General features: G+C 49.4%; 2 protein-coding genes across 2 annotated transcripts; both read left to right on the top strand.

The window, feature by feature from the left end:
- Positions 1 to 6,444: 6,444 nt before the first annotated feature.
- Positions 6,445 to 18,139, top strand: TULP1 (TUB like protein 1). The gene is made up of 14 exons (XM_043963221.1): positions 6,445 to 6,542; positions 6,741 to 6,792; positions 7,338 to 7,467; positions 7,637 to 7,783; positions 9,244 to 9,384; positions 11,019 to 11,138; positions 11,415 to 11,531; positions 11,863 to 11,963; positions 13,277 to 13,447; positions 13,723 to 13,835; positions 14,644 to 14,752; positions 14,950 to 15,048; positions 16,010 to 16,181; positions 18,006 to 18,139. The coding sequence occupies exons 1-14, from the start codon at positions 6,496 to 6,498 to the stop codon at positions 18,137 to 18,139; spliced, it is 1,653 nt and encodes a 550-aa protein (XP_043819156.1). The 5' UTR covers positions 6,445 to 6,495.
- A 923-nt stretch (positions 18,140 to 19,062) lies between these two features.
- TEAD3 (TEA domain transcription factor 3) lies at positions 19,063 to 53,715 on the top strand. The gene is made up of 15 exons (XM_044003387.1): positions 19,063 to 19,311; positions 19,500 to 19,654; positions 19,933 to 20,149; positions 33,020 to 33,272; positions 36,460 to 36,524; positions 41,764 to 41,826; positions 43,159 to 43,170; positions 44,093 to 44,233; positions 44,410 to 44,459; positions 46,246 to 46,307; positions 48,678 to 48,811; positions 49,365 to 49,538; positions 50,133 to 50,273; positions 50,371 to 50,523; positions 51,182 to 53,715. The coding sequence occupies exons 1-15, from the start codon at positions 19,063 to 19,065 to the stop codon at positions 51,293 to 51,295; spliced, it is 1,983 nt and encodes a 660-aa protein (XP_043859322.1). The 3' UTR covers positions 51,296 to 53,715.
- The last annotated feature ends 788 nt before the right edge of the window (positions 53,716 to 54,503 follow it).

Here is a 54,503-nt window from a genome sequence, read left to right as displayed (position 1 = left end):
CTCAGGGGGCAGCTAGGTGGCGCAGTGGATAGAGCACTGGCCCTGGGGTCAGGAGGACCTGAGTTCAAATGCAGCCTCAGACATTTAACACTTACTAGCTGTGTGACTGGGGGCAAGTCACTTAACCCCAATTGCCTCACTAAAAAACAAACAAACAAACAAACAAACAAAAAAACACTCTCTTCCCAAGTTCCCTATTACTGTTGAGGGTACCACTGGTCACCTATACTCACAACCTCATCTCCTCTCTTTCTCTCACCCCACCCCCATATCTAATTGTTGACAAGTCTTTTTATTTCCACATTCACAACATCTCTGGTATATATCCCCCTCTCTTCTCCAACATAGCCACTAGCCTGGTGTAGACATTCAATACTTCATAACTCCCTGCCTCAAATATTTTTCCACTCCAGTTCATCCTCCACTCAACTGCCAAGGTGATCTTCCTAAATTAGGGATCTGACCAAGTCATCCCCTTTTCAACAAACTCCAACAGCTCCTCGTTACTTCCAGGATCAAATATAAAATCCTCCTCCAGGTGGCGCGGTGGATAAAGCATCTGCTCTGGATTCAGGAGGACCTGAGTTCAAATCCAGCCTCAGACACTTGACACTTACTAGCTGTGTGACCCTGGGCAAGTCACTTAACCCTCATTGCCCCACCCAAAAAAAAAATCCTCCTCCAAAGCCCTCCACAGATTGGCCCCTTCCTTCCTTTCCAGTCTTTATCATATACAATAATCTAAAATCCAGTGTCACTGACCTCCTTGCTGTTCCTCAAACATACCACTCTCTCCCAACCCTATGCATTTTTATTGGTTGTCCTCCATACTTGGAATACTCTCTCCCATCACCTCTATCTCCTGCCTTCCTTCGTAACTCAGTTCACATCCAACCTACAAGAGGGCTTTCCTGCTGTCCCTTTCTGAATAATGCCTTCCCTCTGAAATTACCTCCTGAAATTACAGATTTATACTGTTTATATCTTGTATGAAGGTAGTTGTTGCCATGTCATCTCCTCCATTGGATTGTAAGCTTCTTGAGGTCAGGGACTGTGTTTTTGTCTTTCTTTGTATACTCAGTGCTTAGCAGAATTGCTGGCATCACCAACTTCATCAATGCTTGTTGTCTGACATATATTCCCTTGCACAAAGACAATGTGGTCCGGTCTAAACAATAATATCAAACATTGATGTAGTTTGCAAAGCACTTTATTCATTTGAACCTTGTGAATTAGACATGATGAGCATTATTATCCTCATTTTATGTCTGGGGAGATGACATGACTTGTCCAAAGTCACATAGCTAAGTTTTTTGTTGTTGTTGTTTTTGTTTTGGTGAGCCAATTGGGGTTAAGTGACTTGCCCAAGGTCACACAGCTAGTAAGTGTTAAGAGTCTGAGGCCAGATTTGAACTCAGGTCCTCCTGAATCCAGGGCCGGTGCTCTATCCACTGCACCACCTAGCTGCCCTACATAGCTAAGTTTTGAAGGAGGAAAGAGCTCTGGACTTAAAGTCAGAAGACTCCAAGTTGGCTCAATTCCCAATTCTGATACTCACTGTCTGACTTTAAACAAGTCACTTCACGTCTCTGAGCCTCAATTTCCTCCTCTATAAAATGAAAGCTTTGTATAACATGGTCTGTGTGGTTCCTTGGGGGTCTAATATGCTGTTGTTCAACTGTGAATTATAGCCATCACCTCTTCCTAACAATTTCCCACAATTAGCCCTATCCAAAAGTGGAATGAATTGGGAGAGGGTTTCCCCATCCACAAAGATCTTCAAACAGGCTGAATGACTACTTGGGTATACTGAAAAATGGATTCTTTTGGGGGTATGGGTCAGATTAATCATTGAGGACCTTCTAACCCCAAAATTCTACAATTTTGTGATTCCTAAGGAAAATTGTATTACAATAGCCCTGGATAATGCCTTTTTAAAAAAAGGAATGAATCTCTAATGGTAGAATTTTTTATTTAGACCCTTTGGCAGGCTCGTGAAGGAAATATTTACGAATAGAATGAGGTTGGGTCTTCTGTGAAATCATACCTGATGATATCCCATACCTACTCAGCACAAGGCTAAGGGATGGCTGGTATTTTCATTTCCAGTCTCTCCTATAATGCATCTGCAAGCCACCACCAATGACACCTGTTAAACGATCAATTCCCCCACTCAAGAACCCTGATAAAGCCTAAACGCTTCAGATTGGGATGTGAGGCTCTCTGTGCTCCTGTCTCAACCTACCTTTCCTATCTCCCTTCCCACAACTGCCCATAATTACCATAGTCTTTAGAATGATCTCTGGCTGACTATCTGCCTAATGAAATCTTACCCATGCTCCAAGATCCACATCAAATACTATGCCTTCCCCAGAGTCTTGCTCGATCCCTTCAATTGACATATTTTCTCTCCCTCTTCCCTTGGCCTATCTATAACTTAGTGAACATTTCTTAGAAAATAGTCTGAGCCTCAGAGAGTTTACGTAACTTGCCTATGGTGAGACAGCTAGAAAATATCAGAAGAGGGATTTGAATTCACTCTTATCCACTGCAAAGACGAATGAAATTGGATAACCACTATCCTTGAGAAACTTTCCTTCTGCTTCCTGTTTATTACAATTGAGGCTAACACACAGAACAAATAGCAAGGAGGTAGGTTTGTCACAACCAACCAATCAGCCAACAAGCATTTACTAATTACTAAGAAGCCTATTCTGTTCAAGGTGTTGGGGATAGGGAGTTCCCTCAAAGGGCTCACTTTCTATTGGAGGAGAAAACATGTACACATCATAGGCCTGTGTTGAGGCCAGCTGGTACTGGTTCAAGAAAGCCAATTGTTAAATTTACAGCATGAGCATTTATACTCTGGAAATCAGCAAACATTCCAAATCAGGACCTGATTTATTGTTTTAATTGTCTAGTCTTAAGAAAGTGTTGGAAAAATTGTAATAATGGAGATTTAACTTAAAAGTGAGTTGTATGGGGGCAGCTAGGTGGCGCAGTGGATAGAGCACCGGCCCTGGAGTCAGGAGTACCTGAGTTCAAATCCGGCCTCAGACACTTAACACTTACTAGCTGTGTGACCTTGGGCAAGTCACTTAACCCCAATTGCCTCACCAAAAAAAAAAAACAACAAAAAAAAGTGAGTTGTATGTACATGGAGGGGGGAAGAGTCAGCTGTTAAACATTTACCAGCACATTGCTGCACATATATGGAAAATATATTCAAAATAAATACAAGGTAACTTGATTAGGAGGGTACTAGTATCTGGGGGATGAGGAGAGGCTTTCTGTAGAAGGTGACAGGAGCTGAGCCTTGAGAGGAACTAAGGATTCTGAGAGGCAGAAGTAATGGGGCAAGGAGGCAGCCAGGTGGTGTCGTAGATAAAATAGGAGGACCTGAGTTCAAATGCAGTCTCAGACACTTGACACTTACTAGCTGTGTGACCCTGGGCAAGTCACTTAACCCTCTTTGCCCTGCCCCACCCAAAAGAAGTAAAGGGGCACAACATTCTAGAAATGGGGGACAAACAGTGCAAAAGCATAAAGACATGAGATTGAGTCCTATATGAGGAACAGCAAGGCCAATTTGGCCTTTGCGTTAGAGGAGGAGCAATATAGAATAAGGCTAGAAAGGTAGTAGGGGCTTTAAATTCTGAGCAAAGGAATTTATATTTGATCTTGAGGTAATGAGGAGATATTGTGGTTTATTGGACTGGGAGTAACATGGTCAGACTTGAACTTCAGGAAATTCATTTTAGCAGGTGTGTGGAGGATGGATTGGAGAGGGCAGGAGGACAATTACAATGGACAATGGACAATGAGGGCCTAAACCAGGTGGGTGGCTGTGTGAGGAAAGCAAAGGGGGCAGCTGTAAGAGGTTCTGTAAAGGTAGAAAGGACGAGATTAGTCAACAGATTGGACGTGTTAGAAAGTGAGGAGTTGAGGATGACACCAAGGCTATGAACCTGGGTGAAGGAAGGATTGTGGTGACCTCAACAGAAACAAGGAAGTCAGGAAGGGAAGTGGTTTTGGGGAGGAGGGCAATATAAGGAGTTCTGTTTTCAATATTTGGGGTTTGACACGGAATGTTGGCACTATGTCTTGGACAGAGTTCTAACTCGGAATTCTGGCACCTTGGACAAACTCAATTGAGGGGACACTTCCCTTGCCACGATGAGACATGAGAGTTACGATTTCCTTCGTAGTGGATCAGGGACAGACAATGAAAAATAGACTGAGTTAAGAGGCTCATTGCTGATTAGGCCACAAGGTGAAGAAATGTTTTGACTCCAATAACTCCCAAAGCCCATATAATAAGTTAGTAAAGAGGTCACGATCAGAATTAGTGGAAAGCAAGTAACCCCATCAATGAATCACAGATACAAAGTATGAAAAGAACCATACCTTCTAATAAGTCCCTCTCCCCTTCCCATCATTCTCTATTGATGTAATTTTGTGTTCCCATATGCCAGTGCATTATCGATGAACATAAGCATGTTCAAATAATAGGGGGAATATAATTTAATCAAAGCAAATAAATTAAATAATTAAATTAAATCTCCTTGGAGAAGCCAGATGACACAGTGAATAGAGCACTGGCCCCAGAGTCAAAAGGACCTGAGTTCAAATCCAGCCTCGGACACTTATTAACTGTGTGACCCTGGGCAAGTCATTTAGCCCCATTAACTACAGAAAGAGAAAAATTAAATCTCTTTCTAAAACCTGAAGGAAAATGTATCCCTTCCCCTCAAGGAGTGTGTTTTTGATGTTTTCCACAAGAGATTCAATAGAGAAGTCACCAGTGTTATTCTATTTTCTATCACACTGGACAGCAGGATTAGTTATTTCTTGGTCGACATGAATTTCTCTCCTGGCATTAGTGGAATGAAAGTCTTTATTTCAGATTCTTTATGAACATTATAAGAAATAATTATCAACTCGTGTAATATTTGGTCATTCGACAATTTTCATTTTTGAATAAATATTTATTGAGCATCTATGACATGGACTTGTCCCCACATACATGACACTCCGTCTCCGATGTCTGTATCTTTCCCCATCTCTGGAATGTTCTCTCTCCTCACATCTATCTCGGTTTTTTTTCCTTGGCTTCTGGAAAGACTTACCTCAAATACAACCTTCTGCAGAAACCCTTTCTTGGTCCTCCCCAGCTTCTATTGCCTTCTCCTCTGAGATGATCTTCAGTCTACTCTGCAGATATTGCAAGTAAACAGTCATTTACATGTTGTCTCTCCTTTCAACTGTAAGCAGGGCCCACGTCTTTGCCCTTTGTTTGTATCCCCAGCACTTAGCAGAGTGCCTAACATAGAGTAAGCACCTAGAAAACACTAGGTGACTGGCCCATCGATACAATTCAGCAGGGGAGATGACAGGTGCAAAAACAAAGGCAATCTGTAATGTCCCTTTCAGATCTAAATCTATTATCTTAGGATATAGGGATTAGGATAGGCAGCAATCAGTGCTCTAAGTAGATGGCACAGTGGATAAAATGTTGGACCTGACTTCAAATTCTGTCCTTGAAGTTTGTAGAAGCACGTTGGAGATTGTCTAATTTAAGTCATTTATTCGAGATATGAAGAAAACGAGACCAAGAGTAGTGACTTGACCCATCCAACATTATGTGGATGTTTAGAGCATTAGACTCAGGATACATGAATTCTAAACCTGGCTCTGTTGTTCTTTATGTCCATATGTGACACCTATCACAGGTTACCTTGTTCTTTGAAATGGGTGTTATTATTATCCCTATTTTGCATATGAGGAAACTGAGGCTGAGACAGATTAAGTGATCTAACCAGTGTCACACAGGTGAAGTAAGGAACTAAGCAAGTGTCTGGGTCAGAATTTGAACTCAGGTCTTTCTGACTCCAATATTCTATCTACTGTGCCACCTAAGTAGAGGACTATTCTCTCTCTATCCTGATTGCTAGATGATGGAATCATAGATTCAGAGCAATAAGACAACTTACAGGCATCTAGTTCCAGTCTTCTTCCTTTACAGTTGATATAGTTTGTCCAAGGTCACAGAGTAAATAGCAGAAATGGGATTTGAACACAGGTCTTCTAATGCCAAATCCAGTAGCTTTCAAGATGAATTTAAGCATCCTTCTGTGAAATTCAGACCAGGCAATGTGACAGGTCGCAGCCTTAAGGGAAGAGAAGACCATGAGCAAAGGAGTGGAGAGGAAATAGCACCCATCTCCATGTTGACCCTTAGGGCATAGCCCAGTCCTGACAGCCACCACCCCACCCCCCCAGGTGTTACTTCCAATTCTTCCCTGAATCACACAATGTCTGTCTAACTCCGCTCCTTTTCCTTCCCTCCCCCATCCTCCAACACACCTCCAGCTGTCCTGAGCCCCAAAGTCACAGGGGATGAGCTGTGGAGATTAGCCAAGCAAGCAGTAGTCTCCACACGCAGCCCTGGAAACCAGAAAAGGCAAAACCGGGAAGGGGAGCCGGGTCCCCAACATGCCTCTGGAGGACAATACCCTCCGAGAAGTCTGGGCCTCTGAAAGGTCAGTGGCACCCTCTACCATATTCACCCTCACCTCGCCTGAGCTTCGGGCTCTGGGAGTACCAGGACTCTCCAATTCCTGCGCCTAGAATTCTGAAGGGGAGGAGGATCCTGACTCGGAGCTGTAGGGGGCAAGAGGGGGGCTGGAGGAGAGGGGCTTGGAGGGCTTGGACACTGACTCTCCTCCTTCAAACCCTAGTGAGCTGGAGGAGGAATCCGGGAGCCCTGAACTCCAGACACGCCCCAAACAGGTATAGCTAACCCCGCTAACCTCCCCCTATCCTGTTGAGAACAGATGGAAACAAGTACGCTCACACAGTCAGCTTATGCCCCACTAGTGTGTGTGTCTCCGAGGGTGGGTCTCAGGGGTCAGGGGGGTGAGGTGTTAGTCCGTGGGGTGGTGATGTCTGGGGGCGCTGAGAGGGTTTGGGGAGGACTGGGGAGTGTCTAATGGATGGCTGCATCTGGGAGTGTGGGGGACATCAGGGGGGTGGGCTTTGGGGTACGAGGGAGGTGTGCATGTATGCCTGGGCCCTTCCTTCCCGGGGTCACTGTAGCCCCCAACTGCAGGGTATCCACTCCTTCTTTCCTTGCACCGCCCCTCCCCAATAATCCGTGGTTATTTCTAGCCGCAACTAAAACCGATTAGCCTCGGTAGCCTGACCCCCTCCGGGCCCCTTCGGGCCTTACCGCTTCCCTGGCTCCCCGGAAGGCAGCCCCTCCCGTCCGTCAGTACCACCTCCCTACCCCACTCCTTGACCGCCCCCCCACCCTGCACCCCACCCCCGTCCCGCAGCGTCTCGCCGCAGGGCAGAAGCCGAGGAAGAAGCGGCCTGAGCCCCAGGAGTGCCCCAGCCCCGCCGAAGCCAAACCCCGGAGAAGCGCGGCCGCAGGGCGTGGGGACGAGCGGGGGGCGCCACCGCAGGGTGAGGGGAGAGCCGGGATCCAGGTGTGGGGTGGGGCGGACCCCGTGAAAGGACAAGGGGAGCGCCCCCTACCCTGCCTCTCTATCACTGCCCCCAGGATTGGGATGGGAGGGGGGAGTGTCCCCCGGACGCCTGGGTCGCCGTCCTTGACAGATTTGTCTCTGCCCAGCGGGGAGGAAGGGGAGGCGGCGGGATGAGCTGCTCACGACCCCCACTGGACAGAACCCCTACGCCAAGTTCATCCGTGACCCCGAGCGGAAGAAGCCAAACCCTGGGGAGACTTTCCTCGTAGCCCGGGCCCCAAACGTGCAGGAGGGTGAGAGACTGAATGAAACCCCTGAGGATGATGGAAGGAGGTAGCTGGGGGCACGGGAAGAGAAAAGTCGGGCTGAGACATCTCAACCGATGAGGGAGAGACTGAGGGACTTCGACGTTAGAAAAGAAAGCTGACCGAGAGACCTAGGAGTAGCAGAAAGGAAAGACAGAGAGACATGGGGCAGAGAGATATGAGGAGAGACAGAGATGGGTAGAGGACATGGAGACGGAGACAGAAACACGGAGAGAAACAGAAAGACAGACACAAAGAGACAGAGAGAAGAAGAGAAGGAGGAAGAAGAGGAGGAGGAGGAGGAGGAAGAAGAGGGGGAGAAGGAGGGGAAGAAGGAGGGGGAGATAGAGGGAAGAGACAGGTAGAAACAGACAGAAATAGAGATTGGGGAGACAGAGATAGAGATGAGAAGGGGGAAAGGGGAAAAAGAGAGGCACAAGGGCAGCTAGGTGGCACAGTGGATAAAGCACCGGCCCTGGATTCAGGAGGACCTGAGTTCAAATCCGGTCTCAGACAGTTGACACTTATTAGCTATGTGACCCTGGGCAAGTCACTTAATCCTCATTGCCTCGCAAAAACAAAACAAACGAACAACAACAAAAACAAACAAACAAAAAAAAACAGTGAAAAAGAGGGGCACGGAAAAAGACAAAGAGATGGAAATACAGGTGGGGAGAAAAACTCAGAGAGAGAGAGACGAGAGAGATGACAAAGGAAAGAGAGAAAAGAAACAAAAGGAGGGCACAGGGAGGAAAATAAAATGGTACAGAAGAAGAGAAAAGATTGAGATGGATGGAGAGAGACAAAGAATCAAGGAAGGAAAGAGTTGTATAGAGAAGAGGAAGGATAGAGACAAAAAAGATGAAAGGTGACGGCCAGACAGGAGGGGGAGGAAAGAGATATCAAAAAAAAAAAAAAGAAAAGAAAAGAAAGAAAAAAGAAAAAGCAAATAGAAAGATGGAGAAGTGAGAGAGAAGAGAAAGACAGAAAAGGTACAGAGAAACAGCAAATAGAGACAAGGAAAGACAGGCAAGCACAGAGACCTACAGAGGGAGAAGAGGACAAGTATAGCATTTTAGAACTAAAAAGAACATTAGAAATCAAGAGACAGACATAAAGTAATAAAAGGATACTTCCCTTGGAAAGTCCCTTCCCCCAAGACACAGCTAGAGTCACATAAGTGTGGACAAACTGAAACACTCCTGTCCCTGGCCTCAGGTTGGGCTCTGAGAACTACCAGAAAGGTAATGAGAAACACTATAACCTCCTTTCTGGGCCCTCTACCCCAGTCCCTCACCAAGTCCCAGGGTTTTGGTTCTCTTCCAACTCCCTTTCCCCAGACCCTTTCCACTGGGGGCCCATTCTGTAGGATCCTGGGTCCCATTTCCCCCAGAACAGTTTGGTTAGGGAAGCAACAATCCACATGAGGTTGTGTCCGTCCCCTGAAGAAGAGGAAGACGAAGAGGATGAAGAAGAAGAGGAGGAAGAAGAGAAAAAGAAAGAGAAAATCTCTCTTTTAAAACCTTCAAAGAAAGTCCTCAAAGGGAAAACAGATGGAGACACGAAGGGAAAGGGGAGCCAGCCCCAAGGTAAGAAGGTGGGGGAAAATTTAGGATGAGGGAAGAATGGAGAGAAAAGTTAGAGAGAGACTGAAGGATGGAAGGAATAAAAACAAGGGATCAAAAACAGAGAAAAATTCAGCCAAGTCAATCCATCAATGAATACTGAACAAATACTATCAGTAAAATTGTACAGGTAGTGATGTGAAGATCCAGAGAGGTGTGTGGCACCGTCTAGTTGGGGAGACAAGGTGTATGCACATTTTTAAAAGTTAACTTAAAATACAAATAGGTCATCTGGAACTTCCTATACCAACCTGGGAAAAGTCTGGTCAAAACAAAATAAACAAAAACTTAGACAGGTAGAAGTCAGTACCTAGTAAGAGACCAATAATGGTAAGGAGTTCAAATCACAGGTTTTAATTTGGAGACACAGGACTTGGGTTCAAATCCTGACTCTGCCACATCCTACTTGGAGTAACTTTGGGCAAGTCACAACATTGATGGCTCCCGATTTCCTCAACTATAAAGAGAAACAGTTGGACCTCTAGATAATCTCAAAGGCCCCTTCCAGTTCTAAGCCTCTGATCCTTTGGTCCTTTGCAGTAGGTATATTTAGAGAAGGTGAATTAGGATTTGAAGGTTGAGTATATGGTTAGGACTAAGGAGTTGTTCAGTTGTTCAGTCGAGTCTGACTCTTCATGACCCTATGGACTTATCCATAGGGAGTTTTTTGGCCACAAACTATGGAGTGATTTGCCATTTCCTTTTCTAGTGTGTCTCCATTTTACAAATGAGGAACTGAGCCTAAAGGAAATGTGTGACTTGCCCAGTCACACAACTAGTAAGTGTTGAGGTCAGATTTGAACTCAGGTCTTCCTGATTCCAAGCTCTATCCACGTAGTATAGTATAATGCAAAGTGTGTTGGACTTGAAAGTCAAAAGACATAGTCTTGAATCCAGGCTTTAGTGAGTATCAGCTGACTTTGAGGGAGTCATTTAACTTTCTAAAGCTCAGTTTCCTCATCTTTTAAATGGACATAACAACATAATCATACCACCTTTCTAACAGAATGGTAGTGAATACCTCATTCATTTTGCAAACTTAAAAGTACTATAAAAACATGAACTATTATTAATCATGGCAAATATCTATCGAGCATTTGCCCACTTCTGCAGTGTCCAGCACAGTAAGTTGCTCAGAATAGATACCTAATGAATATTATTTGAGTATCCAGTACAGTGGCAAGCCTTGTAGCAAATACAAGAGAGGTGGGAGGGACCTCAGAGGTCAAATAGTCCAATTGTCTCATTTTACAGATGAGGTTAAGTTGTTTGTTCAAAGTCACACAGGTAGTAAGCATCAGACTAGGACTGAACATAGGTCCTCTGACTTAGTTTGTTAACCCTATGCCTCTATTCTATAGCCCTTTGAATTTCCATACCAAAACATTATTCCCTAAATTTTCTCCTCCTATTAGGGTGTAAGCGCTTTGAGGGCAGGAATAGTGTCTCTTGTATTTGTATCCTTAGCAGAGCACTTTATCATGATGGGTATGATCCCTGACCTTGAGGGGTTTAGAGGAAAGGGCCTCAGGAATGACAGGCTACGGTGACGCAAGAAGTCCTTATTCTCTTTTTTCTCTCCTACCCACAATCCCCAGAAGATCCAGCAAGCCCCACTGTCCCCCGGAAAGCTGTCCGAAATAAGAAGAAGGAGGCGGCAACAGCATCAGGGGGTTCAGCTGGGGAGGAGCCCAAGATAAGAAAGGGCAAGAAGAAAGGTAAAACCTGCCCACCTCTTACCCTTAAAGTCAGAATACTGGAGCGGGAGTAGAAATTTATGTGTCTGGGGCAGCTAGGTGGCGCAGTAGATAGAGCACCAGCCCTGGAGTTAGGAGGACGTGAGTTCAAATCCGACCTCAGTCACCTGACACTTACTAGCTGTGTGACCCTGGGCAAGTCACTTAACCCCAATTGCCTCACAAAAAAACAAAAACAAAGAAAGAAAGAAATTTATGCAAATGCCATTTTTATTATTTCCCCCTCTCCAATCCCAGCATCTGGTGAGGGTGAAAGGAACTCCACTGGGACACCTACTGGAAACACAAAGATGCCAGTGTCCATGTTCCAGGTTGGAGGAGGTGGCCCTACAGAAAAACCATTGAAGAAGAAAGGTGAGGACCACCCCACACTCCCATCCAAGTTTTCCTCATTACTTCCATATTGCTCCACTCCAGTAAGACTTAGAGTAACAAAATAGTGGGCCAGCTATATCTGGGGTGAGAGGCAGAAGAGTCAAGTCCTGGTGAGGGAGTGGGGGGAAGAGAGAATGACATCTATGGTTTCCCCAAGAGCCTAATTAGGTCTGAACTCCGGAATGTCCTGAAGGAATCAGAATTGGCTCCCTCAATTCTTCCCCAAGTAATTCAACAGGTGGACTCCACTACCTTGGGGTGGGGATGGGGCACCCAGGGAGAACTTCATCACCTTCTATCTAATCCCCAGCCTCTGCCAAAGTCCCAGAAGCTGAAAGTGAGGAGGAAGAAGCAACAACCAAGAACAGCAACCGAAAGGGAAAAGGGAAGGGGAAAGGGAAAGTCCCAAAGGTAGGATCCTTGTGGGGCTGGATTAAAGGTCTCCTCAGAGGGCACAGTGTCTGGGGCAGGGATAGAATTTTAGGGGAGTTTGGGGGCAGTGGATTTTCAGGTAGCTTTTAAGAAGCTTGGGATCCTTTGGATGGGGACAGGGTCTTTCCTGTTTCAGAGCAGAACATAACCAAAAGTAGGACAGAGCAGCCCAGTAGCTGGTGCCACCTGGTCTTCCAGACCTGCCCTCTGAGAGCCAAAGTACCCCCACTCACACCCACACACAAATATTTTTCATACTAGGACACATTCACACTCAGGCACATTCATGCTCAGATACAGAAGCATGTTCACACAGATGAATACATGTGCTGTACATACACATAGGCATACATATACACAGAATAAAAGGAGAAACATTTATTAAGTGCTTACTGTATATGAGAGGCAGCCTAGCACAGTGAATAGAGGGCCAGTCTCAGAACCAAGAAAGCCTGGGTTCAGGTCCCACATGCCCTTTACTGTCTGGGTGACCCTGGGTGACTATTCATAACCTCTCAGTGCCCTAGATAACCCTCTCAGTTGCAGAGAAGGTGCCAACCTGCATTGTTAAGGGAAGTTTTCTCACTTAGAACTTCCCCGTACCAATGAAGCCACAAGTCCAGCCCTGATCCCTTACTAGTGCCAAGTGCTGTGCTAAGGATACAAACACAGAAGAGAGATGATCCCTGCCCTCAAGTAGCTGAGTCTCTAATAGGAGGAGACGGCATATGTACTAAATGGTGGCTAAGCAGGAAACTGTGTTTTGGTCTGAAAATTCAAAGAGATGTAAAATGGACCTGTAGGATAATCACTTGAAAGTCATTTCCAGAATTTTTCCAGAGAAATGTATATACACCCATACATCCATATGCTGATGTATTCATTTTTGCACATACACATTTGCATGTGCAGACATTCAATAATATACATAGTTACACATGTTCTTACACACACATTTACATATGTTCTCATGCATATATAACAAAGATTTGGGGGAATTATTTTTTTAAAGGAAAACTTAAAATTCATTGTTTGGTTCCTAGCGCAAAGCTTCTAAGAGGTAGGAATTAGGGGAAAATTTTTTTCATTTCTCATGGAGGCCCAGGAAGAGGGGATGTGCTTGAAGGGAGACTCAGACCCAGCATAGCTGGTTCCTCCAGTCAAGACACCCCCCCCAAGAGCTGTGGGCAGGAAATTTAGGGTAGGGAGCACCTGGGGAATTGGAAATCCCGAGACAGAATCTTAAATGAATTGGGGTCCCCTGATATGCCTGTTGCCCTTCCCCCAACAAGAAGGAAGAGAGGCCCCCATCGCCCCCCATCGAAGTGGATGATCCCAAGGAGTTTGTGCTGCGCCCAGCCCCACAGGGCAGGACTGTGCGGTGCCGGGTAACCCGTGACAAGAAGGGGATGGACCGGGGATTGTATCCCTCCTACTACCTGCACCTGGACAGTGACAAGAAGGTGGGGAGTAGGGGCAGGAAAGGAAGGGAAGGTAGAGGCTGGGGTAGTCGGGGAGAGGAGAGTTTGGGAGGTGACGGAGGAAGCAATGAGTTGGGCCAGGTAGGTCAAAGATGGGCATGAGAAACCCTACATGTCAGGCACTACAGGTGAGGGGTTGAGACACCCTCTCTTCCCCTTCTCCTATTCCTTGTCTGCTCCTTTCCAGATTCCTAACCTCCTCCCCACACAGACCCCTTTTCTCTCTCTCCTCCAAACAACCCCCTTTCCTATCCCAGGTTTTCCTCCTAGCTGGCCGCAAAAGGAAAAGGAGCAAGACGGCCAATTATCTCATCTCTGTGGACCCCACCAACCTGTCCCGGGCAGGGGAAGATTTCATTGGCAAGCTCAGGTGTGTGTACATAGGGGGCAGTGTGGTATAATGGAAGAGTGCTGGACTTGGAAGTCAGAAGACTTGGTCTCTAGTTCTGGTTCTGACTAGATGTATGACCTTGGGCAAGTCACTTCCCTTAATCTATAAAAGGACAGGTTGGACTGGATGATTTCCAAGGTCCTTTGTAGCTTTATTATTCTATTCTGTGAGTCCTGAGCAGTTGGGTAACCTGGCTGGGCAGGGCAAAGGGTGGGGAAGGTGACTTAGGCAAGGGTCAGAAACAGGGAGGAGCAGGCTGGGCCCCTTGGACAGGCCTTTAAAGGAACTCACATATCCTCTTCCCAAAACCATGAGAGAGAAAGAGGAGGCTTGAGGCAGAGGGGCCAAGGAGCCTTTTATATTCTCTAATCAGCAACGTCTGTATTGAGCTCTACAGTTTATATAGCCCATATTCTCCCTTGGTCCTCCATGCAATTAGTCCAGCTTTGTAGTCTGATACTCCTCTCAGTTAACTAGATCTGGGGAGGGGAGGGGTGTGTCCTTCCCTCAGTTAACTAGAAAGTGGGACCCCTTCTCCTGCTCTCAGGTCTAGGGACCATTTGGTGGTACTAGGTAATGGTGAGAAGGAACAATAGAGGGGAGGGAAATATGGACCACAACATACCCCCTACACCCCCTCACCTTCCAGTCCTCCAACCTACTCCTTGGACTTGGCCCTCCATGTGTACACACACACACACACACACACACACACACACACACACACACCCCTTTAGCACTACTCAGATTCCCCTACCCCATCTCAAGCTTTGCTTCCTGCTTGTAGGTCTAACCTTATAGGGTCCCGATTCACTGTGTTTGACAATGGAAAGAATCCCCATCACGGAGGTGCAGATGTGGGCACCTATCGGCAAGAGTTGGCAGCTGTTATCTATGTGAGGATTGTGCTACTTTTTTAGGCCCTCAACCTATTTGGCTTCCAGCCTTCAGCTCCCCTCAACCCCCCCATCCCGGGGTTCCCTATAGCCACCATCCCAGCCCTAGCTCCCTATTCCTCCCAAGGACTCCACAGCCCCTGTTTCCCATCTCAGGCCCACTCAGGGGCTTAGACTGACTGGAATCTCCAACCCAGGAGACAAACGTTCTGGGCTTCCGGGGGCCCCGTCGAATGACAGTCGTCATCCCAGGGATGAGCTCAGAGAATGAGAGGATCCCAATCCGGCCCCGAAATGTGAGCTATCTATCTCTACCCTATGAGTCTTACCCTGACCCCTGCTCCCTGTCCTAGCTATTCCTGCCCTACTGATGACCCTGAGGGAGGGGAGGGCTGCCCTCTGCCCCTGACCCAGTATTTTTAACCCCTCTGATCCTCCACACAACCTCAGGTGATCACATGAACTCCCAAATTCATATTTTTACCTGGTTGGAGGGTGGTCTGGGAGCAGAATTTAATAAAACAACCACAAGTTTGGGGTGTTGTTTACAAACTAATTCACAATAAAATCAACAGGTATTCCAGAGTCTATAATGTGCGAAGCAGCCTGCCCAGTTGTTTACATGATGCAAAATAACAAATTAGATTGAGTTTTTCACTGTTCAGTCATTGGTAGCCTAGTGCTGACAAAGCCCCCCACACACACACACACAAACAAGAACATTTATGAGAACACAGGGACATTGAGACCCCCCCAAAGGGAAAGTGTTTTGCCATTTCCACACACATAGTCACACAGAACATACACAAATGCACTCACTAGAGGTAACATTTCTCACAAGGACACTAGGTATTTGTCTTTCTAGACTCATCCAAACCAACATACAAGCAGGCTCAGGAGCCTTTCAAGAAATGGAACCAAAAAAAAAAAAAAAAAGGCAGTGCAGTATAGTAGAAGAAACCGTGACTGTGGAATCCAAAGAACCTGGGTTCAAATCCCGATGCTTCCACTTACTCCCAGTGTGACCTTGGCACAAATCACTTCCCCTTTCTGGGCCTCAGTTTCCCTATCCACAAAATGAGGACTAGAATCACTAGATAATTTCTAAAGCCCTTTCTAGCTCTAAATCCGATGTCATCGGTCTCCTTTCCCTGTGTCTTCCTCCCACACCCCCCTAGGTAGCCTTTAATGATTAGCCCCAGTACCTAATACCCTCTGCTTCTGATGCCCCCCCCCCAAACATCTCATTGCTTCCAGGCTAGTGATGGTCTTCTGGTGCGGTGGCAGAACAAGACAATGGAGAATCTTATAGAGCTACACAACAAGACGCCAGTCTGGAATGAAGAGAGTGGCTCCTACACCCTCAATTTCCAAGGACGCGTCACCCAGGCCTCGGTCAAGAACTTCCAGATTATACATTTAGATGACCGTGAGCACTTAAGGGATAAGGGGGCTTTCAACCAGACTAACCCTAACCCTTCTCTTCCCTTCCTCCTCACCTCCCACGCTCCCAGACCTCCCTCCATACACACACTGAAAACTAAGGGGATGATCATCAGTTAAGGGATGGCTGATTTTTTTTTTTTTTTGGAAGTCTGACTCTTCATGACCCAATCTGGAGGCTTTTTGGGCAGAGATACTGGAGCAATTTTGCATTTTCTTCTGCAGCTCATTTTGCAGATAGGGAAACTGAGGCAAACAGGGTCAAATGACTTGCCCAGGGTCACACTGTTAGTAAGTTTCTGAGGCTGGATTTGAACTCATGAAGTTGAGTTTTCCTGCTCCCAAGCCCAGTGCTCTATCTACTGTGCCACCTATCGCCCCCCAACATCTAGATAAACACCAAAACCATTCTGTGTGTCATGGAAAGAGTTCTGAGTTTAGGTTCAATCCTGGCTCTAACACTTAGAACCTGTGTGACCTTGGGTAAATCACAACCTCTTTGGGCCTGAGGTTTTTCCATCTTTAAAATGAGGGGTATAGTAGATGAAGCACTGGCCCTGGATTCAGGAGGACCTGAGTTCAAATCCAGCCTCAGACACTTGACACTTACTAGCTGTGTGACCCTGGGCAAGTCACTTAACCCTCCTGCCCCTCAAAATAAAATAAAATAAAATGAGGGGTATAGACTAGATTATCTCTAAGGTTCCTTCCAGATCTATGAACTCTGCCTGTCCACCTTTTTCCCGAGACTCCACACTGTCCCCTGCAACTTTCTCTGTGAAAGGCCACCCTTTCATGCATCTGTGAAAAAGGTATTTTTCGAGTTCCTCCTAACCTGCCCAACATAGCAGGTCATACAATAGACAGTGATTTCGTAATAAATAACTTTGTTCAATGAATGAATCAAGTGGAGGACTCCACCCCTGCCCTCAAAAAGCTTACAGTCTAGTTGGGAAAGGGGAATTTAAAGCAATAAAAATACTGCAGAGTACTATCTATCTATACAGGCCTGGGGCATGGGGGGCGGGGCTCTTCCTACAGGGATAAGAATGTGTAGTGGGCTCATAGGCATATTTTTGGGAAGAGCTTCAGGTTCCTGATGCCTGCCAAATACAAAGCCTAGCTCCCTCTCCCCAGCCCCCATTGAGAAGTCCCCACTGTCACCTGTCTGAAGGCCTTGGGAAGCTGCTGAGTAGATCAGGTTTCAGCTACAGCAGGGTCTGCTGTGGTTGGGGGTATTTTTAGCAGCTTCCTGTCCCCCTGGATGCTGGGGGTGGATGGGAGGGGGTACTTGGCCTATGGGATGAGGCATGGGGGCACAGGACAGATGAGGATATTTTAAGAGTGGGGGCTGGAGGCCTAGGATAGGGAAAACAGGACGGAGCTAAAAGATATTTGTTGTGGACCGGTTGGGGGTGGGGGAAGTGGGACTGAAGTGAAAAAGTGTGTAGTTGAGTTGAGAGTACTTAGGCTGGGATTGGGGAGGGGCAGGCACAAGGATGAGGCTCTGGGGATGGGGGTCAGTGACAGAAAGGAGCCTTCAGTGAATGGGTTGGGAGGGCCAGGCTGCTACTGGAATAACTTCCCTTGGGACTGGGGGGGGTGGGGGTGGGGATGGTCCTGGACCCGAGGATGGAGAGGACAGATCAGAGACAGCCCTGTCCCCTAATAGGTGAAGCCTCGATGAATCGATTTATTGTGTCTTTCTCAAGCAAAGGAGCAGGGGGTGGGAGAAGGGTTAAGGAGAGACCCCCTAGAAGTAACAGTGCCAGGAACTGCACCCCAACCCACACCTTCTGTCTCTCTCTAGCTGACTATATAGTGATGCAGTTTGGCCGGGTTTCGGAGGATGCCTTCACTCTGGACTACCGATACCCACTTTGTGCCCTGCAAGGCTTTGCCATAGCCCTCTCCAGTTTTGATGGGAAACTGGCCTGCGAGTGACTTCTACCTTACCCCCACTGCCCAAGACTCTGTACCCTTTGGAAGAGGACCCCAACAGGGACTGTGATTTTGAGGTTCCCTCATCCAGGAATTCTTTTACTGTAAACTGGACCCCCCCCCCCAGACTCCCAACCTCTTTTAATGGTCCTTGCAGAAGGGAGCGTCAGAGAAAGTGAGCCCTCTTCTCCAGGAGCCCTGATGTGGGTTCTGCTCCCTTAATGATCCTTAATGATTCCAAAACCACTGCCCCCAATCCCTTGAGGACCACGTCCCCAGACTCTCCCTCCCCCCATGCTGCCAGCTCTTGGCTGAGACAAGGGGAGGAACTTAGACAGCTGGGAGGAGATGAGGAACATCTGGCGCTGCACATCTGGATGTGGTGCTCTCCCTCTCCCTAGCGTGCCCCCCTCCCATCCTCCCCTCCAGTTACTTCCTGTCCGGGAGCAGTTTGGGGTTGTATATTTTTAAACCACCCTCCCCTTTTTCTCCTCCTCCCCCCTACCTCGAGCTGCACTGGGGCTCTGCACTGGGGCTCCCTGGGGCAAGGCTAAGGAGGCCGACTTGCAGGGGATATGCATCTCAATAAAGCGATTTTTCCTGGCGGCACTCACTGAGTAAGGGTGCAGGGGAGTGGGGGTTGGGGGGGACTGCGAACGGAAAGAGAGTTGTTGGGGGGAGGGGGGAGTGAGAGCAGTATAAGAAGGGGGAGCTGAGAATGAGGACCCGACCTCACTGTGGGATCCTAAGGGAGCAACACCGGACCCGCAGGAAGCTCTGCGGGCTAAATTAACCCCATCCCTCCCAACCCATGAGGCTCTAGCCTCATGCCCCCCCCCTCCCCCGAACATCAAGGGAAGTCTTTTAAAACATACCCACGCAACCCTCTCCGTGGAGTTGCTTAGTGTCTCCCACTTACGGGAGCTATGGAAGGCGCGGAGAAAGAAGAGGAAACAGTGCTGGAGGGGGCATTGGAAGAGCCGGGGGGGGGGGGGGAGTGGGAAATGGGAAATTCGAGAAACCAGACACTCGGGGAGAACCAGACAAACCGGGCCCGGGGCGAGGCTGGAGTAGCCGCCAGGGCGGGGCGGAGGGCGCGGGACCTGAACTGCCGGGTCCCAGGATCGGAGGCTGGAGGCAGGGGTCTCCCAAGCTTCCGGGGGAGGGAGAACAGAGTGGGCCCCAGCTCTGGCAGGTGATACAGCCTGTTTTGTGGAAGAGGGCAGAAGGCACTTGACTTTGCCGTCAAATGGATCCAACCACCGAAGACCCTTAGTTCGGGGTGTTAGGAATGGGAGAGCTACTGGAAACCCTGAGGATCACAGGTCCCTCCCTTTGAATCTCGGCTTGTGATGCGTCCTAGCCAGCCCCCGCCTCTCCGTGCTGGATGGACTCTGGCTCAGAGACCACGCCCTCTAATCAAGAGGCCACGCCCCAAGCTAGAGGCCACGCCCCCAACTTGAGTCCCAAAGCCTGGAGGGGGCGCTGGCGAGAGCGGGGCAGAAAGCAGATGAAGGGGTATTTACCCCGGCACCACAGACGGAAATGAAGGCTCCTGGAGGGGTCCTTGAAAGGAGTGGTTGGGAGGGGATATGCGGGAGGATTTGGGAGAAGAGGTTCGAGCTGGGAACCAGGGTAGGGAAGAGGGGGAAGGGGCAGCTGCCCGGCCCCCCCCGACGGGGGTGGGTCCTACTCACTGCCCGCCCCTTCCTCGCCTTTCTCCGCCCCGCCCCCTTCTCCTCCGCCCCCCACCCTCCTTCTCCACTGCTCCCGCCCCCCCCGCTCGGTCTTCTCAGCACAAACTTTCCGCCCCGATCGCTCCCTCCTCCGCGCCCGGCGCCTCCCGCTCCAGCCCGGCTCATTCCGCACATTCCTGCCAACCCCCTCCCCACGGCCCCCCGGGCCCCCCTTCCCCATCTGTCTTGTCCCAGACTCCCCCCAACCCTCCCAGACCCCTTGGCCCGCCAAAGCGGGGCCCCCGACCGGAGCCCCCCTCCCCGGAGCTCGGACCAGGTAAGCAGGGACCAGGCTGGGAAAGAGGCCCAGGGAGGGGAAAGGTTGGGAAAGAGGCCGCCGGTTTGGGGAACGGGGTCTGGGGAAGAAGTCTCCCCATTGTCCGAGCCTGAACTCCAGCAGTGTTGGTTGGAAGTTTATAGGGAAAGGGGGGGGGGTCCCTCTCCGGGAAGCCCCGCCTCCCAGTTGTTACCCATTCTTCCCCCCTTCCAGCGGCCAAGGCACCTCTGGAAGTTGGAGGGGGGGAGCCGAGAGCGTGTTGTTTGGCGGCCCTGGCTGGCGGCTGAAGTCTGCGGGGTCTTTCTGTGCTAGGGTCAGTGTCTGCACGTTGTTACGTGGGTGTGCTTGGAGAGAGCCGGGCCTGACCACTATAGGGGAGGTGGATCAGGGAGCCCCTCTCCCCAGACTGGCGCCTTTTCTCCGTGTCCCCAGTGAGCCAACTCTGGGCCGTCCCCCCTGCCCGTAGCCAAAGCTCCAGGGCCCAGGCTTGAGCCCTGGGTCCTCCGGGCCCTGTCGCCCTTTGGACTCCTGGGACTAAGGAGCCGCAGTCGGTGAGCCCGGGCCCAGCCCCACACAAGGCCTCCAACCCCAGGCCCTCCGGCCTTCTGCTGGGCCAAGGCCGGGGTAGCCACAACCAAGAGGGTAGGAGAGCTCAGCCCCATTGAGAATGAGGGGTGATCGTGTGCTCCAGGAGTATTGTGTTGGAGAGAGAAGTCCTAGGTAGAACTCTGCTCTGGGGAGTGAGACTAAAACTGTTAGTAAGTTCCCACAGGATCCCTACTTTTCTCTGTCTCTGTATGGACACACACACAGTTATTTGAACTACAGAGTGGGGTGTATGCTCCCCTGCCACCCAGTGCAGGACATGGGGGGGGGAGAGTGTGGTGGGCCTGAGATTCCCCCTCCCTCTCTATGTAGAGAGTCCTCCCTTTCACAACTCCCTCAGTGTCTCCATGTGCCTTATTGGAGTGGGGGGAAATGATGTGCCTTTGTACCCCCTCTCCATTGTCTGTCATACCCCCCCTCCCCCTGGCTGGGCTGGGAAGTATGGGGGAAGAGGAGCTGTCCTATACATGGATGTGTGTGTGTGTGTGTAGGAAAGAAAAGAGGGGGTAGGTTGGCAGGAGAGATCTTCTTATACTAGCTCCCATGGCAGACCCTCTGGGGTTTCCAGGAGAAGTAGATGGGGAGGGGGTGGGATTTAGAAGCTTAGGGTGGGGGGCAGGAAGCTGGGAGCATGGGAGTGCATTTTGGAGGGGTGTTAGCCACACTTCATGAAGTCTGTGTGTTTCTCTTCTCTCCACTTTCTGGTAGAAGCAGAGCCAGGTCAGGCCTGGGCTTGCAGCCTTGGAGAGTAGGGGGTGGTAGGGATGGGGGTGCACAACAGCACTCTGAGGGGCTGGCTGAGGTAGCTTTGTGTGCCTGTCTCCTGTGGCCCAGATCTGCTCTACACATTTGCTCCTCCTCCACTCTAAGCTGGGACTTGTGTGTGCTGGGGGACACCACAGGCCAGGGACCTATGACCCAATGCCTAGCTAAAAGTAGGAGTGCCTGGGTTCTGGCCTAGTCTCTGGCTTACTCTGAACAAGACAGGGTGTTCTGCTAAGATATCAGGGGCATCCACTTCATGACATCTCATCCCAAGAGGATCAAAGTCTTGGTGGACCTTGTGGGCTCCTTCCCTTGGAAGGAATTGAGAAGCTCCCTTTCCTCCCCCCCTCCCCATCCCCCACAATGAAAGTAGAGGATAGGTAGGAGGAAGATCAATGTCTTTTGAATAGCCATCCACCCAGCCTTTGTTCCTTCTCTGGTGGGCAGTGGGTGGCCATAGGTCTCTGCTCTTCCTTTCTGCCAGGGACCAAACTGCCCCCACCGACACAGGGCATACAGACCAGGGAGGGCCCCTTAAAGCCGGTTGAAACCTCCGACTCAGTCAGGCTTTTCTCTTCTCACCCCCACCCCCCATCCTCTGAGAGGGAAGGATAATTAATGCTAATGAACACATTTAGGCTGAGTAAGTGAAGAGCAGCCAAACAGCTGTGGAGTTAGACAGGCATTTCAGGGGTCTCATGGACCCCCTTAGAAAGTTGAGGAGAATAGGCAGAGAGGATCAGACAAAACCCAGGTAGTCAGAAGGCTCTGAAGTACCAGATCCAAGCCCGGTGAGAAAGTCAAAGTACAAGGGAGGCATCTACCCAGTTGGGTGCTTTTGAAGGTACCGAAGGGAGGTTGTCCTTGTGATTTTGTGGGAAACCGGAATGGGAGTCCAGGCCCAGTGTATTCTTGTCCCAGCTCCACCAGTAACTTGTATCTTTGGGCAAGGCATTAACCATCACTGGACCTCAGTTCCCTTATCCATAAAAGAAGTCTGGGCTAATCTCTAAGGCCTCCCAGCTCTTTCACTCCATGACTCTGTTGCCCTAAAGTCTTAGTTGTAGCCTCCATCTCCTCTGGCCTTCCTCACAGGCCCTTGGGACCCGCTGGGGGTCCTGCAGAGAGAGTAGGGAGTGATGTGATCAGAGAAAGATGGGGCAAGAAATAAGAGGGGGAACAAAGAGTAACTTAAGTCCCAAGGAGTAACCCGAGGGGAGCTGAGGAAATCCCAGACAGCTGGGGACAGCTGAGTGCTGGGTAGGGGCTACAGGACACACAGAAGGATAAAGAAACTCTATGAGGGTTGAGAATGAATCAGGGAAAGAGTGGAGGGATGCTATCTCAAAGCAACTCCCTTTGGAGCATTTACTCTCTCTACACTTAGGTCACATCCACAGATATTGGTTAAGCACCTACTGTGTGCAAAGCTCTATGCTGGACCCTGGGAATATGAAAACAAAACCAGAAATTGTTCCTGCCCTCAAAAAGCTTTCATTCTCTTGAGCTTATTTCCAAGGCTTCAGGAATAAAGGCAGTTAAATGATGGAGTCTTTAAGCACACTGGACCTGAAGTCCAGAAGACTCGAATTCAAACTTGACTTCAGATACTTGCTAGCGGCCACTTGCTGTGGCTCTGGGCAAGTCACTTAACATCTGTCTGCCTCCATTTCCTCATCTCTAAAATGGGGATAATTATAGTTCTTGCCTTCCAGGAGGATAAAATTTGTAAAGTGCTTTGCAGATGTTAAAAGTGCAATATAAATTATAGCTACTGCTATTGTATCATTATTATTTATGATGATGATGACGACGACAACGATGTTGTTGTCCATACAATTGGCCAGGCCAAGATGGCCAGAGGCAGGCTCAGACCCTTGGATCATCCCTTCAGCTTCCACACAGGCACATTGAACACATACTTCACAACTATTGGGTACTTTTGCTGAGACCCGAGGGAAAGGTAAAAGTTGAGAGATTGAGTGTATCAGATTGGTACTCTAAATGAAGGTGCTTCTGAGCAGGCCCTCACCTCCTTCAGGGAGGAAGCAAGGATGAGCTTTAGAAGAGGAGGTTGGTAGGATCCTGAGCTAGGGGGATGACATGGGTGGAGGAGGGATCCGGAGCCAAAGCAGAATCAGTCCTGGGAACCACTGAGGAAGAGAATGGGAAAGGTAAAGTAGATCCTAAGGTTGCTTTACAAATGCTTTGGGCTGAAAATGGATGTAGAGAAGCTTTGCGAGAGCTTCTCACCTAAACTCAGAAGTTGAAATTAATGGAATGTGTCTGGCCTTAATGTTCAAGATTCTGAAACCCACCCTCTCCACACCTACTCTCAGTGCTCGTGGAATTGAGAGGCACCATAATGTCGGGGATACTATCAACCTAGAGGCAAGAAGCCCCAGGTTTAAAACCCCAGCCTGACACCATGTTTTTTTTTTTGATAGGGCAATGAGGGTTGTGACTTGCCCAAGGTCACGCAGCTAGTTAAGTGTCAAGTGTCTGAGGCCGGATTTGAACTCAGGTCCTCCTGAATCCAAGGCCAGTGCTTTATCCACTGCACCACCTAGCTGCCCCTGATGCCATTTTTTAGCTGTGTGGCCCTAGGTGCAAGTCACTTAATCTCTCTGAAGCTCACTTTCCTCACCTGTGAAATGGGAGAGGGGCCCTAAAAGAGGTGCCTCCAATGATGGGTCTAGAATCCTATGAGGTTCTCTGACCAGTGCTCTTTGGAGGCCAGCAGGTCTCACTATAGTCTAGTCTCCCTTGCCCCCAGCTCTCTGTCCCTCTCCAGCAAACTCATGTTGCTGTCCAGCTGCTTGCATGCTCTCCTCTGGAAGTGGCTGCAGCCCCTTTAGATGAAACTCAGGGGGAACTCGAGTGAGTGGAAGGAAGCTCTGTATGTCCCACAGACAGCAAGGGGCAGGTGCTTTGGGTTGTAGCCCCCTTCCTCATTCTGGGCTAGTAGTAGGGAGATGGGAGGGTCTCCCACCCCCTCATCCCAATGGCCCCGGCCCCTGAGGTTTCCTGCAGCACTGATTGCTTCCTGCACTCCCTGCCAGGCCGGAAAAGACAGGAAGTGATAGAGGAACTGGTGAGAGAGAGAGAGAGAGAGAGAGAGAGAGAGAGAGGGAGGGAGAAGGAGATAATGTAACTTTGTACCTATGTGTGAGAGAAATTATATGTAATACGTTGTGAGAGAAGAGGGATCTTGTGGAGTGACTGAGAATGTTATGTATTCGTGGCACTGTGCGGTGACTGTTTCTGAGCTAATATGTGACCATGGCTGGCTTTATCTGTGAGAGAGACTGAGACAAAGACAGAGGCAGAGAGAAAGACTATGTGTAAACCCATGGGCGGCAGTGTAACTGTGTGAGGTTGTGTCCATGTGCGAAACTGTAACATCAAGCGTCAAGAGATTTCATGGGACCTTACGTGAGACAGTGAGTGACTGTATGACTTTACAGTTGGAGATTCCCAGTGACATGCTGTGGCCACATTTGTTTGTGTGTGAAGGATTGTGAAGGAGAGATACTATAGTAACAAACTGATGGAAGGAGACTGAGGGTGTGCTTGACATCAAACATGTTATAAGGCTGAGAAGTTATGTAAGCGACTCCAACCATGCAGGGGCAGGAGGCGAGGGGAGAGAGAGAGAAAAGATGGGAGGGACAGACACAAAAGAGAAGCATGCACAAAGAGGGGAGACATACACAGAAGGAGACACAGACAGTGGGGAGGGAAGAGGAAAAAGAGACAGAGAAAAGACACACAGAAAGAGGAGAGGAGAGAGTTGACAGAGAAAAGGGTGGCTGGGAATAGAGAAGAGATCGAGTGAAGATGTAGGAAGAGAGATGCACGGAGAGATTGAAGACCCTTTGACTTGTGTAGATGATACACTTCTGGTGTTTGGACATCACTGTGACTTTGAGGACTGCCTGTTGGGGGATGGAAAGGGAATTCACTAATTCTAGTCTATGTGACTGGAGTAAAGCCTGTGAGAAAGCTCACGTTGGGGAACTCGAGTGTGAACCTGAAGTCGCTGTGACATCTGCAGACCAGGTTTACGTGTGAGATTCCCAGGTGTGTTATCTAGCTGTCCCTTTGTCCCCCACCCCAGTCACCGGCTTCTCTCAGGATCGAGGCCAGGGGCTACACAGGACAATCAGCTGGGAACTGGGAAGTTCTGATAAAGCTGTAAAAGTAGAAAAAAGACAGTAAAAGTAGGGGGCTGGGGCAGAGCTGGGCTCTGGGGGCTGGGCACACAGGGGCCCCCACCTCATGGATGCAGAGTGGTAGGGCTGACCAGAATGTTACAGGTCATGTGCTCCAACCCTTTTCCCTCCTTCTGCCACACCCCCAGAACCCCAGTCCCTACCCTGCTCCTTGCTCCTGGGCACTTCTTGGTTCCATCGCTCTGGCATTCAAAGGCTGCCGTGTACAGACCCCGGCATATCTCTCTCTGGGCCCCCTAGTTTTCCCCCTGTCCCTGTCCCAGACCTGCTGGGAGAACCCCATTCTTTTGCTCCCAGAGAATCCTCTTTAACAGCTCCCAGCCCCCATGCCCCTGTGCCCATGTCCCTATGTGCATGCGGAGAGAGTGAGGCTGCCCAGCCCAAATTGGAAGCACATTAGGAAGAGGAGGGGGGGGAGAAGGGGAGGAGCCCCCTTTATCCCTCCCTCCCTTCCCCACTCCCCTGCTGCCACCACCACTAGCCTGCCTAGCCAGTCTCTTCAAATTGCTTCCTCTTGTAGAAGGCCCGACCCTTCTCAAGGGCTGCAGCCCCTTACTCCCCACTAGTTGGGAGTGTGGTTGCTTAGGCTGAATCTCTCTGAGGGACTTCAGCTCAAGGGGGAGCCAGGTGGGCCCCCCAGCCCAAGGCTGTAGTGTGTCCGCGTCTGGGGAGGGAGCTGCCTGGCAGCTGGGGAACAGCTGGCCCTCAAGTGGGGGTGGGGGTGGGGTGGGGGCGGGGGGAAGGGGACGGGAAGGAAAGGCAGTAGAGCAGCTGGCAGTGGGTAATGGGATGGGGGGTGGGGAAGGCCCCAAAGTCCTGAGAGTGTGTGCATCTCCCTCTCCTCTCCCTATCCCAGGCCTCTTAGCCAACCAGTTGGGGGTGGTGCTCTTGCCCAAGATGAGGCCTCTACTTCTTCCTATGGATATAAGCAACATCTACTGACTGATCCTTAATTTTTCCACCAACTGAAATATGCAGTGGTTCCTTACCTCTTTCTGCCTCTTTCTGCATCCCACACTGCTCCACTCCCTGCACTCACTCCCCTAAGGTGGGATCTACTGTGGACCAAAGCTAGAACCTCAAACTAGGCTTGGGTGAGGAGCCCTCTCACAACTCAGAAAAGCAATTGGGCAGGGGGTGGTGCCCAGGGGGCTACTTCTCCAGAGTTCACCCTTCTTCTCACGGGCCAGCAACTTCCTGAAGCCAGAGAACACAATGGAGGCCTCTCCCCGAGGGCTTTGGGCCCCTGGGAGATTCTGCACTCTGCAGAGCAAGGCTGAAGATAGGATCCTAGATGGGCTAGGGGCTGTGAAGGGTGTGGGGGGTAGAGAGCCCCGGGCATCCAGAGGCCTAGCCCCAGCTACAGGGAGCAGTCCAGCCAGTTCTTCTGGTGCATCAGGCCCCAAGGGGAGTGGGCAGACAAGAGGCCCCTTATCTTCTCACCTGTCCTAAAGCCTGCTCAGGCACCTTCCCCATCTTTCCCTGCCCTCTCCCCACTCCTAATCCCACACTAGGGCAGACCCCAAGGAAGACTGAGGACTTGGACAGAGGGAAGGGATGGGCTATTACATCTGTAGATAGGCTTTGGGGTGGGGGAAGGGGGGAATCTAGAGGTCACACCACAGGGAGCAGAGGGTTACAAGAGAGGAAAAAGACTGTCAGTACTAACAGGATTGGGTCTAGGGCCAGAGGAGATCCCCATGCCTTGCACATAGTAGGCACTTAGGAAATATCTGTGGATTTGTGACTGCCAAAACTAAAGTCAGGGAAGATGGTGGGGAGTGGGGGGGATAGGTTTTCACATTCAAATCCTTAAAGAGTAAATGTGGTTGGTGGGGAGAAAATGGACTGCCCATGGGGTGGTGGGGTGGTGAAGGATGGGTCCTGGGTCCTCCAGAAGCCCTCAGTGGGATGCTTGGGTCTCCAGCGCTTCCTCCCTACATCTGCTGTGATCCCCCTCATTCTATTGCTTCTCACATTCCTTCCTTCTCTGTTTTTCTCTTTCTCTCTCTTCTTCAGCCTCTCCCTACATTTTTCCCTCTCTTCCACTATCATTTTTTTCTGTCTCTTCCTCTTCCTTGGTCTCTCTCTTCTTCCCTTATCTGTCATTTGTTCTTTGTTTATCTTCGCTTTTTGTCTCTGCCTCCTCTTCTCTGTTTTCTTTCTTCCCTGACCTTTGTTTTATATGTTTCTCCTCTCCCATCTTCTTTCCCTACTATCTGTATGTTCTGCTCTATAGCCCCCTCTCTCCTTTCTCTCCTGTCTTCTACCTCTCTTCTGCCCTTTCTCTTTTCCTTTTCTCCTTCTTGTTCCAGTGTCTGAGTTCTTTACCTGTGTCCTAGTCTCTATCCATCTTTGCCTCTCTGCCCATTTTCTCATTATCCCTGCTTCCCCTTCTTCCTTCAAAAGTTCTAGATTTAGGGGCAGCTAGATGGCGCAGTGGTTAAAGCACCGGCCCTGGATTCAGGAGTACCTGAGTTCAAATCTGGCCTCAGACACTTGACACTTACTAGCTGTGTGACCCTGGGCAAGTCACTTAACCCCCATTGCCTAAAAACAAAACAAAACAAATCAAAAAAAGTTCTAGATTTAGAGTCAGGAGCGCCAGTCTACTCCGACTCTGACATTTACTGTGTTGCTCACTCACCGGAGGCAAGATGTTTAATCTCTCTGGTCCTCACTTTCCTCATCTTTGAAATATTTATAGGCTCTTCCTCACAGGATCGTTTGGAAAGGAATAGTTTGGTAAACCTTAAGGTGTTCTATAAATGTGACTTGTTATTATTATTAATCAATGGTATAGTCAAACACTACAGAGGTTGTTGACAGCTAGGAGAGGCTGACCAGGGGGAGGAAGAAGGAAGCTGTAATGTCTCTAAGGGAAAAGATGTTTGCTTCCCATCCATCCCTTCTCTGCTGTAAGGGGAGACAGCATGTCTCCCCTGAAAGACAAGAAACTGAAGGAGCTTCATACTACATTTAGTCCTGCCTCCATTCCCAAGGACACTGGCTGGCCAGTCTCCCTTCCCTGACCCCTGACCCCTGACCCCTTCTCAAGCAATGGGGGCCTAGCATGTCAGAAGAGCCCAAACCAGTATAGCCACTCTTGACGGTAGTGAGGATGGGGTGGGGGGAGGGCCTGACTTCCCAGATAGTGAGGATGGGGGAGGCCTGACTTTCTTTCCTATTTCTCATGAGACAGCCTACCAAGGTCACTAATGTGTACCTTGGGGGACATTTTACAGAGGAGGCAGCTGAAGCCCAGAGAAGTTAAAAGACTTGCCCAAGGTGACATAGGTGGGTAGTGGCAGAGCCAGGATTCAGACCAAGGTCCTCTGACCCTGAATTCCGGCCTCTTTCCTCGGTGTTGTTCTGATTTGAAAGGTTCCCAGGTTCAGGACACTGCCAGGGAACTGTCTCTGTGCAGAAGTGAGCGTGTACCATTCTCACACATCAGTGTTCCTGTATGCACCTTCATGTTGGGGGGGGTGTGTGTGTTCATGTCTTACTGTCCGTGTATGTGTCTGAGTTTTAATAACTGCACTTGAATTCGCATGTGTGCCCGCACATTAGTAGCTATGTATTCATGCATCTGCTTTTGTTGTTGGGTGGCTGGGTGAGGGGGTTCTTTTCTTTATCCCCTTCCCAGTCCCCACTCTTCTTCTCCTCAGCACCCCCTCTCTTAGTTTCTCCCTCCCCCTGCAGCTCATCAGTTGTATGTAGTCCTGGCCAGGGGCAGCCTGCTTCCCCCCCCACCCCCAAGTCAGTCCTGGCTCCTGCCGTGTTCGCCTTATTTGGCCACAGTGCTCCCGAGGGGGGCGGGGCGGGGGCTGACATCACCTCGAGAAGGGGGGGTGCCAAGAACAGGGAAGGAGGGGCAGGGGGTAGGGAGTTGGGGGAGGCAGAAAAGTTTCTTTAGTGATCCCTGGGGCTGCCAGGGCCCCCCACGCTACCCAACTACTGCTGCTCTGAAAGGCCAAGACTTCATGGAGGGAATAGTTCCCCGGCACTCCTTCACTGAGAAAACTAGGGGTGTGGGGGAAGCAGCTGACCAAAGTGAGGTCCCAGGAAACAGCCCCCTCCCCTTCATCTTCCTCCCACTCCTGCTTCTAATAGATGGACTTAACCCTGGCTGCCCAGAGACTTGCATTCTCAGTGTTTTCCATCCTGCTTTTCCATCCACAAGAAAGACAAATTCTCTTGGGCCCGGGGGCCTCTCTGCGTGGCCTCCTTCAGCCCTCCTCCCTGCCCCCCCCCCACTACTGCACTCACACTTCAATCTCTAGGTCACTTATAGCTCTAATCCTTTCCTTTCCAGGGGGCTTTGAGAGAGGTGGAGAGGAGTTCTGAGCCTCCTGGGAGATTGAGGAGAAAGGAAACACAGGCCTCTTGGCTTCCTGGGGCTTCCTGGGGAAAGGTCCAGGATAGGGATCAAGGACAGGGAGAAACTTAGGTATTGTCTTCTTTATCTTGTCTGGATCCTTGGTTTGGGATCGCTGCATCTCTTTCTCTCTCTCTCTCTCTCTCTCTCTCTCTCTCTCTCTCTCTCTCTCCCCCCCCCCCAATCCCATCCTCCCCCCCTCTTTTTTTCTCTCTTTGTTGCTCTCTCTTTTCCTCTCTCCCTCTTCTCTCTCTCCCCATCTTTCTCTGTCTCTATCTTCCCCTTTTTCCCTCCCTCCCTCTCTCCCCATTTCATTGTCACTCTATGTCTCTGTCTCTCTTTTCTGAGCTTGGAGTCAAGAAGATTTGAGTTCAAATATAGCCTCAGACACTAGCTGTGTGACCCTGGGCAAGTCACTTAACTTCTGTCTACCTCAGTTTCTTCAACTGTAAAATGAGGATAATAATAGCACTGAACTCCTAGGGTTGTTGTGAGGATGAAATGAGATAATTGTGAAGTGCTTAGCACAGTGCCTGGCACATAGTAGGCATTTCATAAATGTTTCCTTCCTTTTTCTCCTCCCCTTTATCATCTCTCTTGACTCTCTCCCTCCAGCTTTTTCTTCCTTTTCCACTTAATCTCTCTCTCTCTCTCTCTCTCTCTCTCTCTCTCTCTCTCTCTCTCTCTCTCTCTCTCTCTCTCTCTCCCCAATCCTGCAATTAGAGAAGTCATTCTTCAGTGGGCTACTGGAGCTATGGGGACAGGTTTCTAGGTCTGCACTGGGGCCTCTTGGGCTCCTTCACTTGCCCAGACCTGACTGGCCCTTGGCACAAATTTCCCTTGGATCCAAGAGCTGATGCCTAGAGTCATTGCCATGACAACCAAGCCCCTTCTTTCCATGATCCCAGGACATGTCCATCTTCACATCTAGCTAAAGAACAGGATCCCCCCCCCCATACCTTCCCTGCTCGCCTGCCTTCTTCCAACCAACCCATCATCACCTTTGAGGCTTACTCTGAGCTTCAAAGGCTCAGGGAGAAAACCTCCAGTCTCCTTAACTTCCCCCTTTGAATTTATGCCCCATGCAAGAAAGCTTCCCTGCCCTTTCACCAATTCTCACTGACTTCCCCTTCACCCTAACCTCAGACTGGGAGAAGGTGGCTACCCACTTGTCAGACACCTTATCAGGAGTACCTGCTCACCCTAGTCTACAGGGGGTATGGGCCTGGGGCTATGGAGAGCCATACAGGACCTGGAGCTGTGAGAAATTGTTAGGGTTCAGAGCATTAATGACTTTTTATGGAGCTGTATGGCACCATGTGAATTTATGCAGACATATACGGGGAAGACATCATAGTGTAGTGGGTGGAGCGATGGCCTTGGAGAGAAACTATCTTTTGCACAGTGCTGGTTGACTACTGAATACTTGAATTTGAATTCTCCTGCCTCTGCTTGCTAACTCTATGATCCTGGGAAAGACATTGAAGTTTCCTGAGCCTCAGTTTCCTTATCCGTAAAATTTAGATGCTGACTCATGGAGTGATTGTTAAGATCATCTGGGCTCAGATATGTAAGACATTTTGCAAACCTAGAAGGTGCCCATCTGTATTGGTAGGAAGAGTTTCCTTACTAAGACTTCTTTATACTGGCAAAATCACAAGTCCAATCCAAAAGTGAAAGTACTTTTTAAATGTGAGCTATGATTGTACAAGGCCATGTGAAGTTATATAGGCCCATGTGGGTCTGGGCAGTAAGCACTATGTAGGCCTGCTAGAGGTTTCTAGTATCATGTCAGGTTCTATGAAGCCCTTCACATGGGGTCTATTAAGTCACTGTGGGGGTGACACAGGGTCACCCCTCCACATGCCTTCCCAAGCTCCCCCCCCATTCCCATCGATGGATCCTTTTCCTTTAGCCCATTGTGCGGGTCGTTTATTCGGACACAACTTGTTACTGACAGTTCTCCTTTTTGTGAGTGTAAATTCTGTCTCCCCAGATGGACTATAAGTTCTTTAAAGGGAGCAGAGGACTTCTCTTATCCCACAATGTAGAAATACAATAAATATTTGTTGGATAAATGAATGAATGAATGAAGATAGAATCTCATGGTGTCATGTAGAGATCCGCAGAGCTTTGTGGGGGGTTCTACAAAATGCCTTGAGACAAAAATGGCACCATGAGAGCAGGAGGCCAAAACCCCAAAGCTAACACATCAACAGTATGGATGGATGTTTGGGGAGAGATGGACAGGTGGTAAGAGCCAAAGAACCTAGGAGTAGGGGGTGGGGGAATGAATCTCTAGTCCTTTCCCTCTATACCAGCCATATCAGTGACTTTGTTTCACTAGGCTAAGTCACTCCTGGGCCAAACTAGGATCAAAGACCCCCAGCCCTTCCACCCTTTGACCACAGACCCATTGGTGAAGTGGAAAGAGTACTGTATTTGAAGTAAAAGGAGCTGGGTCCCAATATGGCTACACCCCTGTGACCTTAAACAAGTCGCCTAATCTCTGAGCCTCTGTTTCTTCATGAAGGCGCTGGACTTCTCAGGTTCCCTTGTGGCTACAGGAAGTAGTGCCTGGAGGAGGTCACTGGGAGTGGGGGCTAAGGGCATCAACCTGTCACCCTAACACATCCCTTCCTCCAAAGCATAAGATCCTCCTCCACCACCACCCAAATCATAGAGTCGTCAGCCTCTGTCACCATCCCTCACACGCACCTTCTTGGTGGAGAGAGAGGAGGTGGGGTGAGACTTGAGGCACTGAGCAGACAGCCTTGGGAGGTGGGGGGGTGGGGGTGGAGGGGAAGGGTGAGTGTGGCTTTGGTTTGGGAAGAGCTGGTCTGGCCAGTTCCATGACCCCCATCCTGTCCCCTGTTCTACCAGGTCCTCGCGTGCCCAGCGGGCTCGAGGCCAGAGCCCAGAGCAACCAGCACAATAGCGTCCAACAGCTGGAACGCCAGCAACAGCCCCGGAGAGGGCCGGGATGATGGGCCCGAGGGGCTGGACAAAGGGCTGGACAATGATGCGGAGGGGGTGTGGAGCCCCGACATTGAGCAGAGCTTCCAGGAAGCCCTCGCCATCTACCCTCCCTGTGGGCGGCGTAAGATCATCCTCTCAGATGAAGGCAAGATGTATGGTAAGTGCCAGGTCCGGCAGCAGGGCCCAGGCGAATAAAGGGAGCCTGTCTGAAAGGGGCAGAGGCAGGGAAACCAAGATAGACGGCTTCAGTGTGGAGCAGACAGCTGACACGTCAGGGAGGCCTGGGCAAGGTGGGGTCTACTGGGCTGCCCTGATCTTCAGTCCTCCCTCATGGAGTGGCTCTCTCCACAGGCTCCCCTTCCATTCCCTCACCCCTCCCTTTGCTGTTCTCTGCCCCCTCACCCAACCGGTTTGGCGAAATAACCCCTGCGCCAGCCACAGGCGAGTTTGGGCGTGTGAGCCCGTGTGTCTGGATCTGGGCCTCCTCCTCCTTGTCCTCCTCCCTGTCCTCCCCCTCCTCCCCCTCCTCCTTTTCGTAAACAAGCCAACTTTGCCCCCTCCCCCAGTCCATGGCCAACATTCTCCTGCCCCTATCTGCTGTTCCTGCTCCCAGTCTTACTTTCCCTCCCCCAAACTACTTGGTTTCAGGGTGACTCAGAAAATGGGTAACCTCTGCCCCCAGGCTCTTATCACCAGGATCTCTGGCATGTCAGAGGTCAGTGACAGAGATATGGAGGGGCTTGTGTTGAGGGAACTGGGAAATACCCCACAGGCCCCAGAGCTATCATGGGAACCTAACAAGCTGGACAGAGGCCTTTTCTGGGGGTAGCTGCCACAGAGGGTGGCTCAGCTCTGCTCTGCTGAGGCCCTAGTCAGACACTGTTGGTCATACAAGCTGTGGATCCAAGAGAGACAGCTGGGATGGGGGTTGGGGCTAGACTCTTTGCGGAGGTAGGAGACAGGATTCTGGGTTTAAGAAACCTGAAGGGGTTGGGGGTAGGGGGGTAAGCGTGGCCCATGTGAAAAGTGTATTAGGCAGGGGAGAGACTCGCATCTGTCCTTCCTTTGTTCCCCAAATCTTATCCATCTTATTTCTGCTCTTAGCCCGTACCCCCAGTGTGAGGTCCTCTTTTTTTTCTTATTTCCAGCCCCCCCAAACCAAAAGGAAGTTTCCCCTACTCTTCTAGCCCCTGGTAAGCCTGATCCAGAGCTGCATTTTTGGGATGACTCTGCCCGCTGACGTGCCGGGGCTGGCCCCTGGCCAGCTCCCCCCACCCCCCCAAACCGGCTCTCCCAGCAGCAGCCCAGACAGCTGGCGGCCACTTAAAGAGACAGGCCCTTAGCCTTTCAGCCCAGGCCAAGAGGGAAGGGGAAAGGGAGGAGTCTCAATAGGGAAGGGACCAAAGTAGGTAGATGGGGTGGGAAGGGCTGACTTGGGATCCCTCTCCCACCCCCTCACCCCTAATTTCCTCATCTCCATGAGAGGACCTCTCCACTTCAGCAGGGAGATGCCTTAGGACAGGGTTGCCTCCCCAATACTCACTGGGTTGCCTGCCCCCACCCCAGCCCCACGGACTAGCTGGGGCAGCCCCAATGGGGTATTTTTAGCCAGGGATGGAGGAGTGGAGAAGGGAAGGCGGGAAGGGAGGAGGAGGGAGGGGAGACGGAAGGGGTTGGTTTAGTCAGTGGAGAAGTATTCCAGGAATGTGACTGTTTTAGGGGAGGACTAGGGGTTGGGGGGTAACACAACTGGGATTTTAGTAGAAGGGGAAGTGGGCAGGAAGAAACATGGAGAATCCTATACCTTCAGTGACATATCCTCAAAGAGACACATACCAAGAGCCTCTGGCCCCCCCATGTTGCCAATATTCCTTGGGTAGATGCCAGTCCTTCCGCCCATTTTTTAGGGCTTGGGGCAAGGTCTCCTTTCTTCCTGGGGCAGATATCACCCCACCATCACCAGAGATGAGCTCCCCACCCTCTTCCAGCTGGAAGGGTACACTTTCAGGAAGCTGACCAAGTGCCGAGTCACACACAGGGCATATACACACCCTCCTAGAGATAGGTAGGTAGGTAGATAGATAGATAGATAGATAGATAGATAGATAGATAGATAGATAGATAGATAGATAGATAGATAGATAGATAGATAGATAGATAGATAGATGGATAGATGGATAGATAGATGGATGGATAGATGGATAGATGATAGATGGATTCATTCATGTATTCATATATATATATATATACACACACACACACACACATGGATAGATACATAGATCTACATGGATGGATTATAGAAAGACAGACAGACATTGAATGCTTACTGCTTGCGACACACACAAGGACACACAGACACAGATATATAAGCTCCCTCTAGATATGCAGGAGTGTGTAAAGAAATGAGAACCACAATTACGACATTCAGCAGGGCAGATTCAAGGCTTCAAGGAGCACCCAATCCTTACTCCTTGATAAAGAATCAATCGTTCAGAGTTGAAGAAGAGCTGAAGGGACCTCAGAGACCAGCTAGTCCAATCCTCTCATTTTACAGAGCAGGAAACTGAGGTCCAAAGAAGGGAAGTCAGGGCAGAACCAGGACTAGACACACACACACACACACACACACACACACACACACACACACACACACACACACACACACACACGTCCAGACCTGACAGCCAGGCCAGTGCTGCTTCATATACACAGTCACACACACATACGTGGAGTAATATGGGTGGAGGAGGGGTGTAAACACCTCGTGATTCAGAGGATACAGAGCCACATAGACATGTGTGGAAAGGGACACACAGCGCACACAAAAGGATGCCCACAGTGACACATCCAGGGTGGGAAAGACTGGAGAGGCAAGGAAGAGACATGAACACACACACGGTGTGTGAGTTATCCAGGTGTTTTCTTCACCTGCCCCTATTTGTCTGCAGAACCAAAAAGGATTGTGAATAGGACAGTAGTCTATGCTATGTGTTGGCCCCCTTTTTTACCCAAATGCATCTGGTCTGGAAGCTACTGCCTCCACCCCTCATCTCACCCATCCTCTGCCTCCCAACTGGGGAGTTGTTCCAAGTCCTCAAGGCCATGTGGTCCCACTGGCTACTCAGATCCCCTTCTTCCACCCCTTCATCCTGTTGGCATCTATCCAACTCTGTCCAACTGGTGCCACCTTCTGGCCCTGAGAGACCTGGGGTGGAAGTGAGGAAGAAAAGGAGAGGAGGAGACATAGATACTGGGCTGGGAGGAAGACCATAGCGCTGCCCACTTTTAGTTACACCGTTTACCTATTTGATGTCCTTGGTTTTCCCCTCCTCTCAATCCAGGTCGCAATGAGTTGATAGCCCGATATATCAAACTAAGGACAGGAAAGACTCGGACAAGGAAACAGGTAAAGAGACAATTGATGCTACAGCCCTGAACACACATGCATATACACACAACTGACACACACATACCACACATTTCTCTCTTTTCCCACTCCCTTTCCTCTTCCTCTCCTCCCTCTTCTTTCCCATCCTCTTTTTCTTTCTCTTCTCCCTCTCTCTCCCTTTTCTCTCCCTCTCCTCCTTCTCTTCCTCTTTCCCTCCCTCTTTTCTCCCTCTTCTCTCCTCTCTCCTTTTTCTCTCCCTCTCTTATTTTTTCATTCCCTCTTTCTCTTTCTCCCTCCATCTCCCCCTCCCGATTTCTCCTCCCTCCCCCTCCTTTCTCCTCCTCATCCCTTTGAAAACAACTGGCTCTGGGGCAGCAAGATGGCGCAGTGGTTAAAGCACCGGCCCTGGATTCAGGAGTACCTGAGTTCAAATCCGGCCTCAGACACTTGACACTTACTAGCTGTGTGACCCTGGGCAAGTCACTTAATCCCCACTGCCTGCAAAAAAAAAAAAAAAAAAGAAAAGAAAGAAAGAAAAGAAAACAACTAGCTCACTATCCTCAACAACTCTACCCCCTTTTCTCTTCCTCTCTACTCTTTTTTGTTTGTTTGTTTTTTTGTTTTTTACGGGGCAATGGGGTTAAGTGACTTGCCCAGGGTCACACAGCTAGTAAGTGTCAAGTGTCTGAGGCCGGATTTGAACTCAGGAACTCCTGAATCCAGGGCCGGTGCTTTATCCACTGCGCCACCTAGCTGCCCCTCCTCTCTGCTCTTAACCTCTCTGGCCCTCAGTTTTCTACCTTGTGAAATGAAGACATTGGAACAGATAGTCTCCAAAGTCCCTCCAAACTCTGACATTCCATGTTCCTTCCTTCTGCTCCCTATTCCTAGCCTTCTACCCGGAAACTGCTCTATCCCTATCCCCTGGATGTCTTCTATTGCTTATTCTTAAAGGCTTCCCCAGGATTGAAATTTCCAGAGTTGTACAAATGGGTATCAGGCTGAGTACTGCACAGCAGGAAAGGCCAGAGGAAGGGGATGCAGCCTAGACAAGATCCCCACCCCCCGCTATTCTTGGAGGTTGGGGGGTGGAGGGGAAGTTTTAGAATGGGACCATTTTATTGAAAACTCTAAACACCCCCAAAAACCCACATCTATTATATTGTTCCTGGAGATCTCATCTATGGATCTGTGGAAAAGGGGAAAGGCTGCTCCCCAGAAAGCCTATGGGGTACCTGGTATCCTCTATGAGCCTCCTGTAGGTCAGGGAGGATGAGGGCAGGGTGCCCACCCCTATCTTCCATCACTATTCTCTTGGGTCCTTTGGCCACAGTGCTGCCAGGTTTCAGAGCTCATGGTTTCTTCCTCTACCCTCCTTGAGGGGACTGGCACCTCTGGTCATGGATAATAGATTCCAGGAAATAATCTAATGGAACTCTATACCCCACTTCCTGCAACTTAGAACCCTCCCCACCCTACAGTATATACCCTGATTGTCCTCCCAACTGGGAGGCGATAAGACTGTTGGAAATCTCATCAGCCTGGGGGTCAGCAGGAGAACCCACTGTGTTCTTCCTCAGTTCTCCATGCCCAGGGCTTTTGACCGGCAACAGATACACACAGTGTCCAGTCTTAGCTAAGACCCTAAAGGCTATCCCTAAGCCCATGTATGAGAGGAAGATTAAGGTCAGGTCCTAGAGGCTCAGAGGAAACTGAACTGATTTTGAGTCAGAAGACCTGGGTTCAAATCCCAGTTCTACCTCTGACAGTATCATATAATCTGGCACATGTGTGACCTTGTCCAAGTCATTTCCCCTCTATGGGCCTCAGTTTCATCATCTATAAAATGAGGGGGTTGGACTAAGTAGACTCTCAGTTCCTTTCTTATCCTAAGTCTATGATCTCAGGACATAAGACAGCCACCCCTAACATTACCACTTTAGTTCAATTTGACAAATATCGAATAAGCATTTCTGATGTGCTGAGTTCTAAGTCCTAACCTCTAGGGCCATGCCATCTACTGGGATTAGGGGTAACTATGGCCATCCCTTCATCCTCCCTGGCCTCCCCCCACCCAAAGATGGGGTTTGAACCAAGGAACTTGGTGCTCAGCATGTCTATGACAAACGTGAGTTAACAGAACCAAGATCCTGTTCCCTAAAGGCAGGGTAAGACTGGTGATGATGGTAGTGATGGAAAGGCTTTGGTCCTGGATCCCTGGATGAAAACTATCACAGGAGGTTGGGATCCTCTGATCCCACCTCACGAGATGTGGCCCCTCTCTCCAGTATGGGGGTAGAAGTCCATTCATTAAGCATGAATGCCCAGACCTGTGCTATGCACTCTGGGAGAGAGAAAAGAAATAAAGAACACGGTCAGTGTTTTCAGACTTTTTTCAATAGATTATGCTAATTTAAACATTTTTTTTAATGTTTAAATTTTTAAAAAACTTAGTCAACGCAAGAATCCACATAAGTGCCACAAGTGCCACGGAAGTGGCTGGATTTGGAATCAGAGCATGTGCATTTGGATCTTGGCTCTGAAATGTATGACCCTTGTGATCTTAGGCAAATCACCTGCCCCTCTGGACCTCAGTTTCCCCATCTGTAAAACGAGGTGGGGAGCATCGAGGTGGCACAGTGGAGAAAGCACCAGCCTTGGATTCAGGAGGACCCAAGTTCAAATCCAGCCTCAGACACTTGACACTTAGTAGCTGTGTGACCCTGGGCAAGTCGCTTAACCCCCATTGCCCCACAAAACAACAACAACAACAAAACAAATGAGGGGGTTGGCCCAGATATGGAGTGGGGGAGGGGAGGAATTAGACTAGATTATCTCCAAGGTCTCTCCTAGCTCTATATCCATGATTCCACTGTCTCTAAGTTCCCTTCCGGCTGTAGAGCCTATGAATGAGTCTCTTCCCATGGCCAAGAAGAGCTCATCAAGTGACAGGTTCACTTTGATGGGTGTATCCCTGAAAGGGCTGTTCATAAATCTAATCCTTTTAGAGGTAGGGGGCAGTTCAGCCTTTGAAAAAGCCAGGTGCTTAATTCTTTCTTAAACTGAGCAACTAATCTCTTTTGTAAAGCTGAATTCTCACACCTTGGATCTATTTAAATCAGGGTCCATCCACAAATGGGGAAACAAGACCTGCATGACCAAACAAAAACAAACCAAAAAAACCTAGAAAATCTAAAGGAGCTTCATAAAACATAAACTGTTACATACATATCATAGTAGGCAAAGAAGGAGAAAGATCACTATGGGTTAGGAAAGCCTGGAAAGGTTCCTCTGAAGAAGTGAGATGTCAAAGAAATGGTGACTAGAGCTTAGAGAAGAGGTTCCTAAAGGAGAGGTTTGAGCAGTGTTGAGCAAAGGTGTGAATGAGTATGGTGCACAGGCATCCAACAATAATTGGAGCAGAGGCATTATGCCCTGGGATAGTCAGAAATGAAATGTCGAGCCAGCAACAGGGAAGCTCATGGGAGCAGTAGCTACAATAGAGAATTCCCATTTTTTTTTTCCAGAAGATCTGTGTTCAAGTCTTACATCTGATATATGTTGGCTATGTGGTTCTGGGAAAGTTACTTGATCTCTAGGCACAACAAGTATCTATATGCACTGGTGGAGGGAGTTCTCATATGGGGATTCCCTATACCAATGAAATCACTAGTTTGGTCTCCCCTCCCCCCAGACACTTACACAACCTACCTCACAAGGTTGCCTTCAGGAGAATACTTTGTAAAATTTAGAATAGGGAGTGCAACTAGGTGGCGTAGTGGATAAAGCACCGGCCCTGGATTCAGGAGGACCTGAGTTCAAATCTGGCCTCAGACACTTGACACTTACTAGCTGTGTGACCCTGGGCAAGTCACTTAACCTTCATTGCCTTGGGGGGGGGGGACTTAACATACAGAGGCTTTAAGTGTCTGCTGTAGTGAAAAAGTGAAAAAGGTCTGGTGAATCTCCTTTCTGCTATTTTCTACCTGTATGGCCTTGGACAAGTGACTTACCCTCCTCTCTGTGGGTCAGTTTCCTGATCCATGAAAAAGAAGGAACTGGATGAGACACACTTGGGAACTTGATCCAACTTGAGACCATCTGATGTGAATACAGCCTGTCATTATTTTATCAGGCTGGGGAATTTAGACATAATCCAAGAGAGAAGAGGAAGCCAATATAGATTTGAGCATGAGATCAAAAGGATGGCAGTTGGATTGGTAAGGTTATGAACCTGGAAGGTTGGAAGAATAGCGATGCCTTCAATAAAAATAAGGAGATTTGGAAGAAGGGATTATGGGGAAGAAAGATAACGAGTTCAGTTTTGGGCATGTTGAGTTTGAGACGTCCAATGTAAAATGTGCAAGAGGAAATTGAGGAGCAGCTAGGTGGCACAGTGCATAGAGCACCATCCCTGGAGTCAGGAGGACCTGAGTTCAAATCTGGACTCAGACACTTGACACTTACTAGCTGTGTGACCCTGGGCAAGTCACTTAACCCTCATTGCCCCACACACACAAAAAAAGAAATTGGTGGTGCAGGACTGAAGATTGGGGCTGTCTATCTAGATCTTGGAGTCTGTAGGATAGAGATAATCAAATCCATGGGAGTTAGAGAGAAAGAGAGAGAGAAAGAAGCGTTTTGGGGATATAGGATGGAGCCTTAGGGTGAATCCACAAGGCTCATAAAAAACCACTAAAGAAAAAATGGGATTGGTAGGATGGGGGGCTATGGGGTGCCCTTCTATGAGTGTTACTATTATATCTACATGTCTATAGACCAATACCCCCCAAGTAACCCTTTTCCCCAGGAGCACAGGTTCTGGGACACACCTTGGAAGCCTCTGGACCAGGAAGGTGTTCCATTGGACTCAAAGGTTTTCTTGGGACCAGTGCCACCCTGGCCATGGCTCCTTCGTCACTCCATGGGCCTCCCCCACCTCCCTCACTTTTTCTGTGTTTTCCTCTCTGGCCGGACGTGGGGTGGTGCCCCTAGGTGTCCAGCCACATACAGGTTCTAGCAAGGAAGAAGGTGCGGGAGTACCAGGTTGGCATCAAGGTATGTCAGCACCCCACCCTGGCCTGGGGTCTCCAACCTCTGCCCTTCCTCCCTCTTCCCAAGCCCGCCATACCGCCCTTCGACCTGCAGCATGGGCAAGCGACTTCCCCTGCCCCACCTCTTTCCGCTCCGCTCGCTCCCTCCTCTCCTCTGGCTGACGGCTCTGCTGTCTCCCTCTCCTTCTGCTCTTTCTCTGCAGGTCTCTAGCCACTTGCAGGTTCTAGCCAGGCGGAAATCGAGGGAGATTCAGTCCAAGCTGAAGGTACGGGTCCCCCACCACCCGGCCTGGCCTCTCCTGGGGCCCCTTGGGCCTCCCACCGGCCCCTTCCCGTCCCTGCATCCTTCTAGCTCTGTAGGTCACCCACCCTGCTTTCTGTCCCACAGAGCACTTGCTGACTGTCCATGGGCCAGGTAGGGGAGGGAGAGGAGGCCATAAGAAGGCCCCTGGGTAGAGGGGAGAGAGCAGGCAGGAGAAGTTTCTCACTTTCCCTACTTTCTCAGGGGTACCCTTGAGGGCAGAATGGGGATAATGCTATGGAGGACCTAGCAGGAGGAAGCAGGAAGAGGGCACCCTTATCCTCTGGGTTAGAGAACAGACCCACCAGTACTGACCCTAGGGATTTCCCCACCTCATCCAGATCCCATTATAAGGAGGAGAGAGAGGGAAATAGGTGCAGCATCTGGCGGTCTGAGGGCCACTAGGGCCGATCTCTCCTCTACTCGGCTTTCTTTTTTTTTTCTCCTTCCCTCCTCCTTGCCACCGCTAACTAACCGCACTGGGGCTTTTGGGGGTCAGGGCTTGGTTATGGGCTGTTGGTAGTGGTGGTGGGTTGGTTATAATGGATCGCTTCATTCCTCTCCCCCCATCCACCCATCTACCACGGTAGACCTCTAGTACCAGGGCATCCTGAATGCAGGTCTCGGTCCCTAGAAGCCCTAATCCTTCTAGGATCAGGTCATATTCAATTCCCCCCTCCTCAACCCTTCCCAGAAGGCGTGCCAGATCTGGGCCTGCCTAGCCCCTTCCCTCGGGCTCCTAAGAGGTAGATACAGAAGTTTTTCCCCCCCCATAGGTGACCCTTCTCTCCCCAAGTGTAGGTTTCACCCCTGTCGTCTGAACTCTACAAAATAACTAGGCTGCCACCATGGACAGTCCCACCCTGATCTCCCTCTCTCTACTGCCACTGTAGGCCTCACCTCCTTACCTTAGTCCTATTGGGTCTTCTCAGTTCCCACAGCTCCTCCTCATCCCGAGGCATCGAAGCATCCAGCCCGTTTCACCATTCCATGCTTCAGTCCTTCCCCTATCCAATTCCTTTTAGTCTCCCTCTAGTACCCTCCTCCAGAGATTCCTGGGCCTTAACCTCTTAACCCCAGCGGGTTGCCCAGGTGATCTTACTAGAAGGCAGATGAGTGTCCCTAGTCAGGAGCCACTGGGGAAATGAAGACCACAGAGGGAAGCTAGAGTTCCGTGGACCTCTCCCCACCTCTTTAGTGAGTCATTGGAGGGAGGCGAGGGGAATGGAGAGGGATGATCCCCTCTCTCTAGCCTCTAAGTCTTCCTCTGATCCAGTGTTTCCTTTTTCCCTCACAGGCCATGAACCTGGTAAGTGGCAATTCCTCCCCCTGTCCCCCATCCCTTCCTCTTTCCCTCCTTGCTCCTTCCTCTGACTGATGGAGTAGCATAAGTCCTTGGGTATATGCCATGGACTGATTATGTTGAGAGAAACCTTAGACCACTGAAAACCCAAGATCTCATCTTGGCTCTGGTGCCCACACTTATGTAACCTTGCACAGGTCACAATGTCTCTGGGTATCCCTTCCCTCAGCCCAGAACCAAGGATCCTACTTCCTTCCCTATTAATTTCACGGTGCCATTTCTAGAAGAGGGGTAGTGGATAGAGAGCCAAGCTTTGAGCCAAGAAGTCCTAGGCTCAAGTACCACCTCTGACACCTACCAGCGGCATAACCCTGGGCACGTTACCTAACTTATCGGTGCTCTAGGCAATTCTCAAAGACTACAAGTTGCAGAGAGGGTGCTGGCCTGTATTAGTTGGAGGAGTTCCCTACACTCACAAGTTTAGTCTCTATCCCCTATCCCATTTTAAGGATTCAATGAGATAATGGATGTGGGTGCTCTATAGAAGTGTATGGTCTGACGGCCTCATTTTACAAACAAGGAAACTGAGGCCCAGATTAGTGAGGAGACTTGCCCAGTGGGTTAGTGGCAGAAGCTCTTACTTCTGGGGTGTTATCCTCTGCCCTTGCACTGCCTCCCACCCAATCTCTGCCCACCCCACCCCCAGGCTTTCCCAAGCAGGTTTCCTTGATGTATGCCCCTCTAAGTGGGCTCCTCCCCACTCCCAAAATTCTCTGGGCTGCTCTACATTCCCTAGTCACAGGCATGTGGGGTGGGGGGGGAACCAGAGGAGTGCATGAGTCTGGGAGTGGTAGTGGAGCATGTGTCATAGTGGAATAGTTTGTCCCATGAGCCCTTTGACATCATACCCCCTTTCCTTCCTCCCCAGGACCAGGTCTCCAAAGATAAGGCCCTCCAGAGCATGGCTTCTATGTCCTCAGCTCAGATTGTCTCAGCCAGCGTCTTGCAGAACAAACTCAGCCCACCTCCCCCACTCCCCCAGGCAGTGTTCTCTGCCGCTGCTTCACGGGTAAGGTACAGGGGGCTCAGGGATTGGGAGAGGAGGGGACCAAAATTCAGGCTTCCAGGAGACAGAGAGCGGGTCTCGTGAGCCTACAGTGGCGGGGAGAATTCACAGCAGGGCAGAGATTCCAGGCCTGGTGAGAGTGGGTTGAATAATCCCCCAACTTTCTCTTTTCTCTGCAGTTCTGGAGCGGACCCCCTCTCCCGGGACAGCAGCCGGGACCCTCTCAGGAGTGAGTTATTTCAATCAGCTTACCCCCACCCTTCCTGCGCCCTCCCTCAATTCCTTATCATTGCCCCCTGTCTGGATCCTCACCGACCCCCATCCCCAGTCCTCTCCTAGAGCTTCAGCTCCATCTTGAAAACCTGAGAGTATCAATCTATCCAGCTCTGGCCTGAGTCACTGGAGATGAAGAAGTTAATTAATTAGCCAGCTAGAAACTTATCTGTAACACAGGTAGTTAGTCAGCTAGTCAACTGGCTAACTAGTTAGTCACTTACTCATCCTGTCACTTAGTCAACTTAGTGACTTGGTGAGTTGGTCACTTATTAGTCAATTACAGAACAATGGGATTAAAGTGCTCTCATTGGATAAAATGATTCTTTCACCACCCCAATTCTAATCAGTCACTTAGTCATCCAGTCAGTTAAATAATCACTTGTCATTCAACCACTTGATGAGTCACTCACTTAGCTAGTCAGTGACTCAGGAACTTAGTGACTTAACCAGTCAACCAGTTTCCTAACTAGTTATCCAGTTAGCTAACTAATCAGTGAGCCACTTAGCTGGGTTAGTCAGCTAATCAGTCAATTATTTAATCAGTTACTTAGAGAAGGAAAGAAGGAAGGAAGGAAGGAAGGAAGGAAGGAAGGAAGGAAGGAAGGAAGGAAGGAAGGAAGGAAGGAAGGAAGGAAGGAAGGAAGGAAGGAAGGAAGGAAGGAAAAGGAGGAAAGGGAGGGAAAGGGAAGGAACAAGGGAGGCAGGGAGAAAGGAAAACGCATTTATTAAGCAGTGTGGTTCTCAGACTTTTTGGCCTCAGGACTATTTTGCACTAAAAAATATTTTTCAGGGGGCAGCTAGGTGGAGCAGTGGATAAAGCACCTGACCTGGTTTCAGGAGGACCTGAGTTCAAATCCGACCTCAGACACTTGACACTTACTAGCTGTGTGACCCTGGGCAAGTCACTTAACCCTCATTGCCCTTCCCAAAAGAAAAAAAATTTTTTTCAAAAAATTATTTCAATATATTTGAATATTTTCAAATAATTTTTTTCCAAAAGTTTCAGTGAGTTATATGTAGTGAAGTTAAAATATCTTAGTAGTATTATTAAAAATAGTTTTGGCCTCACAGAGCTCATAAAAGGATCTTGGGGCCCCCCAGTACAGCACTTTGATATTAACTGATTAAGCAGTTACTATGTGCCAAACACTATGCTAAGCAGGGGCTACAAAAATAAAGAGCAAAGATGATTCTTGCCCTCAGAAAGCTTACATTCCAATGGGGGATACAACACACAAAGATGAATGGTAGTTAGAGAGGCCCACTTTGGTCCTGAAAATTACTGGGTTAGGAAATGGAATTATAGGAAAGTAGATTGACGTACCTCATTCAGAAACCCTGGCAGGGTTGATCTAGTCATGGCTCCTTGTTGGGTCAGTTACTTAGCCAATCACTCATTCACTTAGCCAAATATTTATTTAAACAGTCAGTCAGTCAGCAAGCGTTTCTAGGCCACAGTTGGAAGGCTGGACAGCCTCTTTGATGATGCCCAAAATAAGGAGTGTAGATTAGGATAATAAGGGTGTGTGTGTGTGTGTGTGTGTGTGTGTGTGTGTGTGTGTGTGTGTGTGAGAGAGAGAGAGAGAGAGAGAGAGAGAGAGAGAGAGAAAGAGAGGGAGAGGGAGAGGGAAAGAGGGAGGGAAGGAAGGAGGGAGGGGAGGGAGAGAGAGAAAGGGAGTGAAGGAGGAAAAAAAGGACAGAAAGACAGGGGCTAACTAGGTTTTTCTTGTGTCTTACAGCATCAAACCCTTCGCACAACCAGCCTACCCCATCCAGCCACCCTTGCCACCCACACTCACTAGTAAGTGGCTAGTACTATGGTCTGTCTCCACCTCTCTTGTGTGTCTAGACCTTGATTTGCCTCCTAACTCTACTTTCCTTCCTCTCTAATCTCTTCTCCATCTTGCCCCAGCAGAGGTCTTGAACCTCAACCCAGTCCTGGGGGGCGGGGGCTATGAGAACCAGCCGTTGGCTGATGTTCACCTTCAGCCACAGTCAGAGGGAGTGATGTCAAGCCAAGAGAAGGATAAAGTCTCAAGGGGGGAAGAGTCATATATTGAGAAATGCTGGAGATAAACTGCTTCATCATTTCCCCCATGTTTGGCCCCACACACATATACACATTCCTCTACACAGTTATATCCAGTTCTTGATATATACACAAACCACCTCCTTCATCCCATTCTCTCCCAACACACGTACACACACATACATTATATGTCTTACTATTACATGTATGTACAGTTCCACATCACAATTTTCCCCATCACGGGTGGGCATGAGTAATTAAATGGGAATTTGGGGGGAGTTTTGTGGATGCCACAGACAACTGGCAAAGGCCAGCAGATGACACAGAAAAAGTTTAGAAACTCAGAAATGCATAATATATATATATTACATTGTATAATATAACCTATGACCAAATACTTAACTGCAATTTTAGCATAAGGTACTGGAAACACCCCATAAAATAAAAAGAAAAAAAAAATCAGACTTCTTCTCTGGGAAAAAGGGAGGGCCAGAAAATTTTATGCAGATTTCCCCAGATCGTGGGAGTGCTGTGCCCTTAACCCCGGTGATGTGGAAGGGATAACTGTACTGAAAATGTCCCTATACTCACTGCCAGACAGGAGTCCTGAAGGGCATGCCTTCTGCCAGTAGAGCTCCCAATCTCATCATACCTCATTCTGTGCGATTCTCATCTGTTCCTTTCTGTAAATCCTCCCCCAAACATACACCCAATGTATTAGAGTCCTTCCTTTTAATATCTCCAGGATACCAATGTGCATTTGGGCTGCCCATCTGTGATCTCAATCCCAATTCATGATCAGCCCGCCCACTTTTCTGGCCCCTTAAAAGTGATATTTATTGGGGCAGCTAGGTGGCATAGTGGATAGAGCACCAGCCCTGGAGTCAGGAGGACCTGAGTTCAAATCCGGCCTCAGACACTTAACACTTACTATCTGTGTGACCCTGGGCAAGTCACCTAACCCCAATTGCCTCACTAAAACAAACAAACAAACAAAAAGTGATATTTATTAGGGGCAGCTAGATGGCGCAGTGGATAGAGAACTGGCCCTGGAGTCAGGAGGACCTGAGTTCAAATCTGACCTCAGACACTTAACACTTACTAGCTGTGTGACCCTGGGCAAGTCACCTAACCCCAATTGCCTGACTAAAAAGAAAATATATATATATATTTTATGCCACTTCTCTTGGGAGTCGTCATTGTTAACACGTATGCCCATCATGCATCTTTTCTTTGTCCTTTGGATCACTAGTGATTGTTAGTCTTCTGGGATTGTGGTGTTCAATGATTAACAGCTTTATAGGATCCCTGGGAGAATACTGATATTTGAGATGGGCTTTTGCTGTAGTGACTAGTTTGGGTTCATTCAAACAGGGCAGCCCCGTTTCCCAGGTTAGATCTAGCTGGATGTTCAGTTCTTGTTCACCTGTGGTCCTAACTCACTGTCTGTCTGTTTCTGCCCAAAACATACATACATACATATACATATGTGTATGCTTGCATACATATACATACACCTATGTGTATATCTACATACATATATTAGGGCCAGCATCTTGAGTCTGAGTCGAGGTTTTGCCACTGAACTGAGTACAAGCATCACTTGCTGAATGTAAGGCCTTGGGTGAATCACTTTCCCTCCTTGGACCCTCAGTTTTCCCCTCTCAAATAAGGGTGGTCTGGATGACCACTGAGGTCCCTCTCGGCTCTAAAAGTCCTATATCTCTCTAATGAGATGATGATCCTTCCATGAGTCCTTTCTTGCTCTAAACACAGTCACACATGATCAAACTGACACACACCATCACATGGACACTTGGGTTCATGGATAATCTCTATTATTCTCAGTGCATGTCTTTTTCTCTTTCTTTTTTCTTTCTAACTCTGTCTCTCTCAAATACAAAAGTGGCCCAGTACTGGAATCTGTCTCTGCCTCCCTGCTTGTCGCACTGGATTCAGCTCCTAACTCAAGTCCCTCTCCTCTCCAATCTTTGCTCTACCTTAGCACAAGAGAGAGCTTGAGCCTCCACCCAGTCCTGGCAGCAGAGACTGAGACTCGGCCATTGGCCACCAGCACAGACCCAGGGTTGCTGGCTTAGGTCTAGACCCCTGCCTGGTTCACAATGGAAGTCTCTTCTCCAGGTTATGAGCCCTTGGCCCCACTCCCACCAGCCGCCTCCGCCGTGCCCGTGTGGCAGGACCGCACCATCGCCTCCGCTCGACTTCGGCTCCTAGAGTATTCAGCTTTTATGGAAGTGCAGCGAGATCCAGACACGGTAATGGACTGGAGAGAACCTAACATGATCCTAAAGAATGAGGACCTATTGGGTCATGGCGGGGGTAGGGGGGGAATGGGGAGGGAAAAGGGAGGGTAGGACAGAGACAGAGACCTGGTGACGGAGAACAGGGCCCAGCTATGGGGGACAAAGACCCAAGATCATGGCAACAGAGAACACATTCATTGGGGATAAGAGACCCTGGCATAGTCATGGAGAATAGAAGACACATTAAAATCACAGGGTGCAAAGAGTATGGCATTGTCATGGGAAGAAGAAAAGCCCAGTAGTCATGGGTTTGGGGAGGTAGCATATCTATGGGTCCAGAGAACCCCAACTTATGTAGAGGATGCCTATTTAAGTCTTAGGAGCATGACCCACCTTCCACTCTTACAGACTCGGACCCTTTTGGTCTGTCTCCTTTCACCCTTTGCCATGTGATATCATCCCTCCCTGCCCCCCCCCATCACGTTAGACCCTATCTCCCTCTCCCTTCCTAGGGCCCTTCCCAAAGGCCTCTAACATGACCCTGTACTGGACCCCTCCCCTACAGTACAGCAAGCATTTGTTCGTGCATATTGGCCAGACCAACCCTGCCTTCTCGGACCCTCCCCTGGAAGCGGTGGACGTTCGCCAGATCTATGACAAGTTCCCTGAGAAGAAGGGTGGGCTGAAGGACCTCTATGAGAAGGGGCCACCTAATGCCTTCTTCCTTGTCAAGTTCTGGGTAAGGATTCGCCTCGCCTTAAATGTCTCTTCCCACAGGCTCCTCTTCAGAAGCAGCCTGGCTTCAGGCTTTTTCCTGATCTGAGACTTATATCATTCCCATCTCAAACTTCAAAGTCCTTCGACTTCTGATCACCGATAACTGAAACCACCCCCATCCCAGAGCCAGGGGACAGGGGAGGGGTGTGGAAGGTCTTGAGGAATAGTAGGAGGCACTCAGGGAATTGTGTATTAGATTTAGAGTTGGAAGGAAACTTAGAAGTCCTCAAATCCAAACCTATCATTTCACAGTGGAGGAAACTAAGACCCAGAGAGGTCATGTCTACGGTCTCACGGCTAGTAAGTGTCAGAGGCAGGATTTGAACCTGGGTCTTCCTGACTCCAAGTCTAGTGCTCTCTACACTATGCTGAGCTGCCTCTCAAATGTCTGGGTATCCTTGGGACATTTCCCTCTTCATTTCTTCCAAATGCTCCCCCCTGCTTTGGGGGGAATTACGCTTCCTTTCCAAAGCCTCTAGGGAAGGCTCTGAGGTATCTGAAACTTCTCTTCCTCTTCCATTCCTGTGCCTCCCCTCCACCTCACCCCAATCTTTAGGCCGACCTGAACAGTACCATCCAGGATGGCCCCGGGGCTTTCTACGGGGTCAGTTCCCAGTACAGCTCAGCTGACAGCATGACCATCAGCGTCTCCACCAAGGTCTGCTCCTTCGGCAAGCAGGTGGTGGAGAAAGTGGAGGTGAGCCAAGAGCAAGGAGGAGAAGGGAAGGGGGTGGGGAGGGAAGGAGAGAGGGAAGGAGAGCAACCAGTGAGCCCCGTGTGTTCTCTGACCCCAGACGGAGTATGCACGGCTGGAGAATGGCCGCTTTGTGTACCGCATCCATCGCTCCCCCATGTGTGAATATATGATCAACTTCATCCACAAACTGAAACACCTACCTGAGAAGTATATGATGAACAGCGTCCTGGAGAACTTCACCATCCTGCAGGTGGGGGCCAGGGAAGGGATATTAGAAGTGACCATATCCGGGGGCGGCTAGGTGGCACCGGCCCTGGAGTCAGGAGTACCTGAGTTCAAATCCGGCCTCAGACACTTAACACTTACTAGCTGTGTGACCTTGGGCAAGTCACTTAACCCCAATTGCCTCACTAAAAAAAAAAAAAAAGAAGTGACCATATCCCATCCTCTGTTTCCCCTGTGTTCCATCTGGGTAGCTGCTGTTGGGCACAGTAGACACAGTGCTGGGCCTGGAGCTAGGAAGACCTGAGTTCAAATCCAGCCTCAGACACTTACTAGCTGTATGACCCATGACAAGTCACTTAACCTCTATCTGCCTCAGTTTCTTCATCTATAAAATGGGGATAATAATATCACCTATCTCCCAGGGTTATTGTGAGGATCAAATGGTTTGTAAAGTGTTTGACACACAGTAGACATTTAACAAATGCTTGGTTCCTTCTTTCCTTCCCATTTCACAGAGGAGAAAGCAAAGGCCCAGGAAAATGAAGTGACTTGCCCAAGGTCACCCAGAAAATCAGTGGCAGAGCTAGAAAAAAAAAAAACCCAAGTCCTGAGGACATGGTGCTCCTTCCTCGTTGTATGTCACATCTCTCCCTGACCTCTTCTTCTTCCATCTTGCATTCCAGGTAGTGACGAGTCGAGACTCCCAGGAGACACTGCTGGTCATTGCCTTTGTCTTCGAAGTATCCACCAGCGAGCATGGGGCCCAACATCATGTCTATAAGCTGATCAAGGACTAGGGTCTCCTTTCCTGATTCAACTACCACCTGCCGACCTAGGGCCAGGGCCCAGGACATGTCTCCCCTCCTCATCCCTACCTCCTGACCTGGGGGCCTTGGTCTAGGACATGCCCCTTAACCTTCTACCCGCCTGCTGACCCAGGTCCCAGGCCCAGGACAAGTCCCACCCCTATATACACTCCACTCTCCTGTGGTCTATGCTTTAATTGTTGAAGAAGACAGACTAGCCTTGGGCAGTGGGGCAGCCAGCCCTCTCTCACACCGAAACTGTCGTTTTCCTTTCCCACCCTCCCCTCTCCACCATTATCCAGTTCAAGTGAGGCTGTGACTGACCTGGATCTGGGGCAATGGGGGCCTCTCTAGACTGGAAAGAGGATCAAAAAGACCAACCTTAAGTTCTCTGAGAAGCAGGCTCTAGTCCAGGGGAGTGGGCTGGGACAGGTTCAGGTAAGGTAGAAGAAGGATTAGAGCGGACCAGCTAGGGTCACAGAAAGTGAGACGCCCCCCCCACCTCCCAAGGGGTTTTCTGAGGAGTATGATGGGAAGACCATAGCCCTAGAGGCAGTCAGCTGATGCAGGGAAGGGAAGGACTTGGGACGTAGACAGCTGAAGACTACAGAGTGAAACTGGGAAAGAGAAGAGTGGGTGAGGAGAGACAGAAAGTGGAAGAGGAGATAGCCAGAGAATGGAATAATGAATGATGAAGCAGAGTTAGGAGTGGGGAATGGGAATCCCACCAGGGACTGATCAGAGGAGGGACAGGCAGCATTCCCAGGGCCAGTCCTAGCTGAAGCTAGTAAAGGGTGGAGATGGGCTCCGTATGTAGAGGTTTCCAACATGGAGCATGGAGTTGCTCCATTGTCTGATGCCCCAAGGGTTCTAGGAGACGGGCAAGGGTCAGGTAGTAGGGTTTGCTGCTGGTTTGACATGGGATCCCTGTGGAGCCACACCAAAGAACCAGGACCAACTCATTTATTGAGGCAGGTTTGTAGGCCTAGGGAAGTTGGAAGTGGCAATAACCAATCACAGTTATTGAACACTGGGTGAGTGAGCTCAGAGTTCACCACCAGCGGACAAGGGGTCCTTGAGACCGGAGCCTAGACTTCTATAATTTGGGTCATGGAAGAGGGGCGGACCGGTGGCCATCCCAAATGTTTGAAGTGAAACCATCGATTGTTAGCTGTGCCACCTTCAAGAAGGACCTAGAGGCCTTAATGCTGAGTGTCGTTCTCCTTCCTTAAGGAGACCATGGGAGGACTAGCCATGGCCCCACCGTTCACCAGCACAACTACCCCCAGATGCCACCCCCCAGACATATGCAGCCTTCTGCCCCCACAAAATACCTCACAGAAACACACCACACATAATGAATGGCATATCACACACATCCTGCAGTAGCCTTTCTAATGGTGCCCCCAGACCTGTCCTATGGAGTACCCCCCCAGACCAGCAACCTATCTCTATACTTGCCACCATCTGCCTACACTATAGCCGGTTGGTGTCACCACCACACCTCTCACTCTCCCAGGAATTAGACCTCATTTTACCCAATTCCCTTCCTGGTGTTGGCAGAGGGAACCAACTCCCAATACTACTTAACTCCCTTTTCCCACCAAACTTGAAGATTTCATTTAGTAGCCCTTAATTAAGTGCCTGCTCCAGAGAACAAAACAAGGCCATCTTGCTCTCACAGAGATTTCAGTCTGGACTTCCCTTTGGGGCGGCCCTGCTCTTAGGGCTAAGGTTGTTGAGAGTGGGGAGAGGAATAGACTAAGGGCCTATGGCTTAGAACCTAGGGCTGGAGAGACTTCCAGAGAATCAGACTTAGCTGGAGAGAACTGAAGAGCCCTGTCTCTTTAGGGGTCAGCTCATAACCCCACCTCCTAAAATTCTAGTTTGGCTGAGATCTCTAAAAGAAAAAATAGATGGAGATGTGGGTTGATCCCATTTTCTCCCCTAGGGCTTTTGGTGGGGACCAGTCCTCAGGCCCACCACTAGGAATGAAGGTTAACCCTCCCTCTCTCCTGGTGTGCCCATAACCCCAAAGAGCCACCCCCCACTGGCCTTCCCTCTGACATCAGCATGGAAGAGGTAACAAAAGCCTTTGATTATTTATGAGTTTCATATGAAGTACTGTTCCCCTTCTCTCCCACCACATGTCACCCCCTCCCAAGGTGTGTCCCTCCCCCCTGAGCTTCCCCTTGGCCCTTCATGGATTACAAATTGCTCAGGCCACCCCACACCCTTCCCACCCTCTCCCCACACCCTGTTTTGTAATGTATATTATATATATATTATATATATATATTTTTGTGTATTTTTTTAATCCAGCTGTGATGGGTTGTATCATATCCGAGGCGTGTGGCAGGGCAAAGTGGCCTTCAAGAGGCCAAGCTCCTGCGTGGAAAAAAATTAAAGTTATTTGCTTGTGGGTCAGCTTCGTGGCCTGTCATCTGCCCTCCACTCTACCCCAATGATACCCCAATTGTGGGATTTTCTATATGCTCACCAATTCGTCAATGTCCCTCCTAAAATGTGGTCCCTAGGAGATGAGGGAGGTCAGGCTATGTATAGAGAGAGGGGGTAGACTCTGGGGGAGATGAACCCCTATTAGATAATGCAAAGGCAGCATTATTCAGTAAAAGAGCACAGGTTCGGGGCAGCTAGGTGGCGCAGTGGATAAGGCACCAGCCTTGGATTCAGGAGGACCTGAGTTCAAGCCCAGCCTCAGACACTTACTAGCTGTGTGACCCTGGGCAAGTCACTTAACCCCCATTGCCCTGAAAAAAGAAAAGAAAACCAAAAAAGAGCACAGGTTCTAGAATCAGGACCTGGCTTCAAATTCTACCTTGTGATGCCTTTGTGACCTTGGGCCAATCTCTTTTTTTTTTTTTTTTATAAATAAAAATGTTGGGGCAGCTAAGTGGCGCATTGGGTAGAGCACCAGCCCTGGATTCAGGAGGACCTGAGTTCAAATCCGGCCTCAGACACTTAACACTTACTAGCTGTGTGACTCTGGGCAAATCACTTAACCCCAATTGCTTCACAAAAATAAATAAATAAATAAATAAAAATGTTTATTAAAAAAAAAAAAATAATACTGTAGGTGAAAAGAGACACTGTAACATATTAAAGCTAAGCTGAGGAGGTTGTTGTAGGATAGATAGGACTACTGGGTGAATGAGCAGGGCTCAGAAATAATTCATCT

Source organism: Dromiciops gliroides, chromosome 4 (assembly GCF_019393635.1).
Source record: "Dromiciops gliroides isolate mDroGli1 chromosome 4, mDroGli1.pri, whole genome shotgun sequence".
Lineage (NCBI taxonomy): Eukaryota > Metazoa > Chordata > Mammalia > Microbiotheria > Microbiotheriidae > Dromiciops > Dromiciops gliroides.
Note: the sequence above shows the minus strand (reverse complement) of the source record. Positions and strands in the feature narration are given on the sequence as shown.

Excerpts from the sequence above, each read along its gene's own strand:
- TULP1 (XM_043963221.1), top strand. The coding sequence starts at position 6,496 with ATGCCTCTGGAGGACAATACCCTCCGAGAAGTCTGGGCCTCTGAAAG. Across the intron at positions 11,964-13,276 it reads GGAAAGGGAAAGTCCCAAAG|AAGGAAGAGAGGCCCCCATC; the intron begins GTAGGATCCTTG and ends TCCCCCAACAAG. Across the intron at positions 16,182-18,005 it reads GATTATACATTTAGATGACC|CTGACTATATAGTGATGCAG; the intron begins GTGAGCACTTAA and ends GTCTCTCTCTAG.
- TEAD3 (XM_044003387.1), top strand. The coding sequence starts at position 19,063 with ATGGAAGGCGCGGAGAAAGAAGAGGAAACAGTGCTGGAGGGGGCATTG. Across the intron at positions 19,655-19,932 it reads GGCAGAAAGCAGATGAAGGG|CACAAACTTTCCGCCCCGAT; the intron begins GTATTTACCCCG and ends CGGTCTTCTCAG. Across the intron at positions 44,460-46,245 it reads CAGCCGGGACCCTCTCAGGA|CATCAAACCCTTCGCACAAC; the intron begins GTGAGTTATTTC and ends TGTGTCTTACAG.